At 38.3% G+C, this 60,948-nt stretch overlaps 1 protein-coding gene across 4 annotated transcripts; it reads left to right on the forward strand.

Annotated features, from left to right (window-relative positions):
* Nucleotides 1–28,567: 28,567 nt before the first annotated feature.
* nocta (nocturnin a) lies at nt 28,568–46,878 on the forward strand. Of its 4 annotated transcripts, none has more exons than XM_084718584.1 (3): nt 28,568–28,712; nt 44,606–44,911; nt 45,278–46,878. In XM_084718584.1, the coding sequence occupies exons 1-3, from the start codon at nt 28,640–28,642 to the stop codon at nt 46,138–46,140; spliced, it is 1,242 nt and encodes a 413-aa protein (XP_084574710.1). In that variant the 5' UTR covers nt 28,568–28,639; the 3' UTR covers nt 46,141–46,878. The 4 variants fall into 4 exon arrangements, with proteins under 4 accessions (XP_084574710.1, XP_084574709.1, XP_084574712.1 ...); XM_084718583.1 differs by lacking the exon at nt 28,568–28,712 and adding an exon at nt 31,738–32,726; XM_084718586.1 differs by lacking the exon at nt 28,568–28,712 and adding an exon at nt 39,896–40,104.
* Nucleotides 46,879–60,948: the final 14,070 nt, after the last annotated feature.

The raw sequence follows: 60,948 nt of genomic DNA on the forward strand, positions 1-60,948 counted from the left end.
CTTTTTAAATTCCAAGGGGTTTTATTAGAACCCCTCTGGGGACTTCTACTGAGAACCTTTTATATTCCATGAATTTTATCTGGAACCCACACAAAAGATTTTTACCACAAACTCTTTTATAGTCCAGTGGTTTTATCTAGAACCCATCCACAGGGTTCTACTGCCAAAACTTTTATTTTCCACAGGTTTTATATAGAATCCACCAAGGGGGTTCTACCGAGAACCATTTTATATTCCAATACCCTAGATGGTTTCCAAATAAAACCCTTAATATATTTCAAGGGATTTAGCTAGAACCCACCAAGGGGGTTCTACAACAAACCCTTGGACTATAAAGTCCAAGGGTTTCATTTAAAACCCATACAATTGGTTCTATCAAGAAACTTTTTATATTAAAGGGTTTGTATCTGAAACCCACCCAGGGGTTCTACTGCAAACCTAATTTAAGGGTTTCACCTAGAGCCCTTGCAGGGGGTTCTGCTGAGAACCTTTTTACATTCCACAGGTTTTATTTAGAACTCACCAAGGGGGTTCTACTGAGAATCTTTCTATATTTGTAAGGTTTTATTTGGAACCCAACCAGAGGGTTCGAAGGAGATCCCTTTTATATTATTTCACAGTTAACAATCCAGTTCTTTTAAGGCTTTCAACAGTCTTTGAGGGTTCCATTAACAATCCTTTTCTTCAGTCTCACAAAGAACCTTTAACGAATGGGTGGAACCCCAGGAGGAACCCTTTAGGAACCTTTATTTCCAGGAGTGTACGGCCCGCTCTTTGTGTGGCACTGCTCTGTGTCAGCTGATCCTCTGCCGCTGGCCTGTGGTCTGTGTTGGCATCCGTCCACTTTTCAGTCAACATCCGGCCAGCTTCCTGGAGCCGCAGCTAAACTGCTGCAAGCCTCCCTCCACATGCACAGGAATATCATGGTCATGATTATTACACCACCCGAGTGCGTCCAGCAGCTGAGACGGGCATCTGCTGAGGTACTCTGGTCCTGAGTCGGTGCCAAATGGCTCGATGTTCAGCAGCAGTGCCTGCAGGGGGAGATGAATGTACTGAGCTCTGTGTGTTTTTTTTGTTTTTTTTGGGTTTTTTTTACCTCTGCTGGACGTATCTGCCAGAGCCCAGAGTGGGCAGCAGCATTTGTAAAGCATTTAGCTGTATTAAACTGTGCCAACAACTGCTCCTCTGACGCCAGCAAACAGTTACCTGTAGAGCCTCATTAGCTCTGAGAGGTCAGCCACAATCTGTACTGTTATTCATGGATATTTGGAGCCACACTCAGGCCCACACACTAGTTAAAGAGCACATCTGTGTGACAGTGAACCTTTATGTGCTGTTTTTCTCCCGTGCCTTCTATTCTTAGAGTTAAGTTGCTTAATTTCTGGGGAGCAGAAGAACCTTGCACAGCAGCCTCTGCCATTACCAGAGGTGGGAAGTATAAGTATAAATACTGTTTTATTGTACTTAGGTGTTTATTTTTCTGACAAGTTTTTACTTTTAGTCCCTGCGTTTCAACACAAATATCTGTACTTTCTATCTTTTCAACAAGATAAAAACAAGGTAAAAGACATAAGATGAAAACGACATAACGACACAAACACAACGTAATAAGATAAAACAAGATGTATCAAGATGAAACAGACTGGTGGAGAAAAAGTGAGGTTCAGTTAGCTTAGCACAGAAACAGCCCTTAGAAATGTCCTTCAGAGGACAACTTTTTACTTTTATACTTTGAGTGCATGTCACAGCCTTTACTTTTTCACTTTTACTCGAGTAAAGAAGTTGAGTCACTACTTCTACTTGAGTAAAGCATGTGTGTACTCTGCTCTAATGAGTCTTTTTAGCAGTAAACTTCTATTTATTTCATGTCTCACACCAAACTAGAGAGGGTCACTCAGTAGGATGCAAATCTCCGACATGATGAAGCACCTACTGCAGTGCCAGCTGCATTTTTGTGTAGGGGAGAGGGGGGCATCTTGTCACACACACAGAGCACACTATTTAAAAAGCGATCTAAAGCTGAAGCCATTTTGCTCTTGACATGTAGTACATGTCACTGTAATCTTTATTAATTGGCAATTTATTCTCTTCTTTCGAAGATCGGTGCCCACAGGGAGGATCCAAGGTTTTTTGGGTGGATCTGAAACATGACTCGGTGACATGCCGGAGCCATGGCCCACAAACTGACACACAAACGACACTACCTCCCCCTCCCTTCACCAATGAGAAACAGGTAAATATTGTTTATCAGCATCGGCTGAAAATAATACATATTTTGCATCCCCAGCAATCTCCTGCAGTTGGTGGGTCAAAAGCATGATAGTTGCGATTATTGCAACCGTCCTGCCTACGTTTAAGTTCATGGAAAGCAAGTTTAGAGTTTGTCACACCACAGAAATGTGTTATTAACCACCAACCAATGATTACAATGATTAATCATGAATGATTAAAGAAATTGCTAAGCGTATAAAATTAGGTCTCAAAGGCTCTGTTTAGCAGCTTTATTGGACATGTCCAGATATGTCTGAGCCACCAGATCCAGAGGACGGTGACAGGATGGTAATTTTTTTTTCTTCTGTGTCGGGTTGTTGGAACTGAAGTGAGCTGAAGTGAACTGCTGGCCTACATAGTTCTCAGTCTTTTCATGTTTCCAGCAACTATTTTCCCACATGTATAATTTGTTTAGGAGAAAATTGTACTGAAAGCACTAAAAGTGTGTGGATCACATTAAGCGGAGCCGTACCATACGTTGGAAACAAGGCTTAAGTACTTCCCGCCTCTAAAGCCTTTATCCAGTGCCGAGCAGCTCTCTGTGCTCAAGGACGGTCACTGGAATGACATCAGCTCGGGATCAATAAAAGGCAGCAGAGGCAGATGAAGGTGCTCAGAGTTAAAAGCAAGACAGCATGCAAAAAGAGATACAAGAAAATGAAAGTCCCAAAGAGAAGAGGAGAGCGTGGGGAACAAAAACATGGTTGAGAGAGAGAGAGAGAGAGAGAGAGAGAGAGAGAGAGAGAGAGAGAGAGAGGAGCGAAGAGGGAAACATGATGGAGAAGGTGATGAAGACCAAGGAAAGAAGATTGCATTTAGAGCTGTTTGAAGTACTTTATTAAAACGTCTCCAAGTCTTTGCTTCACAGAGAAGTAAAACAAACGGTGGAGATGATTTCAAGCGGTTATGAGCGGTTTACTCTACGTCCTGAGGACGTATTCTTTTAGCTCTGGGGTCAGAGATCAGCTTTCCTGTCGTTAGTCAACAGAGCAGACCTATTCAGCTAGCATCCTACAGGTCAGATACAGCCCTTTAAATTTTTCTATGGTCCCGCAAGAGACTGCCTGCAAATCAAGTTGAATGAAACTAAGATACATATCTGTGAGCTACTCTCAAACATCCGAACCATAGACTGTATGGGCTGAAACAATATGGAAATGGCAAACCAGAAAGAGCATCTAGGTACAATGTAGTTATACAAGCTGCTTATTCCGACTCATATTTCTGTTTATTGTTAGGCAGCGACCTCTAGTGGGTGCAGTAATTATGGCAGTAAAGGTATAAAGAACAACAAAGAAGGTGGGGTGGATGGATGGTTCAAACACACACAGGACTTTCACTTCCGTTTGTTACCGACTTTTAGGGAGGGGGAGGCGGTGTTGTTCATGGGGTTTAGAAGGTCAAATTAATGCAGAATTTTCACCGAATAAGTGTCTTTTAATAAGCCTTAAGAAATCACTACTAATCCTGTAGAGGGAGATTTTTTTAACTGTTAAATTGAGCAAAATGATAATGGAGTTTGGCAGGCAGGGAGACAGGCAGCCACTTAACTCATCCAGAGTGAGTTATTTCAGAGCTATGGGATTTAGTTTTGAGGATAACGGGCTTAACTTCACATGGATAGATAACTGACAGTTATAAACAGCTGATCAAGTTTCAGTGGAGGGCTCGCCGTTGCTTGTTATCGTTTACAAGGTTGCGTGCATCCTGCAGAGCTCCTGCAGAGCTCCTGCAGCATGTCTGTCTCTGCTGGTCTGCTGCTTCACCCATAGATCCAGCTCACTATTTGGACTGCTGTGCACATTTCTGCATGCTCTATGGATGCATATTGCTCCCTTAAGTACATGACATGTTAAATGGAACTCACTACTGCCCACTTCTGTGAGTGTTTAGCTATCGGAGGGGGTACACAGAGACTGCTTGTACACAGGGAGCTGATATTATGCAGCACTGCTGAACTGAGCTGCGTGAGCTTGTGTGAACATGAACTTGTGAAGAAAATAATCCGTAAATTTGATCGCATCCTAAATCACTTTCCATCAGGGGAGAGAAGAAAAAGGAGAAACGGCACTGAGTGGGCAGATGTATCACATCCATCCATTCCCTTGTTGAAAGCTGTAAACAGGCCGGCCACATGGTGGAAACCCTCTAAAACAGTGCCAGGGCCCCCTCACCCCCCCTGAGATGAAGACGACGATGAGTAGGAGGAAGAGGAAAAGGAACGAGTCAAACAGGCGAGGCGTCGCTGGCAATCCTTAAAGCCGCTCGTTTAAAGAAGAAAGAGGCTTCGATTTTGCGGGGAGTGGCTTCCTGAGTGGTGGACTGAGTCGCTTGAAAATAACAACGCTCCTCGGAAAAAGCGTGGTAACGATCCACTGCAGGGTCTGGAGCGTCCTCACAAACATGCAGGAGTGAAGTGGGCGAGCAGAGTGTGTATGTTTTATTCCATCTCTTCAGCGTTAGAAGGATGCTGATGGATGAAGTTAACAGAGGCAGTCTGTGTGGGCTGCAGACATCAGAGGGCCAGAGGGGGGTTTCAACTCCACAGACAGCTGCTCCGCTCTGGGCCCAGCTCCCCTCAAAGTGTTTCCACTCAATAACCAGTATTCATTTGTGATCTAAAGGAACAAAGACACAAATATTTTTTTCTCAAGCATCACATCCAGTTTTGATTGTTGCTGTTTGTTTTGGTCCACGCGGAGTGACTGAAGCATTGGAGCAGCTACAAGCCACTGCAGGATCATTTCATCCACAGCAGTCACACAGAGCACATCCTGCAACACACAGCGAGCGCTTCTACAGTCATGTAATAACTGACAAGTGATGCAGAAATGTGATCAAATGTTCCTCTAATGAGTCTTTTTAGCAATAATTTACTTATTATGTCTCACATCAAACTAGAAAAGGTCACTGAGTAGAATGCAGATCTCCGCTTGGTGACAGATGGTGAAGCACCTACTGCAATGCCACCTCACATGCTAGATGCAACCAGCAGAAATATGCAAAGGTTTGAATAAAGTTTTTTTGCAGGGGAGAGCAGGGTGTTTTGTCACATAGGTAAGTTGTTACAATGGTTAAGTCATTTTGCTCTTGACATATTAACTGGCTTGATAATTGAAATAAATAAAAACCTACAAACATATTTGCTTCCCCATGAGAGGCCTAAATCCCAACATTATCTGGTGTCCCATAGGGAGGCACAACAAAAGGAAAAAGGTGAAGGTGAGTAAAGAGATCAAGAAGGAATTTATCTGTGAGTTACTGGCAATAGTTTTGAAAAATGGTGTTTCCCATTTATTATTTATCAATTTTGGTTACTTTTTTCTCTATTTCTGAGCTAGTTTAGCCTGGCTGGCTAACGCTGCTTTTATAGATGCTAAATAACAAATTGTATTAAAGTTAGCGTTAAGAGAGTTTTTCTTCTAAACACATTATATATGTTGGAAAATAGCTCCTGAAAACATGTGAGAAGACAGAAGAGTCAGGGTCCCCCAACACTAAATAAGGCTCAGCAAACCGACCCATGAATGACACCGCCTCCCTGTCCGCTCACCCTCCGTAACAGTCACTTACAAATGTACCTTCAGCGACTCTCTCAGCCCAAATCAGCCCAGCAGTTCACTTCAGCTCCCTTCAGATCCAACAGCCCGACACAGAAGAAATAAAAAATACCATCCTGTCACCGTCCTCTGGCTCATGTCTGGATATGTCCAATAAAGCTGCTAGACGGAGCGTCCATGTTTCCCTAGCATCTAATTTTTTCATGATTTTAAGCTGAAATGCTTCAAAATTGGCTTGGTGGTTAAAAGCACATGTTTCTGTGGTGTGACAAACTTAACAGACACACAAAAGATGAATTTATCTTTGGCGGCAGTAAACGCAGGAGCCCACAGCTGCTACATTCAGCTTCAGCAGATATTCAGGCCTGACAAACAGTAATGTTAATGTAACAGCAGTATAACTGCAGGGCTGCAACTATACTGACACTCCCACACACACAGGAGGAGAGCCTTTTGTAGAGGAGACAAGAGAGCTAGAACTGAACTCGAATCAAAGTTAAGACATCACAGTGCTCTTTTCAGAGAAGATGCAAATACATTTTCTATCACAAAGTATCAGGGTTTGTTTTTGTGCCGCTGTCTGAAAACAAATCTACACCGTGAACAGAGATAATGTATTCAAGTACTTGTTAATGCACACACACACACACACACACACACAAACTCACACTAATGCAATACTGCTGGTACATTATGTCATCGTGTATTAACCTTTCTTTAACACCTTTATGTATTAGATGTTTTCTTACATGGATTTACGTATTTTGCCTTTGACCTGTCTGAGGACTGTGTGGGCTGTGTGTTCTTTTTTCTTAGAAAGTCACAAGCAATGAAAGCATGGATGGATGAACGTGTCAGATAATTGAATGAAATGAATGAGGCAAAAGTACATGCATTCTGTATTCAAGTAGAAGTACAGATGCTTGTGTAGAAAAATAATGTGGCAAAAGCAAAAGTACTGCAGTGAAAAAGTTCAGAAATGTACTCAAGATCTACCGACTGAACCTCAACTTTTCAGCAGCCCTTGCTTGTCTGCGTCATCTTGTCACATCTTTTTGGTTTTGTTAATCTTTTTTTATCTTGTTATGTGTTATTTTTCGATATATGTTTTTTTTGTGTTCATCTTTTAAATTGTTTTTCATCTTGTAAGTCGTTTTGTTGTCTTGTTACATCATTTATGTCATTTTTCATTATTTTTCATCTTGTTCCGTCCTTTTTAGTCTTGTTCTGTCTTTTTTTCTGTTGTTACATCTGTCTTGTCTTGCTATGTCTTTTTTGTGTTATTGCGTTGTTTTTCGTCATGTTACATCTTTTTCTTCTTGTTATGTCATTTTATACAAGATGGGCACTTCGGAGACACAGTTGAAATACATGCCATAATTTTAATGTGATGAATACTATGGTCAGTTTCATTATACTACACAATGTCATATTTGGAGGCTGCATGCAAACAGTCGATTGAAAATTGTTAATGGAAACACTAATTAAAGCATGTTGCACTCTTAACACCATGATCTAATGTGAGGACCTCCAGTGAAGTTAAACACTCACTCAGGAGTGGGGCCAAAGCGAGCCCGACCTGCCTACAAGAGGTCTGCGGCGACATTTTGCCAACTGCAGCCAACCTGTGATGACCCTCCTTTCTCCTTCTCGGACAAGCAAGTGTTGTGACACTCCCTGTGTCGCTGTATGTACTTTCAGGTCTATGCTTTATTTTACCATTTCATATTCGCTTTCAACTGTGTTCGACCTGTAGGTGCTGCTTCAGAATAAAAGCGTTCAAATAATGAAACATCACAGGACTTTTATTATGAAGAAATTAAGGACACAGCGTATTTATCCCAGAGACGTATGAACGGTTTATCCACTGCTATAGAGCTGCTCGCCTCGAGCCTCCAAGAGCTCGTCTTCATTTAGAGGACACACCTTAAAGTGGGTAGTCCAGTTGTAATGGAAATGCAAACCTCCGACGAGCTCGGCTGATGAGCCAAACTGAGTCAAGTCAGGCCACCTTTGAGTATGGAAAAAGGTAATATGAGACTTTGACCATTCTCTCAGACTTCTTAAATTCGGCTCCTCAAAAACAGCCTTTGTCTCGTCTCAGCCCAAGACTACTTTGAGCCCAAACTGAAGATCCTAAAATGTTCTTATTTTTGTCTCACTGCTCTGATCTTAATTTTGTATTAAATAATCAGCTCTTGAGATAACAGTGAGACCTAAAACAAAACTTGGTTGTTGTAAAAGAGACCTTAAATTTGTCTCTGTGGTCAAATTAAAGTCTTGTTGCTCTGTATGGTCAAGGAGAAACCTCCGAGAGACCTACTGTATGAGCTCAGCAAAAGATCTGCCTTCCTTTTGTTTTGCTCCTTGAGGGATTAGTGTTAGAGAAACAGATAAGACTTCAGTTAGCTCAAAATAAGAATCTCATTTATTTCTCATAAGACAAAGAATAAACAATTGTGAGAAAAAAAAGTCCTCTGTGCTGGAGGAAGAAATGTGGCAAAACTCACTCCAGCTGTTTATTCTAACAGTCTATTTTTCACATTTTCATATTGTTTAATAGCGCACTACAGTAATCAGGCCACACAGAGCTCTGAAGTGTACCTTTGTGGGGTTTTTTTCTTTAGTCTAACCTCCTGGTAAAAATCTATAAAAGTGCTGAAAGTTGGTAATTGGAAGGTTAAGAAAAGCTGATCTTTCGTTCATTATAAAGACACACATTGTCTTCACAGGTACTGTACAGAGTCAGAGCTTCCTGTGAATGAAACACCTGAGGCCCTTCAGCTCCACACTTCGTGATACCTGCTTGTTGAAGGCACTATTTCCACCTCGTTGTGTGTGTGTGTGTGTTTTTTTTTTAAGCGAGTCAGTTGTGTGTGAGCCTCTTCTGTTCGTCTCTTTGTTTAAACTGTCACAGCTCAGAGGGATGATAGCGTCGCGTTTAATGGCATGTCTCCACACTGCAAAGACACTTTGTATGAGAAATTGTTGTAGAAGTGGGAGGCAACAATATGGAGAAAGTGACTTTCAGAAAATGGAATCATTTTAGTTTTAAGTGGTGGTTTCAGTTCATGATTTTCACCTACACATTCACTGACAACCATTTCACTTTACGTGGCAGGGTACAGTGAGTTAAAGATAGTGTGAAGAAAAAGGGAGTTTTTCTTCCAAACACATTACACATGTTAGAAAATAGTTGCCGAAAACATGTGAAAACACTGAGAACTGAGTTCACTTCAGCTCACTTCAGTTCCAACAACCCGACACAGAAGAAGAAAAAATACCATCCTGTCACCGTCCTCTGGCTCTGGTGGCTCAAACATATCTGGACATGTCCAATAAAGCTGCTGGACAGAGCGTCCATGTTTCAGGCAACACAGCTGGAACTCGGACTGTATTGCGTGTACGACTAATTTAAGGACACAAACAAAGCTAGAAGTGCTAAAAAAAAACATATATACTACATTTTTTGCCACTGATGATGCACGGGGCAGCCATCTTGGATTTTGAGGTCAGGGTTGATGAGGTTCGTCCAACTTCAGGGGGCGTTCCAGTTAAAATTTCCGACTAGGAACTTGGGAATTCCAACTTCCCAGCACAAATGGGACACACCATTAATAACACGTTTCTGTGGTGTGACAAACCCAAAACACACATTTATTGTTGCTTTACATGATCTTTAAGGAGAAAGTCAAAAGTGACCTCCAGTTAATATATTATTACAGCTAATATATTGCGTATTTTTCATTTAAAATAAGTATTTTACAGTATGTCACGTGACTTACAAAAGTCACCTATGTGATGTAAATTAAATTAACTTTTAGTTACATGGGACAGGAGCCTGGTCTTCTGGGTGAAAGTCCTGCATTTATACACACACGTATATATGTATATACATACTGTATGCTATTGTAAATACATTGTATTATTGACACACTGTGTATATAATTTATTTATATTGTATTATTCCCACAAATGCACCATTAGGCATCATTCAGCAGTTTTACAGGCATTTTGCTGTATTTATGCATTTCTGTTCAAATATTTATTACTTCCACCAAGGAGGTTATGTTTTCAGTTCAGTTTGTTTGTTTGTTTGTTTGTTTGTTTGTCCGCAGGATTTCAGATAAACTACAGGCCTGATTTTCGTGAAACTTGGTGGGAGGGTGTAACATGGGCGAGATGAGGAGATCTGAATCACAGGGTGGATACGTATATTATTTTTCACTTTTGTTAACTCTGTGAAATGGTGTATTTTGCCTCTCTGAGTGTCCTTCTAGTTAACGACATGTTTTTGTATAGTATATTATTTATTCATTATTTATGATCTATTACTTATTCATAATATTTACAGAATTATCTTTTTAGTGGATTGCAAAATGCTCTGTCCAAAAAATATGTTTACTTGTATTTGTGTGATCCTTGTCGAGTCTACGAAGCAACAGATAAATAAATAAGCCAGCCAATCAAAAGCCAAAGCACAGCTAAACATAACGTCTTCATTCTGTCGTCTCACTTTCAGCCATGTTTTCAGACTTTTCACTGTCTGCAAATGTTGTTAAAAAGACATTAAAGAGCTGACTCTGTGCTGAGTGGCCCCCTCAGCCTCCACCACACACACACATACACACACACACACACACACACACACACACACATACACACACACACACACACACACACACTGTGACTCCATTTCAGGAGTGTGAGCAGTTGTGTTTAAACTCCCAGTTCTGACTTTCCATTCCATTTAACTTGATCAGTTCATTAAGAAAATGAAGCGTGGGGCCCTAATGAGGCCTTGTTAACGAGGGAGATCAAATTGCCTCCATGAGCTCAGTGTTTAATTAGGAAGGGAGAGAGGGCATGCTGAGAAATGTGGAGAGAGAGAGAGAGAGAGAGAGAGCAGAGAGATGAACCTTCAGGAAGTGTGTGTTTCACACATAAACACACCAGTGCCAAGGTTTTGAGCTTTTCGCATCATTTATGTAAAGTGTAAGTCAGACAAAATTTACGGAAGAGGCTGAAACTTTATTTGTGATCACACCTACATGTTTCATTTGCCTGAAGAAGGCTGTTTTTATTTTTTATTAGGGACTCAACTGTTAGCACACAGTGGGTGCGTCACTATGCAGACGTGGAAGAGATTGAATTGATTCATAAATGTCAAGAATCGATTATCTAGATGTTATTAACACAGAGCGAAAACGGCAGAACTCAGCTGTGACGGTGGTCGATACACAGACGGTCTGTAGCGCTTACATGCCAGAGTTAGTGTAGTGTATTGTGAATTATTTTGTTAATTATTTTGTTTGAGCAAATGAGAGCAACACATCGCAACATTAAGCAACTTCAGCCAACTCTGGCCAAGAAAATAACTCAAAAACCTCAAAACTCTGCACCCGCTCTGCGTGTTGGACAGTGATGTCTTTTATCAGAGCTCACGGTGCAGCAGACATAATGTGAATAACACCACACACGGCGAAACACTCCGCCTCCCCCTCATTTTTTTATTCTCGTACAGGCAGGGGACTGTATGATGCTTTCAAATTGATAATTAATTAATGAAGTTAACTTGTTAAAATGAAAGGCCTCCAGACTACTTAATTACCAGTTAGGTTTCATAATTTATTCCACCAAAACTGAAGTAAAAGACTAATGTTAAGTCATGCTAACATTCAGCATTTTTTTTTATTATAAATCAAATTGAAATAACACATTAAGGCAGTTGTTCCCAAACTTTTTTTTTTTTTGGCATACCCCTCCTCAGCTGACTCCAGTTTTGAAGCTTTTGCTCCTTGTGCTCCACCCGTCTATCCTGCTCAGAACCAAACACGTCACTTTGAGTTAGTGAAAACAGGCGCTGTAGTGTCGGGCCAGTCACTTCGTGTCGTGTTCATCAGTGTCAGACACTCAAGCACTGGTAAGGTAATGATGTTAGTAAGTAAATGACGTGCTGATTGTCCCTGTAGATCGAAGTGAATCCAAAAGGAGTTTTACTGATGGTAGAATTAAACTTTTTCCTGTAAAAAATGTGGCCCTGCCATAAAACACCTGTTTTTAGAACAGAGTTTGGTTGTTCACTTTAAAGACCACCCAGAGCAGAGCATATTTTAACGGTAAAATTCAAATAATGGTTACAAGAAGAACCTTGAGAACAGCATAAAATGAAATACGAAAGTGGGGCTAAAACCGACCTGTACTTCTCTCAGCTTGTCGTGAAAGTTAACATAATGATCTCAAACTGCAATCAAAATAAAGTCAGCGGCTCAGATCTTTTCTGCTCCACTTCACACCCATACGCACCCATTCATGTTCAAAGGTATATGTATATTAACGTCTCAGACCCGTCCAGGCGTTTACTGCTCTTAGATGTCAAGACACGATGGAACTGCTTGATGTTTTTGATTGAACTCTTCAAAGCTGCGGCGCTGGAACCGGTGCCCAGAAAGCAAATGGGAAGGACAAGTAAGACAAGCTTTATATTTATGATGAGGCTGATGAAATGTGGTTAGTATTTTTTTTTCACAGTGAATAAATTATATAACTATTAAAGTCCATGTAAAGGGAATTAAGAGTTCTTCTTCTGAAGACATTGTACACGGTAGAAAATTGTTACTGGATCCTGTTAAAGGCTCGTGGAGTTAGACTGTTAAATTGTTGTTTACAATGTCTGTGTTCAGGATTTTTTGAGCACCTGAAACGTGGCTCGATGACGTGCCGGAGTCATGGTCCCCCAACTCTGTATCAGTCCCGAGATGATGTCTCGATGATGGGAGAGTCGGGCCGCTGAGTGAAGTCTTCTCCAGCACATCCCAAAGATCCTCAGTGAAGGTCTGGACTCTGTGGTGGACAGTCCATGTCTGAAAATGATGTCTCATGATCCCTGAGCCACTCTTTCACAGTTTGAGCCTGATGAATCCTGGCATCGTCATATTTGAATATGCCGGTGCCATCAGGGAAGAAAAACATCCATTGATGGAACAAACAGTATATTCAGGTAGTGAGCTGACCTCATTTTTTAGGCTCATAACGCTGCTGAACCTCGACCTGAGCAACTGAAGCAACGCCAGATCATAACACTGCCCCCACAGGCTTGTGCAGTAGGCACTAGGCATGATGGGAGCATCGCTTCATCCGCCTCTCTTCTTACCCTGATGCCCTCATCACTCTGGAACAGGGTAAATCTGGACTCATCAGACCACATGACCTTTTTCCATTGATCCAGAGTCCAATCTTTATGTTCTCTAGCAAGCTGAAGCCTTTTTTGCCAATTATCCTCACTGGTGAGTAATTTTCTTAAGGCTACGCAGCTGTTTAGTCCCAATCCCTTGAGTTGTCTTCACATTGTGCGAGTGGAAATGCTCTTACTTTCACTATTAAACATATCCGTGAGTTCTACTGTTGATTTTCTATGATCTGATTTCACCAAACGTTCAACTGATTTCTGATTCAAGAATTTTTTCCGACCACATTTCTTCCTGGAAGATGATGGTTCATCACTATCCTTCCAGGTTGTAATAATGTGTTGGACAGTTCTTAACCCAGTTTTAGTAGTTTCATCAATCTCCTTAGTTGTTTTCTTTGCTTTATGTAGGCCAATAATTTGACCCTTCTGAAACCAAATGTTCAGTTTTTACAGGGGTGATGATCCGACTTTACATTCAAGATGTATGTCAGTGGGCAGTGGAGTCGAATGTGTTTTTAATATGTGGCACTCTGGCCCCGGTGCTTTTGCTCTCTGTGCAGTAAGTGTTTTTTAAGTTGTGATTTTCAGGCTGCATGTTAATTTGGTATTTTTCTTGTCAAGGACGTTCGGCTCATATATTTCATGTTTTTGCAGCTCCCAGCAGAAGCCTTGAAATTTCCACTTATAACTCAGTAACATGGGAGAGGACAGGCTAATTTGCTGCTTCTCAGCGTGTTCACATGGCATGTGGGAGAGCGAACAGGCAGCAAGCTCGAGGAGGAAAATGGCGCTGACTTATCTATACTGCTCAGCTTTAAGCCAAAAAACACAGAGTTAGAAATCCATTACAGTAAATATAACTGGAATCCACATTTACTCAATAAACACCTTTTTTGCAATCAGCACATTTTACACTTTGTGCTGTGATTTGTAGTAACATACAGAAAACTCACAGAACTACCCCATTATCTCTCACCACCGGCCTGGTGAATTAGTCTGGTGCTCTCAATTCAAAAATGAACCAGAGTCGGGGATTCTGACGGGGTGTGAAGCGATAATCGTAACCAGAACTGGAGCCGTGCAAGTGGGAGAGGAGTGAGAGGGAGGCTGGGTATCAGAGAGGCAGCTGGTGGCCAGAATATTTTCACAACTAACTTGGTGAGTTTATTTTGACCAAACCAGAGTTGCTGGAACAGTGCAAACACTGACAAAGACGGTTTTGGTGAGTTTTATTTTGGTTTTGTCATGTTTCTGTCTGTTGAATGAACACAAAAGTTACAAGCACTTTAAGAGTTTATGTTTTCTCAGTAACATTAGCTAGAAAGTGTTTGAACGTTAATGTTAGCTGTTGTAGCTGATGGGTTATCAAATATGTTATATCAGCTTGAAATAAATTATGTTCTGATGTCCCTCCACATTGTCTCCATCCACTGACAGCTGCTGATCAACTGGGAAGCGGTCAAATGATCACGATTTGTCAGATTCTCCACCGTTATACGACTTACAGCCTGGAACACAGCAGTACGACATTTAAGCTTCACGCCCTGAGCGTGACGTCAGAGGAAAATGGCCACCGTGCGAATATGGTGACGGTTTGTCTTTAACAAACTATAAAAACTCTTTATTTCTTCACATGCTGTTGATAATGTTAGTTCATTTTTGAATATTTTAAATTTATATTCTTACATATTGCACCTTTAAACACATGGCTACAGCTCAAGCAGAGAACATTTTAGAGTTAAGGTAACTTTCTGTGTGTGTGTGTGTGTGTGTGTGTGTGTGTGTGTGTGTGTGTGTGTGTGTGTGTGTGTGCCATAGCATACAAACCATCCGTCTGCATTATTGCTACAGCTGTTTAGAGGATTCAGCTTGTTCCATTAGAGAGATTCAGAAGAATAATGAACTCGCAGGAGTGAAACTTTTTGTGTTTGTATAGTGCAATCCATCTTTCTTTCTTTCTTTTATTTTTTCACTGCTCCATGTTTTTTCCAGCCGGTTGGTTTGATAAACAGCCCCTTATGTAAAGAGTGAGGAGAGAGAGGGAAAAGGCCAGGGCAAAATCACACACACACACACACACACACACACACACACACATACATGCATGGACAGAATGAGAGAGAGGTCTCATCTTTTAAACAAGAATAAGTCTGAAGGCTCATATTTCATTAAGTCCTTATTATGAGGCTCTGATGTCGGCTCTGCAACCTGCTATAATCTGTAAGCCATTACCAGCGCCTAAAAATAACCGAGTTAACATGCACAGCTGCCGAGCCAACCGGCAAAATTTTAATAAACGTCATGTAACCGCCGCAACAATCAAATTTAATGGGCCTGAACCGCGGCAACAATGCTTTGCCCCACAGCGCAGTTTGCATAAAGAAAATGACAAGCAAACCCAATAACAGCTGAATATTTGTTTCTTTTACATATTTAATTCATAAGGTGGTGCTGTGTTTACAGTACTTTACATTTGGCTCGATATCTCTGAACGCTCTGCTGGGAGCGAGAGGAGTAACGAGAGGTGATGTTAGGAGAGGGAAGAAGAGGAGAGGACAGCCACCGAAGGCCAAGAGTGGCCAGACGAAGCCGCTTGGCACTGAGACTGTGTGGTGACGTAGCCACAGTCAGCCTTCAGGTTACAGTACATGACAACCACCGGCACAGAATTTGTCTCCAAGTCTCCAAGAGCCATATCAGTAAAGTATTTTGATGCCACTCATGTGTGCAGGGAGTGAGCGGAGGGACAGGGACTTGGGGATCTATTTTTTTGTGGCAGATAAGGAAAAGCTGTAACTCATGTCGAGCACATATCCTGACATTTGGGCCACGTTGCTCCACACAACACTTGCCGTAACCCATGTAAAGCTCAGGTCATGACATATAGATCACATCTGGCACACGCCACACTTACCTTAACCCATGAAAAAAACCCTGGTCTGGCCATAACTCGAGGCTGACATGGTTTGGGTTTTTTGTAGTCACTTCCTGTTTAATTTTGGTATGTCTTCCCTTGTGAGTCTTTGTTGTTTTGACTTCCTGTCTTTTTTCTGCTGATCACCAATTATTTTCACCTGTTCTTAATTACCCTCACCTGTGTCTCCGTGTCCTTCCCTCCTTAGTTGCTGGTTCACCGTCCTCTCATGGTGTTTCCCTGTGGCTTTTACCCTCCTGTTTGTTCCTCTGTGTTGTTGCCCTTGTGGTGGACATACATATTTCCTGTCCCTCTTTTCGGATTTGTTGTTTTCTTTGTTCTTTTACCTGGATATTCCTCAGCCTGACCCACAAGTAATCCTTGTTTTAATCTGACTCTTATGTTTATTAAATATCATTGATCGGCTCCTGTCTGCCTCAACTGTCTGCATTTGAGTCCAAACCTGTATTTATTAGACTGGGACAAACTGGGTCATTACATTTGGGCTGCATCTGGCCTACACAACACTTGCCAGCGCCATTACTGAGCCGCCGCAAGTCCCAAAAGTGGCCCAGATTTGGCCAAAATGTGTCCGCTATCTGGGAAGTGACGCACCAAACTTTTGCGCACTCTACAGGAAGTGGCACATCTCGGGACCCTACTGACTCACAGACCTGGGGCCCCACTCCTGAGATCCCTTATTGGAATCTTCTTGTTAGATCTTCTCCAGCTGTGCAAGCTAACTCGCTGTCTGCTCTGCTTAACAGGATATGACAGACATGTAATTTACAGACTCGATCCTCACGCTGTGCCAGAAAGAACATGAATTTTAATTTTAGATGGACTTCAAGGGGATAAAAATAGGGTTTATTCAGAGTAGCCATATTTAGCCATCCCTTTTTTTGATGTATCCCTTCATCACTGTTCTGCAACTTCAGGCAGGAAGATAATTACCATTCTATTTCATCACCACAAATCTTCAAACTTATGAAGGCAAATAATGACCATAATGATCTGAATATTTTAAGCAGCGGAACATCTAATAGTGAAATTGAATCATGACTGAATTCTTAATTTACTGACTTGGAATATTTCACTTTGGAAACAATACATGTAAATTTATATTGTCTGAATTCCCCCTTTTGATATTTTCAACAGTCATTTTCAAGCTGTTAGACACACCCGTTGGTCTAAATGACAGAATACGCACTGAAAGCGTCCTGACGCGCATCAATCTGCCTTGATGCTCCCACTCCAGACTTGTTTTGATTTTGTAGCATCAAGTGAGAACCAGAGTTTTTTACAGCCTCAGTGTGTGTTTGAGGAGAATTAAATGGAATTAAAAAAAAGCCCCGGCGCGAGGAGCAGAATCTACCGAACCTGTGGACCAGGAAACCTGGAGGAAAAATGTCAAATAGTATTATATTCATTATAGTAATGAATATTTAATAGCTAACATTTTATTATGAACATCCAATTTAATTTTACAAGAAAGGTTGCAAAAAAAAGTTTGTGAATGCTGTCAGTTATAGTTCTAAGAAAAACTGAAAATCGTAATCGGTCAAAAACAGAATCTGCAGGTTCCTTAAAAAAATCAGAAAGTTGTAATCGGTGCGTCTCTGCATAAACTGCCTCCATACTGCTCACCTGCTGTAATCCAAATCTCCTAAGGCCCTGACATGCAAAGTCGACTTGAGAGACGTCATTCACACCATGTTTTTAGCCTGAATCTTCACTGTAGATCCTCGGCATGGAGCCACGTGGAGCACATGTTCATCCACACTGTCTGAACTGGGTGTGTGTGATTTCACACATACATAAACTCTTAAAGAATAAAATGTTTGTTACACGTTCTCAAGAATGGGCACGGTATAGAAATGCAGGAAATAACATTCACTTCTAGCCTTTTTTCTACCGTTGAAGAACTTCTGACTTCATGTATTGCACACTTGTGAAACCAAACCCACCCCTGAGAAAGCTTTAATTGGTGCCGCATCCACAGTAACAAGACTACTGAGACAGGAGAGACAGATGAGAAAGAGGAGAAGAGGAGGTAAAACTGGGTGACTGTTTTCCTCCAGCGGTACAGAGAAAGGAAACATGTTTGTTATTTCTTTATCTGACTTCACCTTGACCTGTACGCCTCGACAACCAGTGCTGTTGTGTTATAAGAGCGCTTTATCGGAGTGTTTTCTTCCTGAATATGTACTGTTTGTTTGTGTGTGTGTGTGTGTGTGTGTGTGTGTGTGTCTATAATAAGCATGTTCAGGCCTGCACTTGTAAAATAATCAGCAATGCTTTATGAAGGCCAAACAGCTTGAAATGTTATTCTCAGGGGGAATCTAAGTGTTAAATAGCAACACAACCCTGGATGATTGCATTCACCTCCCTCAGAATAACCCTGCTCACACACACGCAGGCTATTACTAGCCTCCCCTGACACTCCCTGACAGCGCGTCGCCCCCACTTCTTCTCCAGCACAAAGGCATCTTACACAGCACCTTAAAATGCATCTTCAAAGCTAATCCACTCCACACATTGATTTGAGCTGGTTTTGTTCCCGACGGCCCTCGCAGCCTCCTGCAGCACGGGGCCACGGCTGGAGGAAGAGGAAGGAAAACGCAACAGAAAGGAAGATAAACCAAACGATAAATCAAGAGATGTGAAGGGTGGAGAGGTGATGGTTGAGTTATGCACCAGCATCGCACCTGAGAGAAAAGCCGATCGAGCGTGGAGGCAAACATGTGAATCTGATCAGAGGGGAAGAAAGGGAATAAAAAAAAAAAACAGGGCATGAAGAGGAAGAAAAAAAAAAGCTGGAGAGCAGCGACACGCATGCAGGTTCATCCCCCTCGTGGCTTCCATCCAACGCTTTTAGAGAGCTCAACCTTCGCCTCGAGATGTCAAGCGGAAAATACCCAGCGATTATAAAACCCTATTAGTTGCTTAGAGGTCGGATGCACCAGTGGCTTCGTCATGGGAAGACATGGAGTCACAGCAGGTCTTCAGAAAAACACACACAAGCCTTCAGTTCTCTTTCAGTCGACAGACAGATCCGGTTTCACATAAACACATTTATTACCTCAAATTAAATTTAAGAGAAACTCGCACACCTGTCTGTGCAGACTCAGAAAATATATGTAGTGAAGGAAGGAATTTAATAAAATCAGAAATCTCAAAAGTAAACACATTACTTACTCAAGTATGGGTACAAATACTTGTGGGAAAAAAATACTCTTATAAAAGTAGAAGTACTTGAGTACTTCTTTGATCAAGTAAGAGTGAAAAAGTGCAGGCACTGAAATAAAAGTATAGTATAGTATCGTATAAAAGTATAATAGTAAAAAGTTAGCCTGTGAAGGACATTTCTACCAGCTGTTCTATGCAAAATTAACTGAACTTCATTTTTTCACAACACTCAAGTCTCCCTCTGTCTGTTTCATCTTGTATGTTTTACTTTGTTTCTGTCGTTGCGTCTTTTAAATTTATTGTCTTGTTACCTCTTGTCACATCTTTTATGTCATTGCTTTGATGTTTACACTGTTTTTTTCTTGTTACGTATTTTACTTCATTTTTGTGTTTTATGTCATTTACTTCAGTTTCATCTTGTTGTTGTTTTTACACTGTTTTTGTCTTGTCTTTTATGTTGTTTTTATGTTTTACATCTTTTCTTCATTTTCATCTCATGTAGTTTTCATTTGTTACCTCTTTCACGTTTTTGTCTTCTTGCATCTCTTGTGTGTGATACGCACTAAAAGGCTTAGTTTAGTTAAGTTTGGTTTATTAGGATCCCTATTAGCTGCAGCTGCAGGTGCAACAAGAAATCATCTTTCCTATGTGTTATTGTCTCATCCAGTTAGGTTGAAATCAGTCTTGATGTTGGGAAGGCGGTGCACAATGATGCAAAATAAAAATAATCAATTAATCCCCTCAAATGCATTGAAACTAAAGTTATGAGCCTGTTTTGAAAGTGGAAGGAGTTGAAAGTACAGATATTTGTGTTCAAATGTAGAGTAAAAGTAAAATGTTGTCAGAAAAATAAATACTGAAGTCCGTTGCTCCTCATAGTTACTTCTCATGTTCTGTCAGGTGATAACCTGTTACTCGTCCTTGAGCACGCAGCTGTTCTCCCTTTGCAATAACAACTTCTGATAATACAAGCACACCCTGACCCTCCTCAGATTCATCCCGTCCCAACCTCTTTGTTTCTTTACCCAATAAAACAGACGCACACTCTTGACTCATCATCAGTTCCTTTTACACTTTCTGTGTGCGCTGATCCTTTGCAAAGCTCTATTAAAACGCCACAAAGGCAATCTCGGTCATGGTGTCCGTCTTTATTTTCAGGTTTTACACCACGGATTTTCTCGCTGCAAGCTCCAGCAGTGTTTTGTGGACTGAAAAGCTAAACCTGACCTTCATGGGGGCGAGTAGATAATGACTGGGTTTTCATTTCTGGGTGAAGCGTCCCTTTAACCAAAACTGCTGCCAATAGGTCCTGCTTGTTTAATGGGAGAACGAAGAAGAAAATTCATAAGCAGTGAAAACTTGTTGATATACGTAAGTTCATATTCTAGGAGGATGACATTGACCGACCGGTATCTGATTCTAATTAACACATTTTTAAACCATTATGTTGTTCTGACACAGTGATTCAGGCTAATATGTATTGAAGGGATGTGCAAACCATGACCCCCCCCCCCCTGCCAGCAAGCACCCCTGAGGCTAATCTTCAATAAAAATCAATCAGCTGCAAAGATGTGTTAGATTATAGCTTTTCTCTTTATCTACTGTACTTGCTACAGCGTTTACGATGAATTTCCCAGTACACCAGGCTAAAAACAGAAGTTTTTCTGTATCGTGAAAAACAGGTTACACATCTCTGGTCTAACTTCCTGCAGTAAAAAGGAGTCTATACATCAGTACAAACCAAAGCCTTTCAGTTCAACTCCATTTCCATGTGAGCTAGGAAAGGTTAGGAAGAGACCCCACACACGGGAACAGATGTGTAGAGGGTCTGTTTGAATCCTCGTGCAGGTCAGACCCATCTCGTAGCTGCAGGCAGAGTCAGGAGAGCAGCCAGGCAGGCGGGCACTACTTTCTGCCTCTCTCCCTCTCCTTCGCCCTCCTTTTGGCCTCTCCTTTTCCCCTTTTTCTTCCTTTTCACTTTCCTTCCACTCCCTTAGGCAGCACCTTCAGTCCATCAACACCTCCTCTTCACGGAGAGAGGGAATCGATAGCGCTCAGGTCTGAGCAGCGGAGGAGGCATCGATTGCTCGGCCCCGCCAGCCGCCCTTTCTCTGTCTGTTCAGCGAGCTGGAGGGCAGGAAGTTTTAGGGCTGTTTCCACGTCAGGCCGGCGTTTATCTAATTTTGGACCTCCAGAGATGCAGCGAGGCAACGTTGCACACTCTTTTCTCAACAAAGAATTTATCCACAGGACCACCAGAGACACTGGCCTCACACAACAGCAGTAATTCACACCAGTAAAACCATTTAAATCAGAAAACACTGGAAATAACAATTCCCCAGAATCTCACGCTGCTAGTAATCACCGGATTGTTGCTGTAATTACTGAGCTGTCACTTCAGAATGAGGGGGGAAAAAATTCACGATGGATCATGACAGTGTGTAAAGCAGCAGGTTAAATTCGGCTGTAATTTAAGTTACCTGGGGAGATGACTAATGCCTCCGTGGTCCGGATGAAAGTGAAGAAGGTACTTTCTGCTCAGGCAGGTAAATGCTGTCATTACACAAACTCCTCTGACACAGAAAAAGAAGGGACGTGGTCCATTCAACACCACTGATAACAAAACGCTGTCTGTTCATGGCTTGCAAGCTGCTAACCTGACACACCAGATGGTTCACTGCACAGAACCATCTGGGGGTTTCGGCTTATTCCTACCAAAACCTTTTACCCTTTAGACACTTTTTTGTTGTGTCTGGTTAAGTTTTGGCCAAAGTGAAGCCCCAGCTTGAATAATCACGGTTTCCCACTGATCTACGCTAACTTCTTCAGGAGCCACCGTTCAGGACGAGTTGCTTCCATGCATGCGGATTAAGGACTAGGAGCTGGCAGGGTTAAGTCTAAGCCAAAAAAAGAATGCAGACATTTTTTTATTTATAAGATTATAAGAAGACTTCAAATAAAGTCACAGTAAATCAGTTCTGTGTGCGCTGGTTTATGTTGATGTCTGCAAGTTGATGTAGTACAAAGAGACTTTCAGCCAGGAGACCAGGATTTATGTCCTGAGTGAAAGTAAAAAAAAGTTACATAAGTTAACAAACTTATTTTCACCCAAACTGTGATCTTTTCCCAAATTTAACTGAGTAGTTTTGTTGCATGAACCTAACCAAACTGTGACCACTTCACAGTTTTAAAAAGGTTTTCTGGCAGCATCTCATGAAGATACTAAAGGTTACCTTCAGCATCAGTATGAGCACAGAAGGCCGTGATAAATTAGTTGGTATCTGATGATCTGGCATGAAAACAGGTTGAATATTTGTCACATGAATGTTGAAGACTTCAGTGATCCCCTGTCTTCCATTTATAGTGGAGCATCTAACTGTATTTTGTCAAGAAAATCTTCATATGTGGAAAGACATGCTAAAATTGGCACAAATCCTCAGTAGGGATTGTTCTTTTGATAAAATCCATAACCATGCAAAAATCAAGATGGCTGCCACTGATCAAGATGGATAAAATTTACAGCCCAGATACTATTTTGGAGTCGACATTTTGAAGAATTGTATGACATGAATGATTTTGCTATTAAATCGAATATTGTTTACCACAGAGAAGTCTGATTTATAACTTTGGGGAGGCTAACAGGCTTCCTCTACCACCTGGGTGTTCAACGGGGGGTCCGCAACCTGTAGGGGGTCCTCTGTTACTGCAGGTGAGCTGCCAAAATATTGTTGTTGTTATTGATTTTATTTTTTTTTTTTTGGTCCACAAAAGACTACTCAAGAATCTTTGTGTAATCCTGCGACCGTTTTTGAAGATAAAAGTTTCAGAGGGAGATTTCTGATGTCGGAAAAATGACTAAAATGACTTGGAACTTTTTTTTCCAGAATTGAATGAATTTGTTGCTTATCTGCTCATCGTCTAGCACAGCTGTACATCTAATTGAAGGACTGGAACAAAACCTTCCATAGATATTCATGTTTCTCTGACAATCTGTCTTAATGACTTTATTTGAAGTGGTCAGTGATTTTTTTCCTCATGTCCACCTGCAGGTTTTATGAGAGGAGAGATAAGAGCGCTGCGTCTTATCTCTTTAGAAACTAATGTTGTAGTATTTTGTGCTACAGGCGCTTCATATTCAGGTTAATTAGGGGAGACTCCATCTTGTTTCATATACAGGTCACCTGGAAGCAGGCTAAAATATATAAACGGGAAACTTTTGGCTCACCTGATAACGTTAGCAGAATGATTCAAACAATAAGCAGCAGGTAGATGTCAACAATGAAGCAAGAAATGCTGATCACAGATACAGGTTTATTATTCTCCCAGAGGAAAACTGTCCTGCAACTTAATGTTATATATTATTTGGAGAGGATCCCCTTAAAGGAGTCAATCATGTCCGGGTGAAAAACACTTTCAAAACGGTCATTGCCAATACTTTAATTCCAATCTTTTGGAAAAAACTTATATATATGAAATAAAAAAAATGTGCTATTTGATCATCTTTGATTTAAAATAATTTTTTAAAAGAAAATGTTAGCACTTGAAAGTTGTGTCCCATGCAGATTTCCATCAACTCTGTCAGATTTTTACAAAAACATGTTTTAATCAGGCATAAAAAGGGTTAGCTATACCCTAATGATCCCGTCTCATCTCATTTCCTGGTTTAAAAAAAAGGCAGGACTGCTGCTCAAACTTGTAAACTTTATATTTTTTAGACAAATTCATTCACGTGTCTCAGCCGTAACTCTGTAGCCTTTCTAAAAAAAAAAAAAAGATAAGAAGAATTATGGTTAAATGTGTGAAATGCAAAAATGTGACATTTTGTCAACTCAGATTTTCAGATTTTCCATTTAATGTCTACATTTAATTTTTAATTAAATATTATTATTAGGAGGTTGGAAAAGCACACAGTCTGTACTCACATACAATTACAGACACTTGTTTTTAAAAAAAAGACTGGTAAAAGTAGAAGTACTGATTGAACTTCTTTACTCAAGTAAAACTGAAAAGTACAGCCTCTGAAACGTACTCAAAGTATAAAAGTACTAGTAGTCTACTGACTGTTTCTGTGCAAAGCAGACTGAACCTCACCTTTTCTCCACAGTCGAGTCTCCCTCTCTGTTACGTCTTTTATCTTGTTTTTGTCTTTTACATCGTTTTAGTCTTGTTGCATCTCGTTATGTCATTTTTGTATTGTTACATGCTGTTACTTCATTTTTGTCTTGCTCAGTCTTGTATATAATTTTTGTCTCGTTACTTCGTATTTGTCTTGTTGCACTTTTGTTATTTTTGTCTTGTTATGTTGTTTTCATGGTGTTACATCGTTTTCATCTTATGTCATTTTGCGTGTAAGGAGTAGAAAGTACAGATTTCTGTGTTCAAATGTAAGAAGTGAAAGTAAAAAGTTGTCAGAAAAAAAAGTACAATACAATAGAATACAATAATGACATATTTGTACTTAGTTGCTTCCCATTTCTGGGAGTTTGGTCTGTTACAAGGTTTAATAGCCAAGAGTTTATATTTAATATTTTAATATTTTCCAGCATAATTGAAGAGTAAAAATCAAATGCTTGGCCACCTATGAACGCTTGGCCGCCACAAGCCAGTTATCCCTGTGGTAACTTTTCTGACACCTCCTGCTTAAAACCCAAAAAGTCAGAAGGATCGTGAGGCCCCCGCTTTCCCCCCAGTTCAAGAATGAGTGATTATCAAACACTCAGTTCTTTCGTCCTTCACAGAGAACAGCTGCTGGCTTGGATTCAGATACAAAGGATTCCCAAACATCCACAGAAATGTCTCACAGCTCCTGCAGCATCATCCACTTATCTGCTGCCGTCCTTCAGTACAGTCGCTGTGCTCCACTCAGACACAGAGTTTAGCCAAAATGAGGCCGCTGGTCGTAGCTCACGGTGCTCACAGCTCACCCTGAATCCCATTCCTATCAACATCTGGCCCTTCACACACTTACACCACTCAGCATCTGAATTTAAACCACAGCTGAAGGAGATTCTCTCCTAACAGAGACACGAAGCCTCTGGAAGTTTGGCTTGTTTTGCTGTTCTTTGCCGGGTGACGTGACCCCAGATTACCCACAGTCCACAGCAGATTATTAAAGCTTCTGGATGGCTGAACGTCTGAAAGTGCTGATTTGCATAAGCAAATAAAATTACCATTCAATATTAATGTCATGCAGAGAAGCTTTAAGGCTCCTGGTCCATTTTAACATGAGATTGACGTCCTCTCCTCGAGCTCCTCCAACCTCCTGCAGCTTTAAATCTGACGATGAAACAAAGGAAAGAATGATGGAGGAAAGATTATATTTATTTTATTCATATTTTTAAAAAATAACTTTTCATGATGCGATATAGAAATACAGGCTGGTTATTGGAGTATAGCTCTCTTTACTGTAAATTCCAGCATGGAGCTTTGGTGCCACCTAGTGTCCAGACACAGGTAGGACACCTTACACTCACACCAGGGCCTGAATGTTTTCCCACCTCTTTAATCTCCCCATAATAGGCAACACTGTGGAACATCATTAATTTATCAAAGCGATTTTCATTGCAATTGTCTTTCAAAATAAAATTGACTTTTCATTAATTTGGGATTTTGTTTTGCGCTCATTCAAATGAGGTGCTAAGTTCTGCCATCTAATCCGTCTCAGCTAATATTAGCACGCAAGTCCGAGCTCTAAAAGTGTGTGCCTGAAGAGACGCAGCTTAGATCCCTACTTAAACTACATTTAGGAGGATAAAAGCCCTGCTCTGGGTAATAACCCAGAAATATTACTGAGACTGGACAAATCAGCCTCGCTCTCACTAAAAATACACACACACTCGCGCGCACACGCACGTGCACAAACATTTAACACGCCTGCTTCTGCTTCCTCAGCAAGACTTTGTCAAATGAGGTACAAAACTGCTGAGGGAATGTGCGCGCTGTGTTTCAGGTCTTATCATGCCTCATACATTATATGTCGATGTCATAACCTCTCCCTCTCACATCTCCATATAGTGTGATATCAGCACCGAGCAGCAACTTCTATTTCTGTTCTGCATCACTGAGGCACTTTTGTGCGGTTCTCTGTAAAACCTCTGCATTTACACATTATCGACTCACTATGAAGATTAATTACACCCCCCTCTTCCAAACGCTGCTCTCCTTCCTCCTCTCAGCGGAAAAAAATCACAAAGTTTATTGTGGAGACGGAGGGTTTTCTTACTGTGCAAAGATACTGTATGTTTTTCTCAATACACTGATTGAACCATGTGCTGCTGTTTTGTTCCCTGCTGGACTGGACAGCAGATTATTTTAATTTATCCTTTATTTTAGCAGCGACAGCCCACTGAGACCAAGGCCTCTTTTCCAGGGAGACGCTGCAACAGCAAATAAAATATGATCCAAATATGCACATGGACAGATTAGTAACAGGATTACATACAAAAAAGGTGACTGTATTACATTACAGTTACAGATAGAAAAGACATAATCAGATTGCAGATACATTTAGTAAAAATGTGGATTATTAGTAGGATTACAATTTTAAAGTAAAGAATGATATACTACTACACAGTGTGCACACAGCTGTCAATTCATTATTATGGCCTCTAATGAAAAAGATGCTTCAGTGTGGAATTTTCACCATTTTCTGTCTTTAAATCAATCGATCAAAAAAGGAAGGAACAGCTGGACAAACTAATAAACCAAACAACAAACATAAAACACTTAGAGCTGCAACAATCAGTCTGTTGTTAATTGACTATTAAATTATTCTGCATCTATTTTGATAATTGGTTAACTGTTTTGAGTCCTTCTTTTAAATTAAAAAGTCAAAATTCTCTGATTTCAGCTTCTTAAATGAGAATATTTTCTGGTTTCTTTACTCCTCTCTGACAGTAAACTGAATATCTTTGAACTGTGGACAAAACAAGACATTTGAGGACGTCATCTCAGACTTTAATCAACATTTTTCACCATTTTCTGACATTTTATAGCCCAAACAATTAATCAGTTAATTGAGAAAATAATCAGCTGATTAACTGATGATGAAAATAATCGATAGTTGCAGCCCTGAAAACACTATATCAGACTAAACAATGTTACCAAATTTTATACTGAGGTAAAAAGAGATAAAAGTATTGTGGTAGTTGGATTACATTACTGACTACATTTTTTAACAAGTAATTAGTAACTGTATCTGAATTCATTTTTTAAAATAACCCTCCCTACCCTGGTTATGTACATTTATGTCTACATGTATATATAAAGACAGATACACACATGTGAGCCCATGGTCCTGCTCATATGTTCAGACATTTTGTCATTAAAGTTTTTAATTATTTGACTGTGCATGAACAGACACAATAATATATCCATAAGCTGATGGTGAATACATACGTGTTGAACCAAAATTATTTAGCAACCACAGCAGTACAGTTACATCATTATAGCATCCAGCAGTGCTATGAGCAAAAAAGTCACCCCACGAACTCTTATATGTGCAAACTTAAAAACAGTTGCATGTATTTTCCTCTCATTGTCAGAGATAGATGGATGTCCTTGAATAGTTTTCTTTGTAATGACATGAAAGTCATCTTTTCATCTTTCACTTTCAACCAAAATCAAAACTTTCTTAGATGACTGGCAAAGCATTTTTTTTTTTTTTATTTATTTATTTATTTTTTTACAACATCTTATCAACAAACTTTTGTTGGTTAGGTTGTTGTGTCTCCGTTTGTAATTTTCAAAAACACTGCAGTTCATTTTTGTTGACCACTTCACAGTTATGTGAATGAAAAGATCTCAACTGGAGCTCAGTAACATGTTCCTTCTTTCTGGTTCTTTCTTGCAACTTGATTGACTTTGCTGATGTAAAGTGGATCTGGTCACCTTCCTGAGAATGAACGTCATTAACATGACATAAGAAATGAAGGACAGTGAACTGGTACGTCTGTAGGACAGGTGGGAGATATCAGGTGGTCCAAGTCCAAGAGAAGTCAGGCATCAGTGGTCATCAACTTTGTGACTCGAATCTGAATCTCCAAGTCATGTGACTTGAGTCCACATCTCTGCTGTATGTCCCTGCACACACCGACATACAGGAGGTCCAGGATTAGATTTTCTGTTGTTGCACAAACACCATGTTGTTTAAATATGTTCACTGTTTTTCATACTCACTGCACACGAGCAGCAGTGAAAGTGTAGTCAAAGAATGACAAGAGGACCTGAAGAAATCTGAAGCTAGATAACATTTGATTGATTAAAGAGCTGCCAACTTTAACTGAGGAACAAAACCATGTATTTTCATGAGATGACAACTAGGTGGTAGTACAGAGAAACAAAGGAAAGAGTATGAGGAACAACACTTTTAAGTTGTGCTTGCGTCATCTCAGCTTTCGCTTTCGTTTGGTGAGTACTGTGAAATCTTAAAGAGCAACTCGGGGGTCAGGTGGTAGGAAATATTGTTGATGTGGGAAACTGTGCACACAGATTTCTAAACTGAGCAGGTGGAAGATGTTACCGAACAGGACAAAGGAGGTCAAGATGTCTTCATTAATGGGACCTCCAGTATGGAAGCGTTTGGGGGGTGAGATTTCTTTAAAGTCATATAATTTTTTTTATTTATACTCATTGAATCAATGCCAGATTAATAATTATTAACTGATTAATATGTACTGTTTGATTTATAATCAGTAAGATGCTGTATGTACAGACCAGGTAATGTATTGTGGGATATAACCTGTCAAAATATGGCAGTCTGTGCTCTCATTTATCTGATACGACCTGGACGGATTATAAAGCAACGCGTCCCATTAACTTTGAAGAGCACAGCTAGACTGACAGAGACGGTATCTCAGCGTCTTTGTGGTTGTTTTGTCTCCTTGTGGTAGTTTTATGCTTTTTCGTGGTACTTTCGTGTCTCTGTTGATGTGGTGTGTCTCGTGGAATTGACTCTTTGCCGTATCTTTGTGTCTCTTTGGTACCTTTTTGTCCCTTTGTGCTATTTTTGCGTCAGTTTGTGGTACATCTGTGTCTCTTTGTGGTAGTTTTGTGTCTCTTTGTACTCATATGATTGACTTTTGCACAGGAATGTTAACAATGTTATTCTGAATACCAGGTGTGTTGTGGAAAACCCCACACAGCGTTGCCAGGTCTGTGGTTTTCCTGTGGAATCGTTTTTTGTGCCCTGATTGGGTGGACCTATTTTCTATGCAAAAACAGCACTTCTGCTATATATATATATGTGGTTGTGTTGTGCGTAAGGCACCAAGTGCTGGAGGGGACACCGAAACAGCCTGATCATGGAAACACAAAGTACTATAGAAAACATCAGCTGATTAATTTACAGCAGAGGATGGACAAGACGGAGCTCAGGACAGGTGACAGGAGTGTGTGTGTGAAGAGGCAAAGAAGTGTCGACATGATATAAAACTGTTCTGATCAGGGAGCCTGATGTTTCTCTGTAATTCTGTGGTGCATCAGTGAAGTGTGTGAACTTCTCTGCAGACACGAGTGAGAACCAGACAGTGTGTCACACGCTCGTGATGAAATGTCTCTGTCCTATGAAAACCCGTGAGGAAAAAAAGTCCTGAAAACCTGGAGCGACTGTAATATTTTTATAACTTACAGACTTGAAATACAGCAGTCATGTTTTGATATAAGAAACATATATATGTGCACTAGTTAATAATACAATTCATATTTTTGGGGCAATAAGAGTGAAAAAATACTTTATCTCTAATAAAAATACAACTTAAAGTAATCACATTACTGCTGTAGTATCTAATCTTACTTTACATTTTCTTGTATATGGTCTAAATTCCTTTACATGTCAGGCATCCAAAGCAAAAGTTTCTATTTTTCTAGAAGACTAAACAACTATTCTAGTGGTAACAAGATTTTAAATTTTTGAATTGAGTTAAAAGTAACTGTACATTCAAATTAAGTGAAATATTTTCCTCAAACCTCAAAGCAGTTAGACTCAGGGCACCCAAACGGCTAGGAGCATATGACATGAATGACGTGATAATATCTTGAAATAGAAAATACATCCTTTAAATAAAATCATTTATTTATACCCAAATTCTACCAAACTAACTCCAGATCAGCACGTACACACACAAACATGGCTCACATCACACAAACCTTCACACATACACACTCTTTGCCCATCTGCACCAGTTTTTAGTTTTTAGTTTCGGCCGTCGGGACGGTTTTGACCAGAGATTTGGTTGTTTTTGTCCACAGACCTGGCAACCCTGGCTCTACCCTGAACTGTGTGCACAGGTTGTCGGCCCATTGGCTCGATTTTAATGCCTTTTTTTTTCTACCACATAGCCAAAAGTAATATTGCTACTTGGGTGTAAAATCTTCTGCCTGGTGCTAGAGGTTTACTCATGTGAGTTAAAACAGATCAACCTTAAGTTATTCAAATTGATGGAAAAAATGCTAACATGATTTTTTTTTTAAATGCCAAAAATGTATTTTGATAAATAAAAATCAAATACACTCCCTGGAATGAATAAATATAGTGATATATAGCTGTATTTTAGCTGTTGTATGTTTGCTGTTATATGAAGTTTATTTTCTAAGTCTAATAACTTTTCTTGTTATGACTGCTTGCCTTGTTTTCTTTGCTTCTGTTATCCAGTGTTATGACGTATGTTATGTATACATATACCATGACTTTGTGTAAAATGTGCCTTGCAAACAAACCTGGAACAACTTGTCGCTGGAGCTGATGAATAATTAACAGAGAAACAAGCTCTGGATTGTGACCCTACTGACCTTTCAGCTGTTAAGTTATATAAGGACTTTAAAACATTAATCTGACTGCAGCTGACTCCAGATAAGATCAACAAGAGCGCTGAAGAGGAGTTGAGATACAGTTTATACAGAAGATTATTTATTGAACATGAAGCCCCCACCCAAAAAAACAACTAAAAACAAGGTGTGAAAACATATTTGGATTCACCGAAATAAAAATAAAAGCCAGACTTGATCTGATTTGTCTATAATGTTGACAAAATAAATATAAAAATAAATTTGTTTTAGTGTTTGTCATTTGGTCACATTCATCAACACAACAAGCATGAGGAGGCACCGGTGCATCTGTTTCTTCAGACCAAATAAACCAAATTGAAATTAAAATTAAATCCCAAATTTAAAAAAAAGCTATTACAACAAAATTGTAATAAATCTGTATCAGGGATACTCAACTTGTTTTACATGTGAGCCACTTTTTTCCAAATGACAGGAGGCCAGGGGTCAGTTAATAAACAAACATTAATAACACTTTGCAGACAAAATGTAAAAAAAATTACTATTATATATAAACAAACAAAATTTCCACTGTGAATTAGAAAGTGATTGGAAGGCCACCCAGCACAAGTTTTTGAAAGAAAGAAAAGAAGAAAAGAAAAGAAAGAAAAAAGAAATAGATACAGATGACTTTGGAAAATGTATTTGTATTTAAGAAAAATTAAAACTACCCTTTCAGTTTGAATTATATTGGTTTAAAGAAAATAAGACCTCTGGCAGTCACAAAACAAATAAAACCTTCGGATGTAAAAAAAAAAAAAAAAAAAAAAAGAATAGATGACTGATAATTGATCCTTCAATCCTTAATCCTGCCTCTTCTTTAGGTTGTCAGGCTGGCAGCGTGTTGCCTCATCTAGGCCAGGCTGTTCTTATGGATTTAGCCTACAGAACCAGTTTCCAGGTGAAGCCCGGTGATATAATTTAAGAGAAACACTCGACAGGCCTCTGCAGTACAGGGAACTGGCGTGAGGGGCGTGCTGCTTACGTTAGAGACGTCTGTGTTGCGTCATCCCTGTCTAAGAAGCGCCCTGAACGCTGATTGGCTTGCTTATGGGGGAAAGTTAACGCCCACTTCCCGCAGGTGTCCGCCTCTGTGGTACATGTATCAGTGCGGCCAGAACCATCGATGACGAGAGGGGGGACCACTGTATGTAGCAAGTTTAAATATAGACTTTTATCCGTTAGAGCACTGGAAATAAACCACTGCGGTACATTTCTAACGCAGTGTATTCACTTCGTATGGTATAAAGTCGATTCTAACGTATTTTCGTGCCTTCGTAAAAGCTTCACGGGCTAGCCCATCGTTAGCCAACCCTTCAGAAAGCCGGTGTTCCGTGACTCACTAGAAAAATGATGTAACTTTTGCCGGCTTTCTCTTACCTTCAAAAGTACAAAGAGAAAAGGAGGTTTATCGAGTCAAACCGCGTGTAAGGGAACATTCTCAGGCCTTTGTTGGATAAATGGCTCGGTTTCGGTAGTGTCGGTGAAAAGACAGGGGCACAGTGCCAGCAACTTACAGCTCTTTCTCCGGCGGACTGAGTAGAGTAAAGAATGAACCCTGCTCGGCGGTGTTCGGCTTTATTCAGCCAGCTGTGTGTTTCCTCGCGGGGGGGACCGGTGGTCAGGAGAGCGCTGTCACCGGTAGCAGCGTTAACCCCGGCGGGAACACGGTGCTGTCACCCCGGCGTCGTCGCCGGAGGAGGAGGAGGAGGTGGGGGAGTGAAGGGGACCTGTGTCCAGCTGAGTCCGAGCGGAGCACCCAGCGCTGGGGCAGCAGCAGGTAGGCCTACTATTCACCTCAAGTGTTCACCCACAGTGATACTGTAACTCGAGTTGGCCTTTCCACCAAACTACGTTCAAAAAATTGAACGTTTAACGCGCGCTCACCCGTCAGTGTCTGACGTGTCATCATCCATGACTCAGAATCTGGTTTCTGAATCGTGACTAGTCATCCTTCAATTCGTCACATAGTATTTAACTCAAAGTGCTCGTACTGTAGGGCAGGGTTATAAAACTTCACTGACCATTGGACCAAACAAGAAAATCATCGGAGCTTCATTAGTGCGGGGTTCTTACAGGTGCTGGAAATCCTTGAATTTTGATTTGAAGTGTTTTGAAGTTTTGAAAAGTGCTTGGATTTAGGATAAAGTGCTTGAAACTGTATAACTGTAATTGCATTACTTTCACAATAGCTGAAATCAAGAGAATTCCAGTCTCAAAATGATTAATTGATTAATAAATCCTGTCACAAACTTGAAAAATAGGTGCAAACATGTGGAGCACACGTGTTTGGACCTATTTGTCAAGTCTTTTTTTCAAGTCTTTCCTTTCAAGTCTTAATCTGGTAGTAGTTTGGTCCATAAAACGTCAGGAAAGTTGGCAAAAAATGTTGATCACTGTTCCCAGAGTCCAAAATGATGTCCGCAAATGTCTTGTTATGTCCACAACCCAAAGATATTCAAGTTTATTGTCAAAAAGAAGTAAAGAAACCAGAAAATAATCACATTTAAGAAGCTGAAATCAGCGAATTTGGACTTTTAAAAAAAAGTTACTAATGCTGACCAATCAGTTATCAAACTGGTTCGCAATTAATTAAATTTTCAATTAATAACTGATTAAATGATCAATTATTGCAGCTCTGATAGGGTACCTGTAAGTCTACTTACAGACAGGTGTGGCATTTTGAACGATGAAACTTTGTTTTCCTTTAATTTCTCTCCCTTCTGTTGAAAATGTCATGAAACATCACTTTGGTTGTTTGTAGCCCAGTAACATCTGACTGAAACATTTGTATTACTACATGGAATAAACAAGTCACGAACATCTTCTGATTTCACTTTACTTGATTAATTATAATGAAATCCACGCAGCAGCCAGTCCGTACAAAAAAGAAGGAACACTCCATATCCACTAATGGAGCATAAAACGGATCCGAAGTCTATAGAACTACAATCTGTATCAGCCCTCTGTTACTTTATGCCTGTCTGAGTTAGTGAGAAAAATTACCCGGCCTTGATTTAGCTTTTTCAACATAGTTTGAGAGCATATGTTGCATGTAACGTAAGGAAGTGAATGAATGCGTGCGAGTGAATGGCAGGTATAGAGAGAGTGTAATCCTGTTGCAGCCAATGAGAGCACATAGGTGCTTTACTTAACTGAAACCCTATTGGTTCAGAATCAGATCAGTCTATGGATCAAACTGGGCACATGTTTGCTGTTATTTCATAATATGTGAAGCTGATTATGTAACAGTCATCTCCCCCTTAGGATTCCTTCAGCTCCTCAGAGGGCCCCACCAACCTCTGTCCCAGAAATACAATAAGCTCAAATGGCTTTAAAGGGACAGTTCACCCCAAAATAAAAAAAATAAATCCTCTCTGGTGTTTTCATCCGTCTAGACTGTTCTGGTGTGAGCTGCAGAGGTGTGGAGATATCAGCCTTAGAGTCGTCTGCCTTCTCTCCAGTATGAGGGAACTAGACAGACTGCATTGTGATCTACATCATAATATAGAAGTATTTTCATGAAGTGAAGCTTCCTTCTACACACCTGCTGTTTGGCATTTCCAGGACAAAACACAGGCACAATGGGCTGTATCTAACTTTAATTACTGATTAAACTGTGACTGTGACTAGTAATATTTGCCATACCACAAGGAGATGTCTTCATATGTCTTGTTCTTTTCTGACCAACAGTACAAAGCTCAAATATATTGTATGTACACTTATAAAAACCAGAGAAAAATAACAAATACTCAAATCTTAAAGATTAAAACCAGCTAGTGTTTGGCACATTTGTCAGTTTTTCTAGATAAATTACTTAAACAATTAATTGAATAGCGATAATATACCTTTAAGTAATTATTTTCTGTCATTTAGTTGATAAAATGTCAGAAAAGACTCATTTCATAGATCTCAAGATGGCCTTTCCATGTCTTGTGTCCAACCAACCTTCAAAACTCACAGATATTCTGTTGACTATAATACAAGACAAAGAATTAATTAATTAAGTAATTAATTTAGTCTGTAAAATGTAAAAAAAAATGCTCATAACAATTTCCCAAAGCCCACAGCGATGTGTTTAAATTGCTTCTTTTGTCCAACCAATAGTCCAAAACTCTCCAAACTCAGTCAAGACTAGGGGCTTTTTTTTTTTTTCTTTTTCCCTTGAATCCACATCTCCTGCCAAGTAACTGGTTCTATTTGTTCCCTCTCTAAAGCTTTGACACAGGATGTTCTTGATGTTCTGGCTTGGGGCTGTTAAGCAGGTACCTCTGTCTTGTAATTGTTGGACCAGCTTCAGGTTCCTTTTCTGCCACTGCAAATCATGACACTGCACTTCTTACCTCAGTGCATTTAGTGCTATGTTTAATTCACTGACAAACCGGCTGACAGGACTGTGTGCAGGACAAGAGCTCAGCCTGGGCAAAGTATTTCTTTAGCTGCTAAACGCTCCACCATGTTTAGCAGTTAGTCTTTAATTGTGTCTGTCTGCTGTTTGCTGATGAGCAGGTAGGGAGCAGTAGGTTTATAGCAGCTTTTTTTTTTTTTTTTACTGAAAACAGCTGCCTGCTGCTGCTGGAAACACTATCAGAGCGAACCAAAACAGTCACGTTATGGACCAAGCAGCTAAAAAAAATTATCTGAAACTCACTTTAAAGATCTTTAAAAGTGAAAGGAGCTGCAGATTCAGCCAATAATTCTCAGGATATAATTTAAGCCTCTCACATCACATTGTTTCTCCCTGTAATTTGACACATTGTTATTGTAAATGTTGATTATAGCTGCTTCAAATATTAAGCAAACGGATAAAAAGGGGTTGTTTTTCAAAGGCGTGTCAAATTTCTGAAAAACACTGCTGGTGTGCCATAAGAAGAGCTGACAGCATCTTCTTTAAAAGCACGGACATTAAACCCTGCACTTATCAAAACCCATCCTTAATTAAGTCTTGGGCTGCAACTAATGATTATTTTCATTGTCAATTAACCTGTCGATTACTTTCAACCTCAATTAATAAATCCTGTCACAGTCTTCTCACTTGAAAAAGAAGTGTGTGATGTTTTAACCTGAATTTTAAGTCCTTCTTATAACTATTATTTTCAGTAGTTGATCATTTTGTTGATTAAATGATTAGTTGTTTGCCTGCACAACTTGTGCTGGTTAAACAAACTCTTAAAGCAGCTCTAACAAGGTCAAATGCTTGTGTATTTTAGGTTTTGTCACAAGGAAGCAGGTCAGGTCTCATGTTCATGTTCGTGGTCAAGTCATGGCCACACAAACATGCGCATATACGTTCTCACGCACATTCCTGCATGGCGTGGGTCGGCAGCAGAGCGGTGCCTTAAATTAGCCACTTTAATGGTTTCTGTGTTCGAGGGCTCCGGAGGCTAAAACTCTTATGCAGATCTTTGCTGGCCTCCATCTGTAATGGGATTGGTCACTCAGGCCCAGTTACATAACCATCCAGTGGAGAAGACGAGGGTCAAGGGAAAATCAGGCAGGCCTGCGTTAGCCTCCATTCAGAAGTTATAGATCTTGAATTAGCTTTGCAGGATTTGCAGGATCACAGGATTTGGGGCAGTTACATTTGATAAATGCAGTATAAAGTGGTCAAAAATAGAGATTTTATTGAAGGTTTCAGCTCCTCAAAGTGTCTTTCTTTCGGTGGAATCCAGCCGTCCCACAGACGGTCAGTGTCTGATCAACAGCCAGTATATACAGGACAGTCCCTCATTCATTTTTCACCCTGTATCACCTAATCTAATATGTTGTCCCTGTGGTAATTCACTTAATCGGCATGTGGTTGCCTCAGCAGAGGAGACGATGACCTGGAATTTGATATATGTGTGTGTGTGAGTGTGTGTGTGTGTGTGTGTGTGTGTGTGTGAGAGAGAAACCAGCTTATTATTCAGCAGCAGCTTCACTCAGTCTTCCTGAACCTGGACGTCTGCCACCAGGTGCACTTTTCTTTACTGCCAGGGTAATAATGGCGCTCCTCTGATTTGTAGTTTTCATGCTAAATAAATATATATATGACTTGTATGTTACTCACTTTGCTAGCATCACTTACTTCTCTTACTGGTGCTTCTATGCTATTGCTTGAGCTACCACACAACAAAATGTGTTAAATTTAGTCCACAAGGCTGAATGTGACAGTGACTTATTTACTGTAATATGTGTGTCACTGTTGCGTTGTCACTGAAACAAGGAAGTGTAAGACAGCAGGTGTTGCTCAGTCTGAGTGTGTCTGTACTTCTTTTGTTCTTTGACTGTTGTCTCTTTCCTCTCCATCGTGAGCAGGTAACTCACTCATTGACTTGACTGGAACGCACATATTTGATTAGCATCACGTGAGATGATTGACAACACGTGCAGTTGATCTGGGAGTTTGCTAGACCTCCAAACCAGCGCTGTAAAGGCTAGAAAAGCTGTGCCAAGTTAAAAAACAGGAACAATCCATCAAAATTCAACAATTCCCAGGTTTCTAAACATAGTGAATCTACGTAACCACCTGAGAACCGTGAGCAACCAGTCATAAACATGCACAAGAAATATATGGACATATACACACATACACAAACACAATCAAACACATGATCCCCTTCACACTAATGCCGGGCAGAGATAATTAAGAGATGCATGGGATGGTTAAGATAAGATATTCCTTTATTAGTCCCACAACGGGGAAGTTTGCAGTTTGGATAAAAAAAAACATACATATTAAGAAACAATGGAAATAAGTAACCAAGCAATATAAATAGGAGGATATATATAAATAGATACAACAAAAACAGAAGGAAATATAAAAAATATATAGGAACAATATATGTGATATAAACAATAAGCAGACTCAACAAATTAAATTAAATAAAGCGTGCTGCGTCCTCCTGCCTTGGACGGCCAAGTTCAATCTGCCAACTCTTCCAACAGCTTTCAGAAAGACAAGTTAAAACCTGACTGCTGTCTGGCTGAGGTTGTGTCCCATCAGGCCTTTTTCCCAGCAGATGCCTTTAGCTGTTACAGCAGGACGAGCACAGGTGGAACGAATAACATTAACCACGGATCCGTTTAGGCCTCTCAGCAACTTATTCCAGCGAAGGAGGATTCATAACAGCACCAACACCTGGAGTGTTGTCATTTATTTCGGCTGCACTTGTAAACTGTCTCCACTGTTAAAAAGATGCACCGTGTACACGCATGCTGCAGTATCTGAAAATAATGTAATGCCTAATCATCAACAGTAACTCGGTAAGAACACACAGGGAGGATGACCTCATTAACTGTCACACCATGAGAACACAGTCAGCTTTTACTTTTTCTTTCAAAGGAAGAACAACGTAATAGTTGTACTGTGCTTATTTCAACATCTTAGTATCTTGGAGATCATACTGTGCTGACAGGATGCAGTGCTTACGCCACAGTCGTTAGTCATATTACTATTCTGTGACATTTATTAACTTAAATTTCAACAAACACTACCTGAAGTTAAAAATGTTGGATTACAGACTACAGTGTGAAGGTGAATTAAATGACTAGGTAGGTGTTATTCTATATATTTCTTTATTGTCAGTGTGAAATCCTATGAAAACATCAAAATAATAATGTGTCTGTCTCTTAATACTTCCTGACTTCTCTCATCCGTCTCTCAGTTCTAAGCCCATCGGTTCCTTCTCAAGATGTAAATCATTCTCGAGAACTGGGACAAAACTTTATTGAGGGGATTTTGATTTTTACTCTTCAATTATGCTGGAACATATAACTATTAAACCTTGTGACTCTTACTGATTTAATAGTCATGGTGAGTAGCCATTTTATTTTTTTTTTAAAGTTGATCAGACTTCTCTTAATTCTAATCAAAATACACATTTTTAAACCATAATTCTTATTTAGCTTTGATTTTGAAGGGCTGATATTATTTAATGGATTTGTAGAAAAATAGAAAGTTTACCAGTGTTTGAGCAGTATTCACAACTTTTTTTTAAACCAGGAATTGAGACAGGGGTCCTTACGGTATAGCTAACCCTTTTAATGCCTGATTCAATCATGTTTTTGTAAAAATCTGATGGAATGGACAGAAGTCTGGGACACAACTGACATTTTCATAAAAAATATTTTAAAACAAAGACGTGTTTTCTGGCACAGAGCAAGTTTAAACATTAAAAACAAAAAGTAAAGCAAACCAAAATGTTTCATAAATTACCTATATTTCATACATATGGATCCTTAAATAATATAGTCTCACCAAAAAACCTTTAGAGCGTTTTTTTTAGCAAGACATGATTTGTAATTTCCTAAACCAACTGTTACTGTTTTTATCAAATGTTACTCAGACATGAGTGCATTTGCAGAGGACTATTTTCAGCTTAGACAGGTTAATCCACATTTTGTGCTCTAGTGAGTGTTTCTGGCAGCAGGGGGTTTGTCAAAGTCAAAATAAACTTTAATGTGTGTGTTTATGGTAATGAAGGAATATCTCAGACAGTGTTTTTATAGTTTTTGGACCCAGTATTTGTCAGCAGATACATTTACTGTAGGTTTAGGTGTTTTTAAGTTTGTTTACAGTAAGAAAAATATCAGTAGAATTGTATTTTTAGTGGTCTGGCTGTGGCAGTTTTTAAATCAGGACACACTCGTACTCTTACATGGTGGCGTATGAATGGCGTCACAGGACATGAAGTGAATGTCTTTGTCTCCTGACAGTTCATTGTTGACTGTCTCTGGATTGCCTACGTTGCACAGTTCTGTGTGTGTGTGTGTGTGTGTGTGTGTGTGTGTGTGTGTGTGTGTGTGTGTGTGTGTGTGTGTGTGTGTGTGTGTGTGTGTGTGTGTGTGTGTGTGTGTGTGTGTGTGTGTGTGTGTGTGTGTGTGTGAGAGCATTCTTGGATGGGCCAGTCAGTGACTGAGTCACGTCCTTCATCTGGCTGCCACAGCAGCAGTCAGACACTGGGACTGTCTCATGAGAGTCACTCTGTCCTTCCATGCCCACATCCTGCAGTCTCTCTGCTCCCACTCTGTCCAGCTGTGCAGAGAGAGAGTGAAGAAGAGGAGTGAGGGATGACTGAGAGGACAGCTGGCAGGAAAAAAGGAAGCGTGTTGGGTGGATAATCAGTGGACAGACTGAAAACTGTGTGTGTGTGTTTCCTTCATCCATTTTGTTTCATGTAAGTATCTGTTTGGTTTGGGCTGCAACTAACAACTATTGTCATAGTCGATCAATAGTTGTTTTGTCTATATTTGTCAGAAAAATGCCGATCAGTGTTTCCCAAAGCCAAAAATATTTATTTTACTGTCAGAGAGGAGTAAAGAAAACAGAAAATATTCACATTTAAGGAGCTGAAATCAGAGAATTTTGACTTTTCTTTTAAAAAAATTACTCAAATTGAATTAATCAATCATCAGAATTGTTAGTTATTAATTTAATAATCTATTGATCATTGCAGTTCTACTGTTGGTTTTGTGTGTTTGTATCTGGTCTGGTCAGTGTCATCAATCTCAGAGTATGAACAGGATGAAGTTTGATGACGCTGTCATTAGCTGCGTTTCCATCAACATATTTTTATGTGCATTTTGAAGTATCACATTATTATAAAGGTCGATGGAAATTGCAAAAAAAGAAGTTTTCATGCTCATTTGGAGTATTTTTTTGCCTTTTCCTAAAGAATTAATTCATTTAATGAGAGACGGACACACCTTTTATAAATAAGTTCCGATGTAGTGAACATTTAACTCACATGACTGATCAGCTGTTTCCACTCTGGGAGGAGGAGGAGGAGGAGGAGGAGCTGCTTCTGCTGTTGGTGTCAGCTTAATAAGAACAGCTACAAGTTATTATAATTATTATAACTTCTAACTGCTGTATGATGCACCATCATCAGGTTTATTTAGTTGCTTTTTGTGAGTTGACATAAATTAAACTAAATATGTTAAATGGACATCAGTGGATATTGATCGCAGACCCGTCAATTGAATTGAATTGAAATTGATTCATGGCAGACTTTTATCAGTAAATATTGTATAGTTCTCCAAAGAATCGATTTAATATTGTATCGTGATGAAACTTGGAATTTACATACCTACTCCATTCTGCATAGCTGTTAAATAGAAAGAAGATTTATGATAGTTTTGGACATGTTCTGGATTTCTAAATACCCTGGAACACTGTAACACCTTTATATCACTTATACCTACTGTGAACTTTATCCTTACATGATGCAACAGCATTGGGTTATTAATATTTTTATTATTATTATAACTCCTCCTAGTCCATGTGCATGAAGGTATGTGCATGAGTAGCTGGGTTTAGCCTGATCTGGATTTAGAAGCATCCTAGTGTTTTTATTTTTTACCCATAACTCTGTTCAGCAAATTGTGCTCTCAAAGTCAGATTAGTAAATTAACTAGTTCATGAAAAGTCTCTAACAACGTACACGTGCTACAGACAAAGAGAACAACACATTCTCTCTTCCTTCCTCTATTCACAGTTAACCAGAGAACACATGGCCTTTGTGTGTGTGTGTGAGCGTGCACGCGCGACTGTGCCCACGCATCCACACCGGATCACCCTGCCATCCCCACCTGTTGGAGTTATTTAATTAGTTAGGCAACACCCTTATCCACACAATACACACATGCGCGGACACACACCAAATGCACATGTCTCCGCCCCTGCAGCTCTGGCCATTGTTTCTCTCCTTTTCATCTTCCATTCTTCTCAGGATGCTTCCTGTTCTTCACAGTCAGCATCTTTCGTCACTATGGCTACTGTGAATGAAGACAGGTCATTGGTCCTCCTGTCCCTCCCTCCCTCCTTCCTTCCCTCCCTCGTTCCTTCCTCTTTGTCTGAGACAGGCTTACTGTGTCTCCAGCTCTCTAGAGGTCATTCTGTCACCCGGCAAGCAAAGGGGAGGGAGGGGTGAGAACCGATGATTCAGAGAGAGGGAGTCAGACGAAGTGGAGGATGAGACAGATAAAGGATGAGTCACAGCGTGGACAGAGAAAGGGAGAGAGGGAGAGTTCCAGCTCTGTAAAGGAGGAGGATAAAGGGGAAGAGGGCAGTGTGAGTGAGTGTCAGACAGACAGAGAGGTGGATTGACCTGGTCTTCAGACGTAGGAAGAGGGAGGGAGGAAAGCATTTGACCAGACATGGAGGCCATGGGTAAGACACATGTACAGTACACACAGTTACATACAATGAGTGGAAGAGATGCTGAGGCAGGCTGCGGTAAAGAGGTTAAAGGTGAGCCGGTATCATATTTTGCGCAACTGTAACTTCAAGAGAGTCTGCAAATGTCCGTGTGATGTAAAATTAGTCATCAGAGCGTGCATGCGAAGGCTCTGTGGGGACATCTGCCTCTCCCCAATTCGTCTAACTCATCTCTGTAGCCACTAAGGCAATCCTGTACACAGATCTACTGTGCATGTGTGGAACGCGTCCTCAACACAACTACTGCGCCTCTGTGGTGTCCACATCTGTCAGAGAGCAGTGTCTCAGTGGGCTGAGTGTTAAACAGGACTGAACGATTTTGCAATTATTTGCGATTATTTTGAGTGATATTGAAATTGTGATATGATTTGTGGCATCAGAGGTAATGATAATAATTTTTACATCAGTATTCTTATTTTTGATTGAAAAACATGTGAAATTAAGATGCTTTTTAAAGTCTGAAGAATTTGTTGGACAGGACATCAAGTTTTTTGACAAACTTTTTGCCTTTAATAAATTTTGTACTTAGTGCAATTTGAAAACTGCAGAAAGCCATATTGCAATTTTGATAAAAATTTCGATTGATTATGCAGCCCTAGTATTAAAACTTCATACTTTTTGAGTACTGATTGCAACATATCTGTAGCACAGAATACTAAAAACAAAGGTCCTGATTTAAAGGTGAACGTGGCTTAACATTATTTTATTTCAACATACATTTGGTTGTTTCTGATCAATGAACAGTAAGAAACAATCTAATAGACTACTATTCCTTACTAGGGCTCATTTTAGGTTCATTTTATGACACTCAGTGATGAAGTTCTGTTTGGTTTTGCAACTAGTCCTTAAATCCATGTTGTTACTTTCAACAGCTGCTTATTAAAATGATTTGATCATTGGCAAAGGAGCGTAAATCTTCAGGTAGTTTGCATTCGTGTGTGTTCTGAAACAATATTTTACTTCTCACACAACTTTGCAACTTTTGTAAGGTTGAATGAGCCTCATCACATCAGATGCTACAACTATTGATTTTTTTCCCACATAATTTTGTGAATGAAATCTGTTTTTTTCTTGCAAATGTATTTATTTAATAATCTTAATGAGAAAAACTCAAATTTATATTCTTTACAGCTTGAGTTTATTCTCTGAATGTTACCGCTGTCCCCGTTACCCCAGTCCTATAACTTTATTTATTTATTTTACCCATAATAGCCCTAGTACATCATCGTTGGTATCACACTGGCCGGAGTATCTAAAAATAACAACACGCTGTCCTAGACAATACAATTCTTTCTCTTGTATTTCCTGTGTATAGTTTTACAGTCTAGTCGGACACACTGTGTGGCATTGTCTTTGTTTTTGAATTGACCTCATCATCCAGTTACAGGTCATCTGAACAGGAGTTAAAAAATTTTTCTGAGGTTTGGTGTGAGGAAAACTTATCACATGGCTGTCAGTCAGTCTGTCTGTTCCTCTCTGTTTGTTTCATTTCCATGGCATTACAGAGGAGTGTAAAGGAATTCATTCAGAGGAGAGATTTTTATCTTATTCACACTATTAAATTATCCAATACAGGAGTCAGTCTCTGTATGATGTTTGTCTTCAGACAGATTAAAGACTGAGCAGCCATTGATTTAAAGGATAATGTGACTTTGTTGTTGACGGCTGATAACAGTCTATTAAAAATGAGATGAATGTCCAGTCAGTGTCCTCTCTTACCTTTGCCTGTACTGGACTGTTAGACTGTTTGCTGTGTCAGCATGTCCGTGAGTGGTCTGAACAAATGTTTAGTCAGTATGTTCTGAAACAGCCAAAGCAACAAAAAATGGCAACAAAACCTTTGTCCTGTCTACAGTACAGACTGTTTGCATGTCTTTATTTATGTTGACAGTGAAGGTACACAGTCCCTCAGTTCAGTGGTTTTCATGCTACTCTTCTGCCTTCCTGGTAGACACAGTGGGGTAAAACCACGTCACCTTCCACCTTCTTTACAGGCTTCACCTGTCTAAAGTTCCTAAAACGTGTCACAAAGAACCTTTTGGAACCACTGAATAATATTAAACCATTCTGAGCATTTAGATGAAAAATAAATAGTTTTGGAACCCAGCTAGAACAAAAAAAGTGGCAGGTGTTCCTTGATCTGAGGTGCAAAACAAAGTGGGTTTGTCATGTTCATCTACATTGGGCAACATCCTTGAAAGGTTAAAGAACCAGCATTTATTTGGTTGGGAAAAGGCTGAAAGAGTGTGTAAGGTTTGGTGTATGACACCAGAGATATGTTGGACCTTCTTCCCATTTCCTATCCCTCTCACAGTGCCTTATGGGTATTGTGATATCACATGAAAATAGCTCTGGAAATGACCACTGAACATATAAAACCAGATATATTAACCATATAAAACTTAAGACACAGTGCGCCTTTAATGACCACACGTGCTTCTCCCTTTCCTCTCCACCAGTTTGTCAAATGGGCGGCAGCAGCAGCAGCAGCAGCAACAGCAGGCTGTTTGGTACGTTGGCCCAGTCACTGAACAGCACCGCCTTGGCCCAGCCTGACCCATACCTGGAGGAGAACCCAGACCCGGACCTGGACCAGGAGCTGACCGAGATCGACCCGGACCAGCTGCTCAGGGAGTGCGAGGAAGCCCTGCAGAGACGTCCGGCCCGACCACACCGGGATCTGGTCTATCCCAGCGGCATGGCGACCTGCCGCCACAAGCACAACCCGTCCATACGGATCATGCAGTGGAATATACTCGCACAAGGTACAGATCTTTGGTGGATTTGCGAGGACTCCAGTGACATATAGAAATTTAGAAGTTGCATTCAAATATAGGGGGTCATTTGTAGACATGCAAATGGTGACAGAAGAGGTTTTAACTTGACCTCCAGCACCATCAGCAGGTCAAAACTTTAATGTGTCCAACAGTTTGGTTTATGACCAAATGTCTGCAAAACTAATGACACTCCAGTCGGCCTCTGCTGTGCTTTGTGTTTAGTGCTAATTAGCAAATGTTAGCATGCTAACACATTAAACTAAGATGGATTTAGCTCAAAGCACTGCTCTTCACACATGACTGCACCTTCCTGGTCTTGTCCTGGTATAAATGTCTCTGTCTCTTTGTCTCCAGCTCTGGGTGAGGGGAAGGACGGCTTCATCCGCTGTCCACTGGACGCTCTCAACTGGCAGGAGAGAAAGTACCTCATCCTGGAGGAGATCCTCACCTACCGCCCCGACATCCTGTGTCTTCAGGAAGTGGATCACTACTACGACACTTTCCAGCCAATCATGGCCAGCCTGGGTTACCATGGCAGCTTCCTGGCCAAACCCTGGTCTCCCTGTCTGGACGTGGAGCAGAATAACGGTCCTGACGGCTGCGCTCTGTTCTACCGCCGCTCCCGCTTCTCCCTGCAGGCCACGTCTCACCTGCGGCTGTCTGCCATGATGCTGCCCACCAACCAGGTGGCCATCGTGCAGACGCTGGACTGCCAGGTGACGGGCCAGCGGCTGTGCGTGGCCGTCACCCATCTGAAGGCTCGCAGCGGCTGGGAGAGGCTGCGGAGCGCGCAGGGCGCTGACCTGCTGCAGAGTTTACGCAGCATAACGACCCGGAGCAGCAGCCTGAGCAAAGCGGCAGGAGGCGGCATCCCTTTAGTAGTCTGTGGGGACTTTAACGCAGAGCCCTCAGAAGATGTTTACCGCCGCTTCAGCTCCTCCCCCCTCGGCCTGAACTCTGCGTACAAGCTGCTGAGCTCTGATGGACAGACGGAACCCGCCTACACCACGTGGAAGATCCGCCCCTCGGGAGAGAGCTGCAGCACACTGGACTATATCTGGTATACCCATGATGCTTTGAGTGTGGACTGCCTGCTGGACATTCCCACGGAGGAGCAGATCGGCCCGGACCGCCTCCCCTCCTACCACTACCCCTCCGACCACCTCTCACTGCTCTGTGACATCAGCTTCAGGGAGGAGCCCCATAGGCTCATGTAGGCTGCCCTGAACCAATAGGAGGACAGAATTAATGCTGACCCTTTACGGTAAAGACGCAGTCACACATACACATCTGCAGGGGAGTGGCTGTCGCCTGCTGAGGTGAACGTCTTCGCTACTGGTTGAGGCTGTGACTCCGCCCCCTCAAAGTTGAACTCGACATGAAGAAAGGACTCAAATTAATGGCCACACCCCTTTAATTCACACATGTTTGACCAGGCCCTGAATCAGAGTGAGGACAGTGAAGGTGACATCATCTCCTGACAGAGGACGGAGTCATGGCGAGAAGGGTCAAATCTGATTGAATCATCAATAAGACAAACACGAGACAGACACAAACCCAGCAAACCTGAGTCACTGTTCTGTTATTTTAAAGACCTAACGCGGGACAACAGAAGTGAGACGTGACGTCACTTCTTATAGTTTTAGGAGCGAGTTTGGATTTTAATCCACTGGCAGCTAAGAGGTTCGTCTGCCAGAGTTTCTGGAAAACAACTGCAGTTATTTATTGTTTCCAATACGCACATAAAGACTGTTATCACATAATGTTCTTAAATTATTCTTTATACTTTCTATTGGTTGGTAATCAACAGTTCTGACTGTAGTGTTTTAAATAAATTATTTTGCATCAAAGCTGTTCAGTTTGACATGGCATGACAGTGTTGTTGCTGTGACTACATTGGACGTGGAGAGAAATGTTAATATATATATATAATAAAGTCATTATTTTTACTCTTATTTTTGTCCTGGGTGATTTTCTGGCTCGTGCAGTTTACTCAGGATGACTTATTGTTGTGAATTTGCTGCAGCTGTTTGGTATAAAGGATTGTGAAGACTGATTTAAGGAAGATCAAACACAGATGCTCTCAGATATACATATGACTTTTTTTTTCTGGTTTGGGTCATTTAGGTTGTTTCAGCTGGTCAATAGAAGGCGCCTCTCCCCAAAACTTAAGTGAAAAAGACTTAATTATATTTAAATATATATTGTGTATTTTTTTAAATGAGCAGTGATCACATTGTGAAGTTGGTGAGTAACATGTATAATGTATATGTATATTTGGTGTTATTGATTTAACCCTCTATGGTACCATGTTGCCCTCAGGCAACAAACCCATTTTTGCCCTGTCACATCTCCACAATGCATCCCTTTAAATGATGCGATACTTTAAAAAAGAGGTAAAACCATAGGGAACCATTAACAATGCTTTAAGTTGTCACATGACCTCCAGGAAGCGATTTTGAAACCCCTCTTGGTGGGCTTTTTCTAAGGAGACAGCTCTGCTATCTTGCTGCAAAAAAAAGACTCTCAAAAAGTTATTTTTTGTCCCTTTTCCACCTGGAAAAAAATGTCTTCACACTAATAGGTGAGTAAACTTTAAGTTTTGATAGTTTCATGCAACTTATTTACTAATTTAATAGTGGATACTTGTTAAAATGCAGCTGTTGCCCTGAGGCAACAACGTGCCATCATGGAAAGTTGCAATGTTGCCTGCAAACACAACACTGACCACTGGTCTATTTGGGTGGAGAAAAAGGGCAGATGCAGATACCCTGGATGTAAGGGTATAGTGAAATCACAGTGCACAAAATGTGTCACCTGTCTGTGCTTCACTCCTGAAAAAAACTGCTTCATGGAGTTCCATAAGCACTGAGCAGCAACACCACAAGTGATGGCAACACATGTCAGGAAAGACACAGGGGACTGACACAAAACATGCACTGAAATGAAGCAGTGATGATCAAACACTGGAATTTGTTGTTTTTGTTTTTCAAATGGTTATGGTAATGGTTATCTTTGTTGATTTAAGTAGTTTAAAGTTTTATACTTTACACATTTATTTCAATGGGTTGTTCCTAAATAGTACAATGTTGCCTACAGGCAACATTTAGCCAAGAAACTTTTTAAATTCTTTTAAAAATTCTTTTAAATTAAAAATTTAAAATTAATTGTGACTTCTTGATGTTATTGAATATTTTTGCATATGTTTATGAAATAAACAATGTTCAAATTGGAAAAGGAACGTTCTTTTTCACTTATGCACCATTATGGTACAATGTTGCCTACAGGCAACGAACCCCAAAAACTTCCAAAAATAAAAATAAAAATAAAATTTCTTCAGATTATGTTTATTTAGTCTATTTTGAGACATAAAAACACATTTCCCTCACTGGCATCATAATGTGTACCATAGAGGGATATGACCATACATACATACATACATATGAGCATACATACATACATACATATGACCATACATGCATACATACATACATACATATATACATATGAGCATATATACATACATACATATGAGCATACATACATACATATGAGCATAAATACATACATACATACATATGAGCATACATACATACATATGTACATACATATGAGCATACATACAAATGAGCATACATTCATACATATAGCCAAACATATGACCATGCATACGTACATACATACATACATACATATGACCATACATACATATGACCATGCATACATACATACATACATACATATGACCATACATACATACATACATACATACATACATACATACTTATGACCATACATGCATACATATGACCATACATACATACATACATACATACATATGACCATGCATACATTTATATGACCATGCATACATACATACATACATACATATGACCATGCATACATACATACATGTGACCATACATACATACATACATACATACATACATACATACATACATACATACATACATATGAGCATACATACATATGAGCATATATACATACATCAGATGACCATACATACATACATACATACATACATACATGCATACATATGAGGATACATACATACATAGGCCATGCATACATACATATGACCATACATACATACATATGACTATGCATACATACATATGAGCATACATACATACATATGACCATACATACATACATACATACATACATATGACCATATATGCATACATACATACATACACACATACATATGACCATACATACATACAAATATGTATAATAATCATACATAATTATGACCATACGTACATACATACATACATACATATATATGACCATACATACATATGACCATGTATACATTCATATGACCATATATACATACATACACACATACATACATACATATGGTCATACATATGACCATGCATACATACATACATACATACATATTAGCATACATGCATACATACATACATACATACATATGACCATGCATGCATACATACATACATGTGACCATACATACATACATACATACATACATATGAGCATACATACATATGAGCATATATACATACATACATATGACCATACATACATACATACATACATACATACATACATACATACATATGACCATGCATACATACATATGAGCATACATACATACATATGACCATGCATGCATACATACATATGACCATACATACATACATATGACCATAGATACATACATACATACATACATACATACATACATACATACATATGACCATGCATACATACATATGACCATACATACATACATATGACTATGCATACATACATATGACCATACATACATACATATGACCATACATACATACATACATACATACATACATACATATGACCATACATACATACATACATACATACATACATACATACATATATATGACCATACATACATACATACATACATACATACATATATATATAAATTCTTTTTATAATTCTTTTTAATTTAAAATTGAAATGAATTGTCACTTCTTGATGTTATTGAATATTTTTGCATATATTTATGAAATAAACAATGTTCAAATTGGAAAAAGGAACGTTCTTTTTCACTTATGCACCATTATGGTACAATGTTGCCTATAGGCAACGAACCCCAAAAACTTCCAAAAATAAAAATAAAAAAAAAAATAAAAATTTCTTCAGATTATGTTTATTTAGTCTATTTTGAGACATAAAAACACATTTCCCTCACTGGCATCATAATGTGTACCATAGAGGGATATGACCATACATACATACATACATACATACATACATATAACCGTACATACATACATACACATACATACATATGAGCATACATACATACATACATATGACCATACATGCATACATACATACATATATACATATGAGCATACATACATACATACATATGGGCATAAATACATACATACATACATATGAGCATACATACACACATATGAGCATACATACATACATACGTACATACATATGAGCATACATAAATATGAGCATACATTCATACATATGGCCAAACATATGACCATGCATACAAACATACATACATATGATCATACAAACATATGACCATGCATACATACATACATACATATGACCATACATACATACATACATACATACATACTTATGACCATACATACATACATACATACATACATACATACATATGACCATGCATACATTCATATGACCATACATACATACATACACACATACATACATACATATGGTCATACATATGACCATGCATACATACATACATACATATTAGCATACATGCATACATACATACATACATACATATGACCATGCATGCATACATACATACATGTGACCATACATACATACATACATACATACATACATACATACATATGAGCATACATACATATGAGCATATATACATACATACATACATACATACATACATACATACATACATATGACCATGCATACATACATATGAGCATACATACATATATATGACCATGCATGCATACATACATATGACCATACATACATACATATGACCATAGATACATACATACATACATATATACATACATACATACATACATACATATGACCATGCATACATACATATGACCATACATACATACATATGACTATGCATACATACATATGACCATACATACATACATATGACCATACATACATACCTACATACATATGACCATAAATACATACATACATACATACATACATACATATGACCATACATACATACATACATACATACATACATATATATGACCATACATACATACATACATACATACATATATATATAAATTCTTTTTATAATTCTTTTTAATTTAAAATTTAAATGAATTGTCACTTCTTGATGTTATTGAATATTTTTGCATATATTTATGAAATAAACAATGTTCAAATTGGAAAAAGGAATGTTCTTTTTCACTTATGCACCATTATGGTACAATGTTGCCTACAGGCAACAAACCCCAAAAACTTCCAAAAATAAAAATAAAAATAAAAATAAAAATTCTTCAGATTATGTTTATTTAGTCTATTTTGAGACATAAAAACACATTTCCCTCACTGGCATCATAATGTGTACCATAGAGGGATATGACCATACATACATACATACATACATATGACCGTACATACATACACATACATACATATGAGCATACATACATACATACATATGACCATACATGCATACATACATACATACATATATACATATGAGCAAACATACATACATACATATGAGCATACATACATACATACATATGAGCATAAATACATACATACATACATATGAGCATACATTCATACATATGGCCAAACATATGACCATGCATACAAACATACATACATATGACCATACATACATACATACATATGACCATGCATACATACATACATACATACATACATACATACATATGACCATACATATATTACCATGCATACATTCATATGACCATACATACATACACACATACATACATACATATGGTCATACATATGACCATGCATACATACATACATAAATACATACATATGAGCATACATGCATACATACATACATTTGACCATGCATACATAGATACATGTGACCATACATACATACATACATACATACATACATACATACATATAACCATACATACATACATACATACACACATACATACATACATACATATGACCATACATACATACATATGACCATGCATACATACATATGAGCATACATACATACATATGACCATGCATACATACATATGAGCATATATACATACATATGACCATACATACATACATACATACATACATATGACCATATATACATACATATATATGACCATACATACATACATACATACATACATATATATATATATATAAATTCTTTTTATAATTCTTTTTAATTTAAAATTTAAAATGAATTGTGACTTCTTGATGTTATTGAATATTTTTGCATATGTTTATGAAATAAACAATGTTCAAATTGGAAAAGGAACGTTCTTTTTCACTTATGCACCATTATGGTACAATGTTGCCTACAGGCAACGAACCCCAAAAACTTCCAAGAATAAAAATAAAAATAAAATTTCTTCAGATTATGTTTATTTAGTCTATTTTGAGACATAAAAACACATTTCCCTCACTGGCATCATAATGTGTACCATAGAGGGATATGACCATACATACATACATACATACATACATACATACATACTTATGACCATACACGCATACATATGACCATACATACATACATACATATATACATATGACCATACATACATATGACCATGCATACATTCATATGACCATACATACATACACACATACATACATACATACATATGGTCATACATATGACCATGCATACATACATACATACATACATACATATGAGCATACATGCATACATACATATATACATATGACCATGCATACATACATACATACATGTGACTATACATACATACATACATATGAGCATATATACATACATCCATATGACCATACATACATACATACATACATACATATGAGAATACTTACATACATATGACCATGCATACATACATATGACCATGCATGCATACATATGAGCATACATACATACATATGACCATACATACATACATACATACATATGACCATACATACATACATACATACATACATATATATGACCATACATACATACATACATACATAAATACATACATATATATATAAATTCTTTTTATAATTCTTTTTAATTTAAAATTTAAATGAATTATGACTTCTTGATGTTATTGAATATTTTTGCATATGTTTATGAAATAAACAATGTTCAAATTGGAAAAAGGAACATTCTTTTTCACTTATGCACCATTATGGTACAATGTTGCCTACAGGCAACGAACCCCAAAAACTTCCAAAAATAAAAATAAATAAAAAAATTCTTCAGATTATGTTTATTTAGTCTATTTTGAGACATAAAAACACATTTCCCTCACTGGCATCATAATGTGTACCATAGAGTGAAATGACCATACATACATACATACATACATACATACATACATACATATGACCATACATGCATACATACATACATACATGTGACCATGCATACATACATACATATGAGCATACATACATACATACATACATACATACATATGACCATACATACATACATACATATATACATACATACATACATACATACATAATTATGACCATACATACATACATATGACTATACATATATATGACCATGCATACATACATACATACATACATACATACATACATACATACATACTTATGACCATACATGCATACATATGACCATACATACATACATACATACATACATTTGACCATGCATACATTCATATGACCATACGTACATACACACATACATACATATGGTCATACATATGACCATGCATACATATATACATACATACATACATACATATGAGCATACATGCATACATACATACATACATATGAGCATACATACATACATACATGTGACCATACATATGTAGCTCAGCGTAAGTTCAATCAGGAAGACCTTCTATTACGCTGCCTTCATTCACAACTTTCCTTTACTGCGCCTCTCTCCTCCTATTCCCTCTAATCAGCTGTTTGTGGACGTTCACCTTCGTCTTTAACATCCATTCAGATTTTGCCACGGTCGCGATAGCCAGTCAATTTGCTGCTGCCAAATCTTTAAATCGCCTCTGTCTTTGCTCCATCAGTTGTCATTCAGTCAATCACGCGACCCTCCTCCACCCCTCTCTCCTCCAGTCACTGGACCCAGGTAGCAGAAGATGTTCACCTCGATCCTCCCTGACGCCCTCTCCTCCAGCCTTCAGGTCCAGGCAGCAGGAGTCCAGAGCCACTTCACCTCACCAGTCTCTGCTTTGCACCTCATCATCACCACCACCACCAGTGTCTAGACCCCGGGGGGGGTTCTCTTCACTACAGCTTCATCACCCCCATTTATATGTACATATTGTTTCACCTCATTGGGGTCTAACCGCCAAAGACTGTTCATGTTTCATATATCATGCATGTGCCAATAAACCATTTCTCTTTTACTCTTAGTCTCTCCTGATTGAAATGAGCATACATACATATGAGCATACATTCATACATATGGCCAAACATATGACCATGCATACAAACATGCATACATATGACCATACATACATACATACATACATACATACATACATATGACCATATATACATATGACCATGCATACATACATACATACATATGACCATACATACATACATACATACATACATACATACATACATACATACTTATGATCATACATGCATACATATGACCATACATACATATGACCATGCATACATTCATGTGACCATACATACATATACACATACATACATACATATGGTCATACATATGACCGTGCATACATACATACATACATACATACATATGAGCATACATGCATACATACATACATGTGACCATACATACATACATACATACATATGAGCATACATTCATATGACCATGCATATATACATATGAGCATACATACATACATATGACCATGCATACATACATATGACCATACATACATACATACATACATACATACATACATACATACATACATACATATGACCATACATACATATGACCATACATACATACATACATACATAGGACCATACATACATACATACATACATACATACATACATACATATGACCATACATGCATACATACATGCATACATGTGACCATGCATACATACATACATATGAGCATACATACATACATACATACATATGAGCATACATACATACATAAATACATATATACATACATACGTACATACATACATATGAGCATACATACATACATACATACATATGACCATACATACATATGACCATGCATACATACAAATGAGCATACATACATACATATGACCATACATACATACATACATACATACATATGACCATACATACATATGACCATACATACATACATACATACATACATACATACATACATATGACCATACATGCATACATACATATATACGTGACCATGCATACATACATACATATGAGCATACATACATACATACATACATATGAGCATACATACATACATATGAGCATACATACATACATACATACATATGACCATACATACATATGACCATGCATACATACATTCATATGACCATACGTACATACATACATACATACATACATACATACATACATACTTATGACCATACATGTATACATATGACCATACATACATACATATGACCATACATACATTCATATGACCATACATACATACACACATACATACATACATATGGTCATACATATGACCATGCATACATACATACATACATACATACTTATGAGCATACATGCATACATACATACATACATACATATGACCATGCATACATACATACATGTGACCATACATAAATACATGCATACATATGAGCATACATACATATGAGCATGTATACATACATACATATGACCATACATACATACATACATACATACATATGAGAATACATACATACATATGACCATGCATACATACATATGAGCATACATACATACATATGACCATGCATGCATACATACATATGACCATACATACATACATATGACCATACATACATACACATACATACGAGCATACATACATACATACATACATATGACCATACATACATACATACATACATACATACATACATACATACATACATATGACCATACATGCATACATACATACATACATGTGACCATGCATACATACGTACATATGAGCATACATACATACATACATACATATGAGCATACATACATACATATATACATACATACATACATACATATGAGCATACATACATTCATATGACCATACGTACATACATACATACATACATACATACATACATACATACATACATACATACATACTTATGACCATACATGTATACATATGACCATACATACATACATATGACCATACATACATTCATATGACCATACATACATACATACATACATACATACATATGGTCATACATATGACCATGCATACATACATACATACATACTTATGAGCATACATGCATACATACATACATACATACATATGACCATGCATACATACATATGACCATACATACATACATACATACATACATACATACATACATACATACATACATATGACCATACATACATATGACCATACATACATACATACATACATACATACATACATACATACATATGACCATACATGCATACATACATACATACATACATATGAGCATACATACATACATACATACATATGAGCATACATACATACATATATACATACATACATACATACATACATACATATGACCATACATACATATGACCATGCAAACATACATTCATATGACCATACGTACATACATACATACATACATACATACATACATACATACATACATACATACTTATGACCATACATGTATACATATGACCATACATACATACATATGACCATACATACATTCATATGACCATACATACATACACACATACATACATACATATGGTCATACATATGACCATGCATACATACATACATACATACTTATGAGCATACATGCATACATACATATGACCATGCATACATACATACATGTGACCATACATAAATACATGCATACATATGAGCATACATACATATGAGCATGTATACATACATACATATGACCATACATACATACATACATACATACATATGAGAATACATACATACATATGACCATGCATACATACATATGAGCATACATACATACATATGACCATGCATGCATACATACATATGACCATACATACATACATATGACCATGCATACATACGTACATATGAGCATACATACATACATACATACATATGAGCATACATACATACATATATACATACATACATACATACATATGAGCATACATACATTCATATGACCATACGTACATACATACATACATACATACATACATACATACATACATACTTATGACCATACATGTATACATATGACCATACATACATACATATGACCATACATACATTCATATGACCATACATACATACATACATACATACATACATACATATGGTCATACATATGACCATGCATACATACATACATACATACATACTTATGAGCATACATGCATACATACATACATACATACATATGACCATGCATACATACATATGAGCATACATACATACATATGACCATACATACATACATACATACATACATACATATGACCATACATACATATGACCATACATACATACATACATACATACATACATATGACCATACATGCATACATACATACATACATACATATGAGCATACATACATACATACATACATATGACCATACATACATACATATATACATACATACATACATACATACATATGAGCATACATACATACATACATACATATGACCATACATACATATGACCATGCAAACATACATTCATATGACCATACGTACATACATACATACATACATACATACATACTTATGACCATACATGTATACATATGACCATACATACATACATATGACCATACATACATTAATATGACCATACATACATACACACATACATACATACATATGGTCATGCATATGACCATGCATACATACATACATACATACTTATGAGCATACATGCATACATACATATGACCATGCATACATACATACATGTGACCATACATAAATACATGCATACATATGAGCATACATACATATGAGCATGTATACATACATACATATGACCATACATACATACATACATACATACATATGAGAATACATACATACATATGACCATGCATACATACATATGAGCATACATACATACATATGACCATGCATGCATACATACATATGACCATACATACATACATATGACCATACATACATACACATACATACGAGCATACATACATACATACATACATACATATGACCATACATACATGCATACATACATACATACATACATACATACATACAAACATACATATGACCATACATGCATACATACATACATACATACATACATACTTATGACCATACATGTATACATATGACCATACATACATACATATGACCATACATACATTCATATGACCATACATACATACATACATACATACATACATATGGTCATACATATGACCATGCATACATACATACATACATACTTATGAGCATACATGCATACATACATACATACATACATATGACCATGCATACATACATATGAGCATACATACATACATATGACCATACATACATACATACATACATACATACATACATACATACATACATACATACATACATATGACCATACATACATATGACCATACATACATACATACATACATACATACATACATACATACATATGACCATACATGCATACATACATACATACATACATATGAGCATACATACATACATACATACATATGAGCATACATACATACATATATACATACATACATACATACATACATACATATGACCATACATACATATGACCATGCAAACATACATTCATATGACCATACGTACATACATACATACATACATACATACATACATACATACTTATGACCATACATGTATACATATGACCATACATACATACATATGACCATACATACATTCATATGACCATACATACATACACACATACATACATACATATGGTCATACATATGACCATGCATACATACATACATACATACTTATGAGCATACATGCATACATACATATGACCATGCATACATACATACATGTGACCATACATAAATACATGCATACATATGAGCATACATACATATGAGCATGTATACATACATACATATGACCATACATACATACATACATACATACATATGAGAATACATACATACATATGACCATGCATACATACATATGAGCATACATACATACATATGACCATGCATGCATACATACATATGACCATACATACATACATATGACCATGCATACATACGTACATATGAGCATACATACATACATACATACATATGAGCATACATACATACATATATACATACATACATACATACATATGAGCATACATACATTCATATGACCATACGTACATACATACATACATACATACATACATACATACATACATACATACATACATACATACTTATGACCATACATGTATACATATGACCATACATACATACATATGACCATACATACATTCATATGACCATACATACATACATACATACATACATACATACATACATACATACATACATATGGTCATACATATGACCATGCATACATACATACATACATACTTATGAGCATACATGCATACATACATACATACATACATATGACCATGCATACATACATATGAGCATACATACATACATATGACCATACATACATACATACATACATACATACATACATACATATGACCATACATACATATGACCATACATACATACATACATACATACATACATATGACCATACATGCATACATACATACATACATACATATGAGCATACATACATACATACATACATATGACCATACATACATACATATATACATACATACATACATACATACATACATATGAGCATACATACATACATACATACATATGACCATACATACATATGACCATGCAAACATACATTCATATGACCATACGTACATACATACATACATACATACATACTTATGACCATACATGTATACATATGACCATACATACATACATATGACCATACATACATTCATATGACCATACATACATACACACATACATACATACATATGGTCATGCATATGACCATGCATACATACATACATACATACTTATGAGCATACATGCATACATACATATGACCATGCATACATACATACATGTGACCATACATAAATACATGCATACATATGAGCATACATACATATGAGCATGTATACATACATACATATGACCATACATACATACATACATACATACATATGAGAATACATACATACATATGACCATGCATACATACATATGAGCATACATACATACATATGACCATGCATGCATACATACATATGACCATACATACATACATATGACCATACATACATACACATACATACGAGCATACATACATACATACATACATACATATGACCATACATACATGCATACATACATACATACATACATACATACATACATACATATGACCATACATGCATACATACATACATACATGTGACCATGCATACATACATACATATGAGCATACATACATACATACATACATATGA

This window comes from Lutjanus erythropterus, chromosome 5 (assembly GCF_056507025.1).
Source record: "Lutjanus erythropterus isolate fLutEry1 chromosome 5, fLutEry1.hap2, whole genome shotgun sequence".
In the NCBI taxonomy this organism is placed as follows: Eukaryota; Metazoa; Chordata; class Actinopteri; order Lutjaniformes; family Lutjanidae; genus Lutjanus; species Lutjanus erythropterus.

What these genes read in the sequence shown, in the direction of transcription:
- nocta (XM_084718583.1), top strand. Translation starts at nt 32,498, where the DNA reads ATGAACCCTGCTCGGCGGTGTTCGGCTTTATTCAGCCAGCTGTGTGTT. An exon ending in CAGCGCTGGGGCAGCAGCAG is followed by an intron (nt 32,727 to 44,605) that starts GTAGGCCTACTA and finishes CCTCTCCACCAG; the next exon opens with TTTGTCAAATGGGCGGCAGC. An exon ending in GTGGAATATACTCGCACAAG is followed by an intron (nt 44,912 to 45,277) that starts GTACAGATCTTT and finishes CTTTGTCTCCAG; the next exon opens with CTCTGGGTGAGGGGAAGGAC.